This window comes from Sturnus vulgaris, chromosome 2 (assembly GCF_052056855.1).
Source record: "Sturnus vulgaris isolate bStuVul1 chromosome 2, bStuVul1.hap1, whole genome shotgun sequence".
In the NCBI taxonomy this organism is placed as follows: domain Eukaryota; kingdom Metazoa; phylum Chordata; class Aves; order Passeriformes; family Sturnidae; genus Sturnus; species Sturnus vulgaris.
Genome location: NC_142244.1, coordinates 3,276,539 through 3,348,627, shown reverse-complemented (window position 1 = coordinate 3,348,627; position 72,089 = coordinate 3,276,539). Strand labels below are relative to the sequence as shown.

Below are 72,089 nucleotides of genomic sequence, written 5' to 3'. Positions count from 1 at the left end.
TGGAAGAACTATCACCTGAGACTGGGAAGAAGAAGAGTTAAATTAATTGCTTAAGAGTCAGGACTTGGCTAATGTCACTTGAATGACAATAAAGTAATAGTGATAAAGTAATGCCCTTCACACAGGGTCACTGGCTATCTGAGGACAACATGCAGTGCCTGATTCATTCCCACCTATGCCTAAGATTTTTCCAATGCAGATTTCCATCTAAAAACATCATAAAATTATGTTTGGCATAAAATTTTCTCTAAATATCCCAGTGAAAATTTTCTATGCATTATTGTTCACTTTCTGTAAAAAGACTGTCCTAGTACAAAACCTTTCCCCCAAGCAAATTGGTTCTATTTTCCTTTCAAAGGACTAGAATCCAGTATGTGTGGCTTTTTCTTTTCCCTGGTTAGCTTGATGCACGTTTTTTAATGTATCCATTATTTGACTGATCTTGAAGTGGCTACAGAATGATTTGCTCATCACACAGATGTCCATGGAAGCTCAGTAGTCTGTGATTCCATACTGTAACGTGTTACCTCAGCCATAGGCTGGGCACCGTGGAGTTTCCCTTCACACTGAAAAATTAATTAAGCAAGAGGATGGAGGCAGCCTAATCTTTTAATAATAGTCCTCTTAGGCTCTGTTACAGACAAACTCTATCAAGTAAGAAATGCTTGTGATGAGCATGAGGCATAATCTGATCAGAGCCCCAAGCCTGTTCGCTGTGCTGAACCCTGGGTATCCCAAGGCAGAGCAAAACTTCAGCATGTGCCAGGGCCTCCTCCTGATGTTACTATGGCAAAATAGTGACTGCACTTCTGAATAGCATGTTTCCTTATGATTAAAGTCTGGCTAGTTCTCTCTCTTCTTTTTAAGTGTTTCTCTTGCTTATTTCTTACCTCTCAGATCAGCAACTGGACCAGGTATAACTTCACTTATCAGACTGAATGTGCTAATAGACATTTCATAAAGATAATGCCTAACATGCTATAGTCAAATACCAATATCGGAATAAAAAATAAATTAATAATCTCCTTTTCACTTGAATCATAGCTTGATTAGTGTTACTAGCAGTGCCAATATTTTACTCAGGTTTCTTTGAGCTTCTAAGGAGCAAAATGTGAGGCAGAAATAATTTTTTTTCAGAGTAACCAAGAAAGGATTTTAGAACTTACAAAACCCCCCTTTTTTCTTTTCATCCATGCTTTTAAAAATAATTTTAAGTTTTCTTGCCTTGAGTGTGGCACAGGAAAGTCATCTCCACAATTACTGTATGTTTATCAATGTTTGCACCTGCTCATGCTACCAGGCGCTGTTTAAAGCACATTTAAAGCATTCCTACCCACAAATGTCAGACTCCTACGTAGAGTTGATATCCTGCTGTAAACCCTGGCCCCCTTGTCCCTCTGAGGGGGACTTATGACTCCAAGAGCAGAGTCAGAGCAGAGGAAGTGTTCCAGCCTGTGCGCTGGCAAGGCGAGCGGGAGCAGCAGAGGACACGGCAGCGCAGAGCGAGGAGCAGCAGAACTGCCAGCAGCACACTCGGGAGCAGCATACAGATATGTTTGTACATGCCTTCCTGACTCCTGGCTCCTGCCCTTCCTTTCCCCACCCGCCCATGCTGGAATTACCATAACCCACTTTCAGGGCAGACACTTCCTCTCTCCAACTGGTTAGTCATTTCAGCAGAGCGTTGTTGTACAAATACAGAATTAGTAAAACTCTTCCTTATTTCCACTTCTCCCTCCTGTTGCCTCTCAGCTCCTGCTCTAAAACTTGGCAGCCCTAAAATTGTGGCACCTTTTCCCTGGCCGTGTTGTGCTCCCTTTCTTGCAGCTCTCATTTATTCTGTGGTGCTGCATTCAGCAAGTAAATAAGTTTTTCAAAGAGCTTTCTATTTTGAAACCTAAAATTGTCACCACTAGTTTAGCAGGTCATGCCTTCAATAGCCCTAGCCTTCATGATTCACAGAGGTTCAGTTCTAAGAAGGAAATATATTTGTAGTATAGAGCAATTACTATGTTTTTCAAGTATTTATTTATGGCAAGCATTTTAAGATCTTGTGTGCTCTGTGCCTCTGTCTATTTATGGATGCAAATCTCTTCTTTTCCCCAGTTATTTCTATTCCATTAGCATCTAGAAGCCTCAGCAATGGCCAGAGATCCTTCAGTTATACATACTGGGAAAAAAACCACCAAGGTTCCCTTTGAGGAAATCAACATGAGCATAGCAGAATTCTGACAAGATTTTGCTTGTTACCATCTGGTTTTCTGGATGTGTATTACAGGGTTCATGAATGTCAACTGGTGGAAGTACATTCAGGAATTTTTCATCTCATAAGACTTCCATTCTAATTTTTATTATTAACCTTAATTATGAGGGAATGTACATGTTTAGGTGATGCAGACTGGAGTCCCTTTTCCCCTTAGCTAGAAACATTACTGAGGTAGCAGCTGCTGTACAATTTTCTGCAGCAACATACATGCAGAAATGTATAACACATTAACTAGATTATTTCAGTGGAAGTACACAGGCCTTTTTCTGAAGACAAATTATTCTGAAAATAAAATTATACACACGTGTACTTATGTACAAATGCTCATATAAAAATAGTCTAAAAGCAAGAGCAGCCTTGGTGATTTCCATTTCCAAAGTAGAATTAGAGCCCATAAGTAAATCAGCTTGGCCTTATAGATACTACTCTTGAAGAAGCTCAGCAATTTAGTAAACAGGGGGAACGTGAGTGTAGAAAATGTAAGTAAATGAGACACAACTTCCCAGAATTTAAAAAACTAAAACACCTTTTCTTTGTGGGGTAAGCACTGACCCTAGGAGTAACATCAACAATTTTACATTATACTTAGAACCATCATCTCAGCAGCAGAGCATCACAAGTAACTGGGCATAATATGTTTGCCCTCCAGTAAATAAGCCAGTGAGAGAATAAATAGCATGGCAGGAAAAAGCAGAATGAGCACATTTCCTCCTGAGACGCAAGCTCATCCTTTTCATAAATTAAGAGGGGAGTAGGAGAAATAAGTGGAACATCCTACTGCCAAACAAATGCCTTAAATGTTTGTTACAAACAATGCTGAAGCAATCACAGGAAACATGGGGTTCAGATTGAAGTATTCATCTCTCCAGATGGAAACCTAAGAGGAATTTTTATGAATTATACTGTTTCGTTGGGTTTTTAAGTCTAATGTAAAGAACCTATATTGGCTTATCTAAAGCAGACTGAGGTTTACCCTTAAAGCAAACAACACAAGAAGTAAAATTAATCCTCTCATAAACTGCAGTTAACTTAAGAACATTATTTGCTATTTGCTGGATTATAAACTGAGGGAAACAGCAGTGCTTAATCAAACCTTAGGTATAGGCTATTAAGTTGGCACAGTTTGTGTCAACTAGCTGTTTTGAAATTCAAACTAGACAAATATTCATCTGTCTTTTTGTTTATCCTTTTTTGATTTCTAGATATATCTATCTGTATTTCTAATCAGACTCACTATGATGATAAATATATAAAAGTTGGTTGTTTTGTATCTGTGACAATGGCATGAAGATGCAACAGCATTCCAACAAAGAAACAGTAATATGTCTTATTTACACCATCTGAGAGGAAAAAAGCCCACACCAGTTTTTGGCCTCAACAGAAAAACTCTATAACTAAACCTTATAACAGGGGATGAGTGCCTTTGTTTAACCTGTGTTTTGCAGGAGATTTTTAATTGTCAGATCTGCTGGTGAGTAGACCTGCTCGAGTCTGAGAGAGTGCCTGTTTTTTCCAGCTGGACCCATCCATGCACACTATCTCTGGCTCACCAAGTTTGGTTCCTTAGATATAAATATTTGAAGTACAAAGATATTTTTCTCTGACACTTTATTAACAATCACATAGTACTTGTATATTGTCCTCAAGATACTAGAAAAACACGGATCCTCTCAGCTGTCAACAGGATCTGCATTTAAGGTCAGAAAATGCAAACAGAAGGGGAAAAGTGTGCTACCACAGGCTCAATGAATTTAATATAATCGATTCTTGGTTCCAGTCTGTCCTTAGTTTATTGCACACAGCCCAAGCCAGCAACAGTGAAGAACCAGTTTCCTAAAAATAATCACGCAGCCAAAAATACCAATGCACAAAATACAGTTGGACTACATACTTGAAGAGGGGAAAAGAGTCTGTATTGCATCTATAGAATGAGATCTTGATCATCTTCCAGAATACATATAGGAGATTTAGGTTCCTAATTAAGGCAGTTCTCCACAAGCTTCCTTTATATAGTAAGCATCCTTCAAATTAGTAATGGTAAACCTAAATAAGAAAAAGAAAAGCGAAAATCTAGTATCCATGTTCAGCTGCTAAAAGCTCTATTCTGCACACGTTATTTCAAATTATTTCACGTATTTCTTATTTTAATGAAATATAGGTTATAAATTGTGTTAGCATTTGTCTACTTTAATTTGTGTATTTACTACGTTCTGATTTCTATCACAAGGAATCCCTTAATCTCTCAGTTTAACATTAAATGCTTTTAAAAATGCTCAAATGACCTGGCTGGGAAGCTGTTCAAGATGTTCTCTTAAGGAAGCTCTCTAATCTTCCAGTTGAAAGTGGGGATAAGTCATCAAGACAAGCTAGATGTTGGGGGGGTTTCTGCCAGTTCCTTCTGTTTGACTGTCATCACAAGATGCTTAATATCTGTGTATTTGCTAGTTATTGTTTAAAAGTATTGTTTAACTGTAAATGTTACTGGGGTTGATGCAAAACTTTATACTTTGAGCCATGAGGATTCTGGTAACAGTGTTTTGAAATTGCCAGGCAGTTTCCAGTGAATGTGGTAAAGAAGTGATGAATCCAGGGAAGGGTTCTCATTTGAGAGACAAGTGTGGAGGGAGACATTTCTCTCTTCAGATATGGGGCTGCAAACAAGCACAGTTGAGTAGAATATTCCTGGCTAGCCCTGATCATCAGTCTGGTACCATATCTTTCCTTAGACATTCCAGTACCCTACTGCTTTGGTCAGATAGTACATTCCACACGAATATAGGAAAGGAAACATTCCTACAAGTCAGGAACTAGTCTTCTGATCTATTTCCATCATCAGAAACAAATGACAATAAAGAAGTGAACAATCTCAGTAACAGAGGAAGGCTTTTTCGACCCTCTAACCAGGTCACAACACAAATGTTAGCTGGGTATTCTCTAATTTGTAACTATGCACTCAGAAAAAATTTTCTAAACTTTGAGACAGCTATTTGTTAAGCTCAGCTTTGGACCATCTTCAAGTGAATTATACATATGTCTGGGGCTATTTGCTCTTTTTCACAAGGTGTGTGCTCTTCAGTCATGTGACCATTTTTCCATCCTTTCATCTTTAAAGAAATTATACTGGATAACAGAGAGCAAGTGGATAACAGCAGAGCAACAGTCTTTTCTCTCAACAAATTTGATAAACTAGGAAGGAATCCAGAATGGAAGTGAGGAAGACCATGCTTACCACTGTGAGTTTAACAAAAGGACGAAAACCCTCTTAAAAATGAAATAGTCAGTTCCTTAAGACATACTGTGTGTCTTTATTCATATAGAAACATTTACTTTACTTAGATATGTAAATAATTAATAAAACACTTCCTGCTTGCTACAAAAAAAAAAAAACAAACCAACAACAACAACAAAAAAAAAACAAAAAACAACAACAAAAAAAAAAAAACAAAAAACAAACAAACAAAAAAAAAAAAAAACAAAAAAAAAACACCCCACAAACACAACAACAACAAAAAACCCCCAAAACCTCATAAACCCATAAAGGGTAAGATCATGTGCCTCAAACAGCTGTCTTTATATTGGAATTGCCACGCCATGGAATAATTCTAACATTTTGGAGAGCAAAGTAGCTTTTTTTATGTCATGCTTCCGTTTATACATCAGATTTTCATCAAATTCTCTTTCTTCCTTAATTCCTCACATACAGTTTTCCATCACCACAAGAAAGCCTGATCATCTTCATTTGCTCAAGTCCTCTTCTTTCCCTTTATCCCTCAAAGAAAATCCCTCAAGGTCTATTCTTTTTGCTGGGAGCTTACTTGCCAAAAGAGAAAGTCAATTGTAAGAAATAGCATAAGTCATTTCTAAGAGTAAAAAAAAGTGGTTGCTGGTCCCTCTTAACTCTTTCAGAATATAATAAATTCCTTGCTGTGAAACAGGTTATAAAGGTCATGTGTGCATATTTAAATGTTTGAAGCCTTCTATTTTTACCACTTCTCTTTGCCTTGAATGAGTGTTTCTTTCTTAATTATCATTTTACACATTAGATAGCGCTGATGGTCCGTCAGCTCTAATATCTTGTCTCTCACAAACATCTGAGCCTAGTGCTTCAGAGAAAAGTGAAAAGTCTAGGTTGCCTTTGAGAGGCTGAGATGCACTCAGAGGGAACAGGCTCTGGTGTCTACAGTCCTCAGCCAGCTTCATGAAATATCAGTTGGGATTTCTCTTGCCTTAGTAAAACTAATATGCATTAAAGGTTTTGCAAGTAATCCGTCACCTCATAAATTCACAAAAAAGTTGGATGAAAGAAACAAAATATAAGCTGACTTTTAGGGGATGAAATTGTAAAATGCCTTCAATGAAGAAAATGAATTCAACAGAAGCTGGGATTTGAGGAGTTTATGAACTTATAGTTGATTTTTGTACTTTATATTATTTGTAAGTGCTCTCAAGTGCTGCAAATCTGTAATCTGTTTTCCTTAGTTTACAAAGAATTTGAAACGCAACCTTTGCTTTGTGAAGGATTTTCTAAGAACTACATTTAACCTGTATTTTATCCAGAAATTCACCACTGCAGATAAGGGAATTACTGCTTGCAGAGTTATGAGTATTAACTCTCTCTTTTGGAAAGCACAGATTCATAAATTCATATAGAGAGTTTTGTGGGTATTTGAATACCAGAGTTTGATGTAGCATGATGTTCAGAAACATAGCATTATTATCAGGATTTTTTTTCATAGTAGAATATTATAAATAACATTTATTCTGAAATTATTTGGTAAAGTGCAGCCTGGATACAACAAAGTCCATGGTTAGTACAAAAAATTGCTTATTTTAGCTCTTGTTGCCCAGCGAACTTTTCCATACATAAATGTCTAAATAAATTTCTTAAAAGCTTGATCTTGTGGGTTTCAGGTTACGAAAGAAATGCTACCGGCATTATTTTTGGGTGTGCTCAAAAATTACACAGATGGCTTCAACTCCAGTAGTGGTTACCCAGTATGCTGTACAAACAAAGTGAAAGTTATATGAATCTCTTTTTTTAGATGAACTCTCTTTCAGTATGACACTTCAGCTCAATGACAGGTCAGTGATAATGCTAAAACTCTGCACTGAAAACCAGCATCTGCTTTAGTATTGATTCTCATTGAAGGAGTAGCTGGGTGGTCAGCAGTGTGCTTTTGGAGAACCCTCTAGTGCTATAACCATATCAACCCCTACACAAACTCTGAGATATTTGACCTCAGATAAAACTTTACAGTGTATATTTATAGCTAGCACCAGAGTTAAATGGGTTTTAAAATGGATTTGTGTAGTCAAGCTAGGCTGCTTCTGAGGTTATCAGTTTAGCAGCTGAGCTTGTTTGCTTGTTATTATTGTGAGCAAGTGTTATGAGCTTGTCCTGGGGTACAATGCAAAAATGTGTATTCTATCACCATCTGTTAAAATGTGGGAGGGGTGGTGATCCTTATCTCTGTGGGAGATATCCTCTGCTGATGTGCCATCTGATAAGATGGGGGGATGATCATCGTTATCTATTCACAACCCATCCCTCCTCCAGAAGATATATTCTGTTAATGGGCCATTAAGTCCTATTGTGTGACTGATAAGATTACATCATCCCATTGGGAGATGCCCCAACCAGGGGCAGGAGCCAAGCCTTTCCTACCTAGATAAAAAAACTGGGGTTTGGGACCCGAGGGCAGACCTTTCTACTGGATCCCAGAGGAAAGTCGGACCTTTTTCCACATCATTGCTGGATCTTCGGAGGAAAACTGCACCTTCTACAGGAGCACTGCTTCAACAGAACCACATCTGTCATCCAGGAGGACTGCAGCCACCATTTATACGGACTGCTACCAACACCCTGACTGACAGGGTGTCAGGTTGTATTTCTGACTGTGTTGGTGGTTGTTTCTTTTATATTATTGCATGTATTTTATTTTTTTTTTTTTTTTTTTTTTTTTTTTTCTCTTTTCTCCTATTAAATTGTATTACTGACTTGGAGTCTCGCACTGGTTTTACTTTCAAACCAACACATTAATTGGCGCCCAACGTGGGGCACGAAGGGTACTGAGGAAAGTCAGTATTACAATTTTGTTTTCACCATGATTCTCAACATGCTTACATGGGTTTTATATCTTGCTCTCTATATTTTTCCACACATGGGGAACTATCTGCCAGCTGTAATGCTCCTGTGTAGACCAGGATATGGTATAAAAATTGCTTTACTGGCCTATTATGTCTACTGCATGATAACCTCTGAGGCAATGAACATAATCCGGAATATATACTCGACTTTGTTTGCTTGTCCTAGTCTAGGTTGCTACATCCGGGGTTTTAAAAATCACACCCAGCCCTTGGGGGGAGGGGTAAAGGATGATTTTTTCCAATCTTTCCGGCCTGATACAGTAGTTTTTGGAAATGTTGAGTTCCCACTGGATGCTAAGGACAGCATAATATTGTTGTTAGTTCTGCTTTGTCTCCTCTGCACAGCCTTTACAGCCTACAACATGCTTAGAAACAGAACACTACATGGCGTATTGATGCGTATTCTTGAGGAAGAGGAAAAAAGAAACAAATCAACTTCGTCCACGACTGCACAGAATGTCACAAAGAGGAGAAGAACCAAACAAAAAGCAACAGTGCCCGTGTCTATGCAGACTGCCACAAAGGAGGAAAAAGCCAAAAGCAAAGCAACAGTGTCCGTGTCTACGCAGACTGCCACAGAGGAGGAAAAAGCCAAAAGCAAAGCAACAGTGTCCGTGTCTATGCAGTCTGCCACAGAGGAGAAAAAAGACAGAAGCACCATCAGCATCTCCACACAAACCATCACCGAGCCAGAACAGCCTAGACCAGTAGCAGTTGCGCCCGTTCAGAAGAAGAAATCAAAGAGCAAATCAGTTCGCATAGTGACTGACGAGGACGTGGCAGGACCTTCGCACCCAGCAGAAGTGACAGAGCCAGAAATCATCACTCGCTCTCTATCCCTGGGTGAGCTGCGTGACCTGCGGAGGGAATTCACCCGCCAGACAAATGAGTCCATCTTGACCTGGCTGCTCCGCATCTGGGACGCTGCAGCCAATGACACCATTCTGGATGGATGTGAGGCCAGGCAACTGGGATCTCTGTCCCGGGATGTGGTCATTGACCAGGGGATTGGGAGAACCCAAGAAACTCTCAGCCTCTGGCGGCGACTGCTGACAAGTGTGAAGGACAGATACCTTTGTAAAGAAGATCTTCAGGTGCACCAAGGAAAATGGAGCACAATAGAACAAGGTATCCGATGCCTGAGGGAATTGGCCGTGCTGGAGATCATTTTCTCAGAAGATGAGAGATTTCCTAAGAGCCCAGACTGTGTCCGGTGCACGTCACAGATGTGGTTGAGATTTGCACGACTTGGACCAGAGATGTATTCCCGTTACCTGGCAACGCTGCAGTGGAGGGAAGGTGAGGACATGGTAGGCGTCTTGGCCAATAAACTAAGGATTTATGAGGACACTGTCACAGCCCCATTTCGTACCCATGTCTCATCCGTGGAAACAAGGCTGGTGGAGCAAGTCCGAAGCCTGATTGAAGAGGGCCATCAGAAACTAAAAAAAGAACTTAAGGAAAACAACTACCAGATCTCTCCTGAACCAACAAGAGTTTCTGCCATTAGGAGCCGGCGTTCCTCAGGCAGGGAGAGAGGACACACTCCACGAGGTAACCTCTGGTTTTTCCTTCAGGAGCATGGAGAAGACATGAGGAAGTGGGATGGAAAACCCACCTCCTCCTTAGCAGCCCGGGTACGGGAGCTGAAAAGAGGGACACCTACCCCAAGAAGTTCATCTAGAGTCAATGCTGCTCCAGTCTCTCGTGTACAGAACTCCAGACAGTATCAGAATGATGATATGACTGATCCTCTTGAAGGAACCTCAAGAACCTATTTACAGGGAGAGAGCAACGTGTACCAGGATCAGGAATAGAGGAGCCCTGCCTCTAGCCAGGTAGAGGAGAGGGATAATCGGATCTATTGGACTGTGTGGATCCGATGGCCTGGCACATCCGACCCACAAAAACATAAGGCTTTGGTTGACACCGGCGCCCAGTGTACTCTGATGCCATCAAAGTATGTAGGAGAAGAATCCATCTCTATTTCTGGGGTAACAGGAGGATCCCAGCAGCTGACTGTAGTGGAGGCCGAAGTGAGTTTAACTGGGAACAGGTGGCAGAAACACCCCATCGTGACTGGCCCAGAGGCCCCATGCATCCTTGGCATAGACTATCTTAGAAATGGATACTTCAAAGACCCAAAAGGATATCGCTGGGCTTTCGGGATAGCTGCTGTAGAGACAGACGGCATTAGAAAACTGAGCACCTTGCCTGGTCTTGCAGATGACCCCTCTGCTGTGGGACTACTGAGAGTTGAAGGGCAACAGGTACCAATCGCCAGAACAACAGTACACCGCCGGCAATACCGTACTGACAGAGACTCAGTGATTCCCATCCATGAAATGATCCGTAAACTGGAGAGCCAAGGGGTGGTCAGCAAAACCCACTCACCCTTCAACAGCCCCATCTGGCCTGTGCGTAAATCTGAAGGAGAATGGAGATTGACCGTAGACTATCGTGCATTGAATGAGGTGACTCCACCGCTGAGCGCTGCTGTGCCAGACATGCTGGAACTGCAGTACGAGCTGGAGTCCAAGGCAGCAAAGTGGTATGCCACTATCGATATCGCCAATGCATTTTTCTCCATTCCTCTGGCAGCAGAATGCAGGCCTCAGTTTGCTTTCACCTGGAGGGGCGTGCAGTACACCTGGAATCGTCTGCCCCAGGGGTGGAAGCACAGTCCCACCATCTGTCATGGACTGATCCAGGCTGCACTGGAGAAGGGTGAGGCCCCCGAACATCTACAGTATATCGATGACATCATTGTATGGGGCAGCACAGCAGGGGAAGTCTTCGAGAAAGGAGAGAAGATTATCCAGATTCTGCTGAAAGCTGGTTTTGCCATTAAGCGAAGTAAAGTTAAGGGACCAGCTCAGGAAATTCAGTTTCTAGGAGTCAAGTGGCAAGATGGACGTCGTCAGATCCCAACAGAGGTAATTAATAAGATCACTGCTATGTCTCCACCTACCAACAAGAAGGAAACACAAGCCTTCCTAGGTGCCATAGGCTTTTGGAGGATGCACATTCCTGAGTACAGTCAGATCGTGAGCCCTCTTTACCTGGTTACCCGCAAGAAGAACGATTTCCACTGGGGCCCTGAGCAGCAGCAAGCCTTCGCCCAGATCAAGCAGGAGATTGCTCATGCAGTAGCCCTTGGCCCAGTCAGGACGGGACCAGATGTGAAGAACGTGCTCTACTCTGCAGCAGGGAACCATGGTTTGTCTTGGAGCCTGTGGCAGAAGGTGCCTGGTGAGACTCGGGGTCGACCACTGGGATTCTGGAGCAGAAGCTACAAAGGATCTGAAGCCAACTACACTCCCACAGAGAAGGAGATCTTGGCCGCCTATGAAGGAGTTCAAGCTGCCTCAGAGGTGATTGGCACAGAAACACAACTCCTCCTGGCACCCCGACTACCAGTGCTGGGCTGGATGTTCAAGGGAAAGGTGCCTTCCACACATCACGCCACTGACACCACATGGAGCAAGTGGATTGCCCTCATCACTCAGCGCGCCCGTATTGGGAATCCAAATCGCCCTGGGATTCTGGAAATAATTACAAACTGGCCTGAAGGTGAGACTTTTGGATTGTCTTCTGAAGAAGAAGAGGAGCAAGTGGCACGTGCTGAGGAAGCCCCACCATATAATGAGCTACCAGAGACTGAAAGACGATATGCCCTCTTCACTGATGGTTCCTGCCGAATTGTAGGCACTAACCGGAAATGGAAAGCTGCAGTATGGAGCCCCACACGACAAGTTGCACAAGCTACCGAGGGACAAGGTGGATCGAGTCAGGTCGCAGAGCTAAAAGCCATCCAGTTGGCTTTGGATATTGCTGAACGAGAGAAGTGGCCAAGGCTCTATCTCTACACTGACTCATGGATGGTAGCTAATGCTCTGTGGGGTTGGCTGGATCGCTGGAAAAAGGCCAACTGGCAACGCAGAGGGAAACCCATATGGGCAGCTGAGATTTGGCAGGACATTGCTGCCCGAATAGAGAAACTGACCATAAAGGTTCGACACGTGGATGCACATGTACCCAAAAGCCGGGCTAATGAAGAACATCACAACAACGAGCAGGTGGACCGAGCTGCCAAAGTGAAAGTATCACAGGTGGATCTAGACTGGCAGCACAAGGGAGAATCATTCCTAGCTCGTTGGGCCCATGATGCCTCTGGTCATCAGGGGAGAGATGCGACGTACCGATGGGCCCGTGACCGAGGGGTGGACCTTACCATGGACAGTATCTCACAGGTCATCCACGACTGCGAGACCTGTGCCGCAATCAAACAGGCCAAGCGGGTGAAGCCTCTGTGGTATGGTGGACGATGGTCAAAGTACAGGTATGGGGAAGCCTGGCAAATTGACTACATCACCCTTCCCCAAACCCGCCAGGGCAAACGCTACGTACTGACCATGGTAGAAGCAACCACAGGATGGTTAGAGACCTACCCTGTGCCTCATGCCACTGCCCGGAACACCATCTTGGGCCTAGAAAAACAAGTCCTTTGGAGGCATGGTACCCCTGAGAGAATTGAATCAGACAACGGAACCCATTTCAAGAACGGCCTTATCAACACGTGGGCCAAAGAACATGGCATTGAATGGATATATCATATTCCTTACCATGCGCCAGCTGCCGGGAAAGTTGAACGGTGTAATGGACTCCTTAAGACTACTTTGAAAGCACTTGGTGGTGGAACCTTCAGAAATTGGGAAATGAACTTGGCCAAAGCCACCTGGATGGTTAACACCCGAGGGTCCATCAATCGAGCCGGTCCTGCCCACTCTGAACCCCTACACACAGTGGATGGGGACAAGGTCCCAGTGGTACACATGAAAGGTATTTTAGGAAAGACTGTTTGGATTAATCCCACCACAGGCAAAGGCAAACCAATCCGTGGGATTGTTTTTGCTCAAGGACCTGGTTGCACTTGGTGGGTAATGCAGAAAGATGGGGAAACCCGTTGTGTACCGCAAAGAGACCTAATTTTTAGTGAGAACTGTATGTAAGGTTTCATTTTGTATTATATATCTGTAAGAGGGTATTGGTTTGGGTGTGATGTAGATGGTAATAGAATAAGGGGTGGATTATGTCCTGGGGTACAATGCAAAAATGTGTATTCTATCACCATCTGTTAAAATGTGGGAGGGGTGGTGATCCTTATCTCTGTGGGAGATATCCTCTGCTGATGTGCCATCTGATAAGATGGGGGGATGATCATCGTTATCTATTCACAACCCATCCCTCCTCCAGAAGATATATTCTGTTAATGGGCCATTAAGTCCTATTGTGTGACTGATAAGATTACATCATCCCATTGGGAGATGCCCCAACCAGGGGCAGGAGCCAAGCCTCTCCTACCTAGATAAAAAAACTGGGGTTTGGGACCCGAGGGCAGACCTTTCTACTGGATCCCAGAGGAAAGTCGGACCTTTTTCCACATCATTGCTGGATCTTCGGAGGAAAACTGCACCTTCTACAGGAGCACTGCTTCAACAGAACCACATCTGTCATCCAGGAGGACTGCAGCCACCATTTATACGGACTGCTACCAACACCCTGACTGACAGGGTGTCAGGTTGTATTTCTGACTGTGTTGGTGGTTGTTTCTTTTATATTATTGCATGTATTTTATTTTTTTTTTTTTTTTTTTTTTTTTTTTTTTCTCTTTTCTCCTATTAAATTGTATTACTGACTTGGAGTCTCGCACTGGTTTTACTTTCAAACCAACACAGAGCTTTAGTTAAAGATAAAGCCAATCCACTGCTGGTCATAAACCAGAGTGGATAGGCTCAGGCTGCCAGCAGATCTCCTGCCCTCTTCCTCCATGCATTAATAATGGTTTCTTTTTGTCAAGCAGGCATGCTGTTTCTTAAGATGTGTATTGGAAAACAAGGATCAGAAAATCAGAGCTTCTCAAAGAAATTTTCTTCTTTTTAGTACAGACTGTCTTTTAAAAATACAGCAAAGTTGTTGCATGTGTGGTGTCACTTTTAAAGTACTATTATATGTTTTCTTATTTGAGATGGCATCTACCCTAAGAAAAAAACAATTTCATTCTGTAAATGAAATTGCCTTTTTCCAACCTTCAAATGTAGACAGAGAGCTAAAAGCTGTTTTATCTGAGTGGCAAAAGCAAAGGTGTGTTCTGCTTTCTAACATTTCTTGCTGGTTAGCCTTAGTCAGGTAACAGATGTGCTGATATCCTGGTGCCAAATTCTTCTACATCAATTTGTCTATATCATCTTCTACATCACCTAGACACTCAGTCACTCTTCTTTCATGGTTGCAGAGATCTCAGAAAGGTGCAGAGCACGTCCAGCATACAGACTGAATCTAAAACTATCATAAGGTCTCTATGGCATATGCAGGTATCTTGAAGCAACTGATCTTAATGCAAATGTGCTGCTAGTTAACTCCGGAGATTGGAGTTGGACTGTTTGGCTAAAGCAAAAAGGAGTGCCATGCCAGTGTGCTTGACCTGCATTTACCTCTAAGTCCTAGATTTCTTTCATGATCCTTCTATTTAATTTCTTGACTGGTATTTTTCCTCAACATTTCTTTGATCAAGAATCCATGATACCTGCATTATATCCTTTGAGTATGTATCACTGAAAACCTCCATTGTGGAGTCTGTGATGCAAGCACATGCACAAAGCCAAGAAAATTTGTGTTGAGAACATCCTGGGAAGAACAATGTTGCTGAGGGATGGCTGCAGTGAAATGCTGATGCATGAAACCCTAATATTACAAGCTCTGGCAAGTGCATTGTGCTTGGCAAACTGGGATGTGCTGACCCAAGTGTCATGCAGACAAAAAGTTAAACTGCTCGTTTCAATCCAAGTAATGGGAATAGGCATGTTACAAATAAAAGGATGCCATCAAGCTGCCTTTCTAGCACAATCTACATGCCAATAGAACAGGTTTGCATGAGAGTAGCCTGCAGAAGATGATTCCTTTCCGTTGGCATATATATCTTAGGAATAGTTCAACCATAGTATTAGGAATTACTTGAATGGGTCACAAGATAAATAAATTTATATATGTGGAGATTTCTTTACCTGGCTACTCTTTGTAATGGGATAGAGTAGTAAGCTCCTGATATTTATTTTCCTTCAAAAAAGTGTGAAGTATAGCCTAGAATCAGGAATTCCTGCATGGCTAAGACTTGCTCTTTGATGGTATGAGAGAAAGATTTATACTCTAGAATTACTCAAATACCTGGAGGTGGAAAAACTGGTTCAAATAACAACTCTAACCATTGGCTGCTTATTTGAGCCTCTCTCCTCTCTGCACCTCTGAATATACCTGTGGTCCCTGAAATCAAAATATCAGTTTTATTGGAGCTGATAGGTCACTACTAAAAGAGAAAAGGCTTATTTTTTCCACTTCTTGTATGAAAAAAGTTATTGGCGAATATGTGACATATACATATAAACCCGATCTTTAATGCAACACTGTGCTAATACTAAGATTGTGTTCATTTACCTTGTTAAAAAGAGACAGAACAACTTACATAAAAATATAATAAAATATGTTAAATCAACCACAGTACAAATTCATGGTCATCATATTACATGGTGACAGCCCAATATGTCTTGTTCTGTCTAGTAACTTTCAATACATGTGGGAAATGTTATAAATTAAAGCTGCAAAGTTCATTGGTTACAAAGCATCCTTGCTGCATGTTGATATGGAAATATTTTGTGCCATGGATATTCTAGTGGTCTTCAAAATGCTATAAGATATTCAATACAAATTGAGGTGTTTGTACAGAAGATGTTCAATATCTTTAAGGGAAAGTCTGAGGTCTTTTAGTCAGTAATTGCTGTTAAAATATGTTCTTTGCTAATGCCTGTGTGTAATGATATTAATTCATCCATTGAGAACCAGAAAAGTAAAGGTTTGATATATAGCTACTTATTTAACTTTGTGTAACTGTGCATAAGACAGGAAAAATGTTATGAAAGAGATTATATTTATCAAGTAACACCTTGAGTTATACATACCTTGGAGTGTGGCAGAAGTATTTGGTTGCTTATGCCAGTGAATTGAAATACAATTTAGCCATCACTCATCTAGAAATGGCACCTCCCCTTTAGCAGCCTCCTCTTCAAATCTTAGAATCATAGAATAATGGGGGTTGGAAGGGACATTTAAAAGCCATCTAGTCCAACCCCTGCAATGAGAAGGGACACCTTCCACTAGACCATTTTCCTCAGAGCCCCGTCCAAGCTGGCCTTGGATGTTTCAGAGCATCTACCACCTCTCTGGGCAATGCTCCATTTACACAGACTTTGGAAATGGAAAAATTCAATGCTAATGTACAGTGTTGCCTGTCATGGTTTGCCTTTGATATGTCCTTATTGCAGCTTCTATATATTAATTGTATGCATATCTAAGTGGAGGATAAAAAAATGCTTTGTTATCTGTACTGTGAAAGAAGGAATCTGTGCAGGGATCTGGTAGCGGGATTAATTTAAGAAATTAAATTGCTGCCAAACTTATCAAACTAGATATATGTATATATGATATATGTTCATTATAATATTGCTAGGGGAAGGGGTTTCTTTGATAGCCAATAGGAAATTCTGCATTAAGGTTGTCCTCTCACTACTTATTATAAACAAAAGAAAATTGCAAATAATTATGTATGCACGGAAACAATACTATGAAAGAGTACCTAATGATTGGTATCAGCTTCTTCCTCCTATTCAGTGTTTCTTCTCATCTCCCAGCACCCCCTAACTGACATTTCTAGTTTGGGAGTCACAGTTATTCAATGTCTTCCTGCTAAATTGTGTGAGACATTTCTATGCATAAAGACTTTTGGGGTGAAGTCTTTCCTAAATGGGTCTGATTGGGCTGATCAGCTACTTCTGATCCAGAATGAGTGGCATAAAAGACTTCCAGCTGTTATTAATTCCAACTCAGCAGCCCCCAGAATCAGTCACAATGTTTAATGTATGTTTTACAGAAGTACTTGTATAAAGCTATTAATTGAAACTATTTGTAGGATCTATTCAGAGTGAGACTTGGTACTGATGATGAATGGCTTCATTGTGCTAGGTCATTATGGTCCTAAGTGATTTTGTTGGTTAGTACTTTTCCTTTTATACCTAAAAATCAAATAATAATGATGAATTGCAGAGTAATGAAAAAGGTATAATTGGCAAAATAGGTTATTACACCCTGTGACTGGAGATAATGAATTGCAGCAGGAATTAAAGATAAAGCTTTACCAGTTAAACTGAATTTAATCTGTCTAAGTAGTGAAATAGATATTTCTGCAAAGCCATAATCTTCTTGGGTTATCTAAAGGTAATACAAAGTCCACAGCCTATGCATCTTTAAACTGGTAGTGTTCAAGGAGCTTAACCCTAGAGGTTTGGTTAATAACAAGTGATTAGGTCATAACCAGAGTGGTTAAGTGCAAAATCAAACCAGAACCAAAATCAGGCCCTGCCCAAACATGCTAAACAGGCTTTTGTCATTCCATGTTTGTGCACAGCCTACCTCCAAAGACTCATCTGGCAAAAAAAGAGTTCTGTTTAGCACAGAGAAGAGGCCTGATGATCAATGCTCAGCATCCCTCAGTGGTATGATCAGAGCTGCACAAATAAGAGTTAGTAAACTGGCAGATATTTGATGTGGCCATGGTTGAGACCAAACTGAAGATGCAAGGAATGTGTATCCTCTTCCTGCCCCTCATCATCCCCCACCTTTTTCAGCAAATGCATTGAGGTTTAAGCCTATAAAATCTTAATGCTCTGTAAAATCCTAATACATATAGCTGGAGAAAGACCCATTTGATATCTCATATCTTTGTGAATTGTTGAATCATTCAGCGATACAACAGTATCTGAAATGGTGGGTTTGCATCTTTTTAATGTTTTATCACATTCTTGTCAACATGTGCAAATCAGGAAGAGGGCTAAAGAATTATAGAAGTAGATAAGGCAATTAAAATATTTTTTAATAGTCATAAAAATAATTTATTTTTATTTGTTGTGAAGGGAGGTAAATTGTGCTTCCTTCATTAATAGTTGGGAGGACTTGCTACATAGGAGATTTCTTAGATATGGATGCTTTGTTCATTTTGACTTTCCCCTTACAAATATATTTATCTTCAGTCTAACAGAGATTTAAGAATGATCTTGTAGCTTGAAAATTTTAGCCTTTTAGCTCTCTAAACAGGCTTTAGAAATAATTCCATGCATTTCTTAGCAAGGAGCTTGTTAGCTAGCTTCCATTTAGATTGTGTGTCCTTTACTTTTCAATTTCTTTTATCCATTAAAAAAAATAAAAATACCCCAGCAATCGAGCTCTCTGAATAAAATCATTCTAGGAGGTGTAAAAGTTTGAATTCACAATACAAAGGGGAATGTTTTCCGTTCAGGGATTGTGGAATGCTAATAAGCCTGGCACATCAACTTGCTGCAGCTCCTTACAAGTCTTGTAATTCGAAAAGTTCACCTTGAAGTTTACATATAATTTTGCAATTCATTGTAGATGTAACTTTCATTGTTAACACTGGCATTCTTTTTCATACCTAGAATGAGACAATCAGGTTTCAGTAGCAGCCTTGTCAACACATTAATTTCTTTGGGTAATTTTTTTTTTGTCCCCATATCTCTTTCTCTTCTTCTAACCTCAGTTACTTTGATACAATCTTATTTTATTTTCTTTCTCCTATAACTCCTGATATTGTCAACACACATTGATTTTCCAGTTAAACACACTGCTTTCTGAGCCTTTTGTATTTCAGTCCAATTGAACCAATCTTCTTTCTTTTACAGCACTTAAAATACTATAAATGTAATGGTTTGGGGTTTGTTGTTTAGTTTTGGTTTTGATTTTTCTTTTGGGGGGGGTGGTTTATTTATTTGGTTTGGTTGGGTTTGTTTGTTGGTTGGCCTTTTTTATGGACAGCAGGTAAAGGCAGGGGATTCCAGCCCTCTACAGTGCTCTCATGAGACCCCAGCTGGAGAACCACATCCAGCTCTGGGGTGCCCAGCAGAGGAAGGACATCAGTCTGTTGGAGCAAGTCCAGAGGAGGGCCATGATAATGATTAGAGAGAACACTTCTCCTGTAAGAAGAGTTTGAGAGAGTTAGGGTTGGTCAGCCTGGAGAAGAGAAGGATCCAGGGACACCTAATAGCTACCTTCCAGTAGCTAAAGGGAGCCAACAAGATAGATGGAGACAGTTTCCACAAGGGCAGGTAGTGAAAGAAGAAGGGGGAATGGCTTCAAACTGAAAGAGGGCAGGTTTAGATTAGGTATATGGAAGAAATTCTTTCCTGTGAGAGGTGCAAGGCACTGGAATAAATTGCCCAGAGAAGTTGTGGTTGACCATTCCTGGAAATATTCAAGGCCAGGTTGGATGTGGCTTTGAGTAATCTGATCTCATGGAAGCTGTCCCTGGCCATGGTTAACTGCATGGTCTTTAGGTTCCCTTCCAACCCAAATCATTCTATGATTCCCTACTTCTATCTACCCACTGTCTCCTCATGTCCTGTGCTAGGATCCTGAATGTTTCAGATCAAATACTATGAAGCTGAAGGTTTATGACATGTTTGGGATACTATGTGCAAGCACTTGCCATTAAAAAGATCAATGGAAAGAAAATACACAGATAATTCAGAAAACTGTTATAATTAAGCATTAAAATATTTTTGTTCCTCTTTTATTTTATTGTTCTAATGTGTAAAGAATACATATATTATTTGAGAAAATAAGCCAGAAAATTTGGAAAAGGGTTTCCTTGTGAATTTAAATTGAATGTAATAATTCCAGGGATCCCCAAGGAATAACTTTTACATTTCTTTTGTCCCTTCTTGAGCATTTTAACTGTGTGTATGAGGAGGTATAGAATGCAAAATCATTAGATCATATAATATCCTGAGCTGGAGGGGACTCACCAGGATCACAGAGTTCAACTCCTGGCCTGCACAGGACGCCCTAAGAGTCACACCCTGTGCCTGAGATAATTGTCCAAACATTTCTTGAACTCTGTCAGGATTAGTGCTGTGACCACTTCCCTGGGGAATCTGTTTCAATGCTCAACCACCCTCTGGGTGAAAAACCTATTCCTGATATCCCATCTAAACCTTCCCTGGCTCAACTTCATGCCAACCCCTCAAGCCCTATCACTGGTCACAAGGCTGAAGAGATCAGTGTCTGCCCCTCCCCTTCCTCTTGTGAGAATGTTGAAGAACACAATTAGGGTTCCCCTCAGTCTCTACTTCTCTAGGCATGCTGAGCAGATGATGAGGAAAAAAAAATAAATCAAAGGTTTAGACAATGAAATATTTATTTAATTCGTATTTAAAGACACTTTGTGAGGGAAGCTAAGGTATCTTAGTCTGACTTGGAAATGAGTATGCATCCAAGTTAGGTGTAATGGCATGCACAAAATAATGCTTCACACATGCTAGAAGACTGGAAAGTAAATAATTGGGGTCTAGCTTCTGTGGAAAGGTAAATGAGATTTCTGCAATTTTAGTTTCGTTCCCTCTTCTCCCCCCTGCCTGTCTATTAGGCTGTCTTGCATGTAAATGGTAAAATTTTCACATGACACCTTCAATAACAGTCTTAAATTTTGAAAAATGTGTATATCTCCTGGTGAACACAGTGTGAGATATAAGCATAAAAGGAATTTGAAGCAAAATGAATTCACCTGACTAACTTCTGTCTGAAAAGCATTTAATCTCTATTTGCTCCTCCCCAGAAGACAGCTGGGTACAGGGAGGGAAGATAAACACCCCTGTCTCTACTTCTCTGCAAAATATCTCAACCATGACCAAGAGGGATTGCCTAGAGGCATGAAAGAAACGGCACAAAACATCTATTCAATCTCTGTCTCTTCTACTATCACCACTTAGTGCAAATTCATAGTATGAAGCATTTCATGAAGATGACTTTTTAGGTGAGGACTGGGCTGGGACTGATTTGCCTTTCTCAGTCCACTGGACAGACATCTGTCAGAAGGTAACCACATCTGGCAGTTGTTGTTGCAATGTTGAACTGCACAATCTAATGCTTTACCCATGCCATGAAATTTAACAACCTTAACATGTAAAAGCCATATTGTATTACAAAGTACTGTTATACTTCATCAATGTATTTTTCTCAACCAGCATCAACCTAGGTGCTAAGAAAAATTTCCTCAGCCACCAGTAGCTGCAGCAGTTCCTCAGCTTTGTATACTTTTGAGCACAGACCTCTTTCTCTCACCAGAGCTGGTCTTTATATTCTGGTTGCAGTTACAATTCACACAGGGGACAGTTACAGTCAAGCTGTGTCCACAGAAAGGTCTCACATTTCAGGCAAAACCCTTCCAAAAGACTGAGGGAGTCGTTAATTAATACCTTTCTGCCTGGCCATGGAGAACACTGTATTTGGGATACAGTCTGAAGATCTGATCCTTTGCAATCGTGGGAGGTGAACTGTAAAACAAAAGAGGTGCAGAGGTGATTTGGGAGGAGTGTCTCTTTTTAAAAGGATGTTGAAAGTCTTCTATTTATATCATTTTAAGAAAGTGAATGAAAGGAGTGAGAAGAATAAAACCAAAAGCCTAAGTGAAAGGACTGTGTACAAGAAACAGCAGATTTTTCAGTGGCTCTGAGTACAGTTGGGCTGGAGAGAAGAACATGATGAAAGCTTCAGGTATGCCTTTCCATGGTAATGGGGGATTTAGAAAAACAAAAACAAAATCTATGTAAAATGAAATAGAATATATTTATGAGCAAGATTGCACGTCAACCTTGTTTAGAATAGCAGGAGCAGATTTCGTATACCTGAAAATCTCATATTAGTCCTAAGCTTTTAAGCTACCATTAATATGGCTAGCAAAAGTAAAAATTATATAAGTAATATAATTATATTATATTTATAATATAATTATAAAAGTAAAAATTTAACAACTACTGTTGAAATCACTGGGAATGTAAAAATCTAGTTTGCTAGTCTGCCCAGAAATCTGTACAGTAGAAAAGTGTGTTTGATTGTAGTGTTACACCACTGAAGATGGAGAGCACTGAGCAGTTCACTTGTTAGGGTGCTGTATCTGACACAGTCCATGTATGAACACCTTGATTGCCACTGGAAAGAATGCTTGCAGGAATGCACATTTGTGTCCTTGTCTGCAAAAGATAAAGAAGAATAACATACATGTGTTTCATACAGTGGGAATGGGAAAACTATCTAAAATATTCTCAGCAAGGCTGCACTCCGGGAGCTTATTAAAAAGGAGGTAAAATAAACAAATCTATTTTTACAATAGCTGCACATTGATGGAGCTAGAGTTGTTGGAAACTAGTGGAAAAAAATGATAAAACATAAAAAAAGTGAGACAATTGTGTTGTGCTGATAGCATGAGTGTGTTAAGGGAATGATAAATAACCATGTTTAAGGTGGATGATCCAGTGAAGGATAGCAACATAGAAACTAAGAAAGGGAGAGAGGGACTTGTGCTTTAACTGAATCACAAATGCTGATTTTCTCTAATTAAATATACCTTCTTCTCATTTATTCTCTTTAAATAAGAAGAAGCAACTCAGTTGTCACATCAGATGATGAAATTAAGTTTTTTACTCCCCAACTAAATCTTCCATCTGGCAGCAGTGTAAGTACATCATGATAATAAATATATTCTTTCTAAAAGGTCTCTGACATCTCTCTACAGGAACTCTCTGTCAGATAAAGTTCAAATTTTGATAATTTAGCTAAGTAAATCTTTTGGATAGGATTAAAAATCACAAGTCGTCATTCTTTCTTGCATAAATACTACCTAACAATTTCTGAAATAATTTTTAGACTTTGAGCTGTTCAAAGTATGTGTTGGCAGGACCACCAAGTTGTAACCAGGACCACAAAGCCCAGCTGAATTCAGCTCACTACGGGAATAGTGTTGAGGGCAGCAATCCTTCCCCATTCTTTGGCACTGGAGAGGCTGCACCTGGAGCACTGATCCCAATTTGAAGCTCCTCAGTGGAAGAGAGAGAGAGGCTGAGGTACTGGATGGAGCCCAGCAGTGGGACACAGGCTGGGCAGAGCAGGAGCACAGAATGGACAAAGAAAGGCTGTGAAAGCTGGGATTGTTCAGCCTCGGGGAGGGGAGGCTGACAGGAAGGAGCCCTGATTGCTGCCTGAGGAGGGTGGGTAGGGGAGACAGAGGGTTTTCCACAGTGTCAGGATAAGACAATGGATGCAAGCTGCAATGCAAGAAATTCACATTTGTAATTGGAGAAAATAAATGTTCATAAAGAATTAGGGCAGGTTCAAGTATCACCACTGGAGATACTTGAAGCATGACTAGGTAAGGTCCAGAGCAAACTGATTTCATTTTGAAGTTGGATCTAAGATCTTCAAAGTAGGTCTTGCTCCGAGCAGAGAGAGTAGACTGAATAAAGTCCAAAAGTCCCTTCTGTCATAAGCTGTTTTACCTTCCCAGGAAAATTCAGTTATCATTCAGGTAAGGAAACATTTTCTCATACTTCAAATGGGTAAGCAGAGGCAGCAGTTAAATAGGCTGCCTAAGGTAACAAAGCTATTTAGTGGCATCAGATTTCAGTCAATGTTTGGTTTAAACATTTCTTATTTCTCATTTGAAATATGCCTTCATATTTTTTTAGAATCTGTGTTTATCCTAACTTACTGGGCCAACTCTTTTTCACAGACTACTGATCCATTCGGTATTAGCAATACTGACTATACAACTGCTCATGTACTCTTCCAGTTGTTTCTATAATTTATATGAATTATATAAATTATATAAATGCACATTTTCATTTGTTGCAATGTCAGGAAGGCATGAAAATTTCATTGTATGTATGTATGAATACACAAAGGTTAACCATTGCCTTTAAGCAGACAAAAGAAAGACATGAGTATGCATTCATTGATTCCGGATGACATCTAATTTTTAAAAATTATTATTGTTCAAATAACCGGCAGGAGAAAAGTAAGCCATCTTATACACATGCATACGTATGTCTGTATAGATACACATACTGGACTGATTTGTTAAAAAAAAACACCCACATATAGGAAATGGAAAATGTTGGCTTTAGGGAGCTCCTGAGGGAATTTGCATTCACTGCTCCTCAGCCAGGCTGCATGCTGACACTGAATTTCTGACATAGCTCCTGAATTTCTGACATAGCTCCTGAGAAACAGGTGCCACACACAGACTGCTTTGCAGGTGCTATTTAGTGCCTTCTACTGCCTTACAAGTCTGTTAAGATCACCTACACCAATTCAGCAAAACAGTAGGTTAGAACCTTCATGTTTATATTTAAAGGCTTTCTAAAGCCTCTAGTAAAGAGCAACAGCTTCTAGTAACATGATGGGCACGTTACCTGAATATAAACTAGTGATCATGTCCTTGAAAGCCCTGAAGATTTTGCTTTCCTTCATACCTCATGTAGCAGTGCTAAATATTTCCAAATTTAAAGATGCTGAAAGTGCATTTGCAAGTCCTACACTCCCTCACTCCCTCACTCCCTGTTAAACTGCAGGCCAGGGTCTCTCCATAAAAAGTCAATCAGGATTTGTCTCATCTCGCTTCTTTTTTAATTGAAAAACTGTGGCTCTGAGCAGAGATGAAAGAGTCAAATCGTAGTCCATTCTCTAGAAAGAAGCTCATGCTAGTTATGACAATAAATTTTTCTTTAAAACACAAGAAAAAGCTTCTGCTAAGTGCCTGCACATAGCACAGCTGTAATTCTTGTTTATCTGTCGTGCTGCAGTTTGTGTGTCTGTGTTTCTTGTCTTGTTGTGATTATTGAAGAATGTTTTTTCTTTATTTTTCGGAGCTCTACAGCACTGGCATTTATCAAGAGAAGACACATAGCACAGCCTTGCATAAATAATGGCACTGGGCCAAGTACAGCTGAGGTGGTTGCCAGCACAACTCCATTGAAGTCAAAGGAATCGCACCAGGGGTGAGTTTGGCCCCTGGCTCAGGTCGTGGAGGGCTTTAACAAGACAATTTTCAGTAATGCTTCAGCTGCTTGAGGTTGTTGAGTCTGGGTTTGCTTTTTGGTTGAGTACTGTATTTTGTTTCAAATAAAGGAGCTGAACTTCTGCTCAATGGGGTGAATGGGGCTTTTGTAAGTGGACTACTTCTGCAGTTTCTGTCCTCACTTAATCTGCTGTGAGTGCTAAATAACTCAGTTTCATAAGATGTCATGACAATAGTACTGGGGCCTAGTGAATTCCTGGGAAGATGCACCGTGCTGAATATTTTGTGGGGTTTGCTCTAATCTTGTGCTTAATATATTGCATTTTAAGTGACAAGATGCTGCCTGTTGCCTGAATGCCAGCACTCTTTTACACTGGTTAGAAACCTACAAACAGCACTGATTTTTAATGGTGCTGGGTTTGGTTTGTCTTGTTGGCTGTCGTAGGCATCCACTTGTAGCAATTAGCTTCACAAATAAAGAATGAATCAATAAATAACTTCTAGTGTGCAAGGATGGAATAAACTGTGCTAAGCATGTAGTAGTAGGGCAGGTCAGTGAGTTTATAATAGTATTATAAACACACTAAAAAGCCAGACACTTCTCAGAGGAAGCCAAAACAGATTTGGATGTTAAATTTGGGGGTGTATGAAAGAATGGCAAACCAATCCAGACGTCAGATTCATATTGCTAAGCACTGCTGAGTCAGTACCTCAGTACCTCAGCCTTAAACAGAGGCACCTGTCACTTGAAATTCATTAGAATTCAGGCCTGGGTTTAATCGATCATTGCTAGATCATGATAGCGTCACATCTTTTTTAATACTAGGTGTTTTTCTTGGAGTCAGATGTCAGGGTCATGTAGTGAAGTGAGAAATTGTGGCATATGTTTAAATCAAGTGGCCCCAGAGATATGTCTTTGGACTTGCAGAAGTTCAGTGCTCACAAAAAGAAACTAGTGAGGAAATGTGAAGGATCCCAATGACATTTCAGGGGTTTTTGATTTTATATATCAGATTTTATGCCAGTATTTTGTAGAGGAGTAGAGAGGACAGAACTAAGATCATGATAGTAAAAACAAATTGTAGAAAACATTGAGTGACAAGAAGTTTAAAATGCAATCAAATGAGCAGTTCAAGCTTGTACACATTTATGTCCTATTTTTCATTTAATAAAATAATTTTTCCTCCTCAATTGATGGGAAAAAACCAATTGATGGAAATAAAGTGTCATTTAAAATAATAAATCTGTCTACAAGTTTGTTACAGTACACCCAAAATTTGTATTTCAATTATTTTAAATTTTAAATATAAAATTCTTGCTTGTCAATAGACAAATGTTATATATCATCCTGAACAAGAATATCTGTCTCTAAAGTCCAGATGTAACCAGTTCTTGTCACCTAGTTAATAATTTGGAATCAATAGATAACTAGAAGAAATGCATCTAATCATGACATTGGAGAAAGTGAGGAAAATTTTGGAGAAAAATATTTACCTCTTTTACAGAAACAGCAAAAAAAAATCAAAACTATGCTAAAATTCAAAACTATGCTAAGTTCAAAACTGTTAGATAAGAAATACTTGTTTTATTTATTGTTTTATTAGTCTAATTTTCTCATACTTTTGCTATGAATATTCTCAATAGAGATTTTTTTGGGGGGAGGGAATGCAACAACAAAATACAAACCTGCATCTCCTTTTATGTAAGGAGGAGTAAAAACATTAATAAATCAACCGGCTATTCTATTAATGGATAAGAAAAACATTAAGGATTAGTCCTGGGGAAAACACATCCCTATACCTGTTCATACCTGGGGTTGTTTAGCCTGGAGAAAAGGAGACTCAGGGGTGACCTTATCACTCTCTACAACTCCCTGAAAGGTGTTTGTCGTCAGGTGGGTGTTGGTCTCCCTCCAGGCAGCAGCTGGCAGAACCAGAGGACACAGTCTTAAGTTGTGCCAGGAGAGATATAGGTTGGATATTAGGAAGAAGTTTTTTATGGAAAGAATAATAAAGTATTGGAATGCTTAGCCTGGGGAGGTGGTAGAGTCACCATCTTTGGATATGTTTAAAAAAAACCTGGATATGGCACTTGATGCCATGGTCTAGTTGAGGTGTTAGGGCATGGGTTGGACTCGATGATCTTGGAGGTCTCTTCGAACCTGGTGATTCTGTGATTTCCCTGAATCAAATTGCCTTCACGCTGTGAATTTCCACGCCAAGAGACAGCCCGAGCAGCAGCCCCAGTGCTGCTCTGCCATGCAGGCTGTGCACTGCACAGGCTCTGAGGGTCTCACAGGCACATCTGGCTTTATTCAGCTTTCCTGTCAGCCACAGTCTGAAACAGCTGTCTGCTCTCACCTGCGGTTTGTTCCATTAGCTGCTGGTAGCCAAACAAATCAGATGGTGAGATAAAAGCAAACAGGAGCTCTGACTGTCTCTTCCCTAGAGGCAAATTTCACTGCAAGCACTTGGGGTGTAAAGCCTTCCTTCTACTTGGCTCCCAGATCCTCCATAGCCATTGCTTTGACTCTGGCAGGGGTAAAAAACAATCCTAGACAGATGTCTAGGCAGAAATGCAGCATGTTCTGCAGTGACAATTTGTAATGAGGTTTACCAAGTTATTTAATTTCTGACTAATACAAATGTTCCACTGGAAAATCAACCCTGTCGATATTAATGGATAAATTGCAGGAAAAAAACCCAACCTATGTGAACAGTATATAATCTGTCTGTGATGAACTGTAGTAGGTAAGACCTCCAAACAGGAGAAACTAGGTGGTCCTTGCTTTGACTGAAGCCACTGTTGCCAATCTACTAAGCTAAACACACATTTCACAGCTTGTTACTTCTTGAATACATTCAATTGAGCTCACTTTGTGTGCCAAGTACTTGTTCAGAATACACTGAACATAACATCTAGTTTTTCTGCCAAAACGGCCTCTGTCAAGCTTCCCTCCTACATTTAGCCAGCTACAAAAGCTGTTCCTTGCTAGCGAATTCCAGTACCATCAGTGTTTTCCCTGAATAATTATAGTAAGTGTCCTTCTTTCATTGCTTTATAATGTGAATGTTCAGCTCCCCAGTTTTCCAGAGGACACAACAAGGCTATTCCTGCCTTGGCAAACAGAAGGCTTGGAAAGGATGCACAGGCTAATACTTTGCTTGCCTTCTGTTGCCTCTCTTCTTTAATATACTCAGGTTTGTGTCAAACAATTCATTAAATCATGTCCTTAAAATCTTTCCAGGGAAGTGGGGAGATTCCTTCTGTTTGTGTTACATGTGCAGCCTTAAAGCAGCTTCCTTTTCAGGCAAGTCTGCACCTGCTTGTCTGTCATCTCCCTGGACAGTCTGGAATTATACTTGCAAATAGAATTGTCAACTTTTGCAGGGATTTGAACGCAGTGACATGCATGCTAATTCTCCTGTTGCTTCTCAGCCTCAGGATAAATAATATTAATTTCCCTTGAATCGTTCAGAGGAACACTCAGTACAGGGCATAAAGCTGGGTTTGGTCACTCAGGGTTAAAACAATAAACACTTTTATTAATAACTTTCCAGAGTGTGGTTACAGTGTGCAACAGTAGACACTTTTGGGGCTTTTAGTATAAATGAGGAAGTGATGCAGCTTGGTTAAGCCCTGTGAAAAAAAGCCTCAGACTAGATCAGGACAACAATTATATTAACTCTTTCATTGCAAATGTGAGGCAAGTGTATATTTTGGCAGCAAGGAACAATCTGAAATCATGAGCTCATCCTTGCCAAAGCTGTATTTCTAAGGTCCCTTCATATTTAGGTGCCTAGCTGCAAAAGCATACCAGCAATGCATTAACCTTCAAGTCACAAGTAATTCCTATGAGTAATTGTTTTGGGTTTTTTTTAGATTTTGGTTTACATTCCGAATATATGCAGTTCCCTGACTTACAGAGAGGCAGCAGAGGTTTAGCTCCACGAAACAACATTGCCACCTTAAAGATGACCTCAGCTCCCCTGGATCCACAGCTATTGTGTGAGGGTGGGTGACACCTGTATTGGGTCTGGTGAGCCCAAAGGGGTGTGACTGTGCCCTTGCACAGGGCCACTGAGCTCCAGGGGCTCTTCTGAGGAAACAAACTCATTCCCAGCTCCACCAGACACTCACATTTCTTCCCTTGTGCTGGCACCAATGGTGGGCTGGCACTTGGGAAGATAATTCAAGGAGTTATAGCAGCAGAAAATTAACCCTACTAAAAAGAAATGAAATAGTCTTCTGTTTAATAAGTCTGCAAGGAGAATGCTGTCACATCTCAAGGACAGCTTTCAGTTAAATCTCCTCAAAAGCACTGTTAAGTAATTTGTGATGAAATTATGGGAGTTGTGGTTAGCAGGTTCAAATTTACTGGGTTCCAAGTCTATAATCATCATAAAGAAAACATTAAGAAACTCACAATGGGCTCTGCTTTGGCTGCTAGTATTTATCTCATCATTGGGTCTGGGTGAGGCAAACAAGACAGAATTTTTTTATCAGCAATGCATAGATGTCTGGCCGTGCTATTATTGGTTGCTGCTCTTCTGCCTCTTTCCTCTGCTTTCTGAGGATGTTTAATTTCTCCAATTATTTATCTTAACCTTTGCTCCCCTGCTGGGGAGGCACACTTGAGTAATGACTTTTAGAGCATCTTTTCAGTAATAAGCTTTGGTTATAACAGCTCTGAAAACTTTTGGATGCTTCTGAGCAAGATCACCACATCTTGAGACCTTTGTACTTCTGTTGTGGCTTAGGATGGTTTAATGGTGAAGACGTAATAAGCCAGATACAAATTGTGGAGGAATATGGAATGTGGTACATTCCTAATTAGTTTCTAATGTATGAAAGCATTGTTTTAGAAAAATATAAGGCTCTAAGTTTGCTGGTTTTCCCCAGCTGCATCATTGTATTAATAGGATTTTACTTACCAATGGGACTCCACAGGTTTTTCAAACAGTGGCTTCATAACCTAGCTGATGAACTAATAAACAGAGACCTTGCTTATGGTGAATTGGGCAAGTTTACTGATGGGCAGATTTAGAAAACAGCTGTGCTTCAAGTAACCTCTTTTATCTTCATGTTTCAAATCAAGAAAAACCTTATTACAAATAAAAAACGTCAACATCTCATTTCACTGTAACTAGTTTAGCCTATTCTGTGAAAATATTGTCAGAGGCATTAAATTAAATTAAGAAGGCGAGGATATTGCATGCTTAAGCATCCAGGTTTGCATATCCAGAAGGTGGGAGTCATCCTCTTGATGGGTGAACTGTCTTGAAGGTTGCAGCATCAGAGATATTTATGACTCTGAAATAGAAGAGGGCTTAATCAGATTTTTTAAAAAATGCATTTCAAAAGGAGTTTTTATCTATCTCAGAGGAAGTTCAATAAATTTATTGGAGAACACCAGGAACAAAAACAGTGCAAGAAATTCTGCTGTTCGCCTACCACAATGAATTCAGTGAAGCAATTATCAAAGAGTTACAAAGATTTGAGGGCTTTTGCCACTCTGGGAATTCTGGCTCAGCCTAGAACACGAGGCTGTTGCTGGCTCAGCTCCACTGTCTGCCCCAACCACCATGTACAGAGATTTTGTCTGAGCTGGTTTACACGTGCATTTTGAAACACTGATATGAGTCTCAGCCACAGACACGTAGGCCTGGTATCACACAAGTGGTATGCACATCATATTGGTTTCCTCATCTGTAGCTCCTTTTTTCCTCTCTGGATGTTACTCTGTGGGCTCCAAGAAGCTTGTGCTTTTGCTTTTAGAATAGAGCTGTTGTCGACCTCAATTTTATATTATTTGGGGTTTTCATATGTTAATGCATGCATTTAATGCTTACACTCATATTTGTATCCATAGACACGTACACAGAAGATACATGCAAAAGTTGCTAGCAGGTATAAAAGCTTAAACTCTTATTTTCTTTGTTTTCTTCCTTTCCTTTTTAATTTAAACAGTTATTTCTGTTGGAAATCATATCACAATACTGTGCATTGCCCGCACCTGACATGAGCTTTGGCCCCATATTATTTTCCTTTTTATATTGCATTTCCACCTCTCACATCACCTGTTCTAAGAGACTGTGATTGCCACCATCTTTCTGCAGTGCAGCTCTGTTTGACAGCAGGTGCTATGTGTGTGATCAAAAGCACTGCCAGCTCTGCCTTCAGGTTCAGGGCTCACCACTGGCTGTTTAGAATGCATGTACATTCACACCAGCCTGCTCACATTACCATGCCTTGTCTCTCTTATCTGGTTGGTTTCTCCAGGGGTTGCCTTCTGCCCCACGTTGCCCTTTCCCTTCCAGACTACAAAGGCGTGTGTGTTAAAGGGGAGGGAGCACATAATGATTCCTGCCCTGCCACGGAGAGGCAAAGAAGGCCACTGTTCTTGCATGTCTTGTGCTCTTCTTCTTTGACAAGCTATCAGATTTTCTTGATGTCATTACTTGTTCCTTGCAATGGAGATGTCTACTGGCTGCTTAATGAGGTTTTGAATGACAGTCCCTGCATCCTAAACAAAGGGTGTAAGTATTTACAGGATTTGAATAAATATGCAGCAGGTCAGGAAGTAACCAGGGGTGGAGAAAGGTGTTCTCTCTCTCACAAAAATATCTCATCTTGTCCAGGACCTAGAAATATGCTTATGCTTAAATCTTTATGTTTTTCACTCCAAAGCACTCATCTTACCAATCTTAAGAACAGAGTCTGCCTTGCTGTAACTTGCCTCTGTAACTCAGCCAGTGGTGACCTTTGAACACAGGAAATGTTATGGTGAATTCTGCTTTGAAAGGTAGCCACAGGTAACAGAAATACGGAGATTTTGTAGCAAACAGCAAGAATAAGCCTGAGATAGAATTAAGCTTTTTGTTTCTTCATCTTCTCTCCCTTTCTTTTGCTTCTTTCCCTTACCCCCCACCCCAGGGAATTCGTACATGACAAGAAACAGTAATCTGAACTGCAAATTTCACACCAGTTATTGAATATAGGCCAATATTGGTAGCATGATTTGTGTCTTGCTTGAGTCAAAGTTCTGCTGGCTGAAACAGCTTTCCCTTAACCACATTAGCTCTGTCATCTCCCAGCAGCAACAACAAATGGCAGCAAAAAAGAAACTTGAGTGCTTTTTCACCCACTGATTTCCATTTCACCCATGAATTCCCATAGTCAGGTATTGTGAATTTGACTGAAAGCAGATTTTTTCATGGTTTTTGGTCTTTCAACCCCTGACTAATAAGCCTTCTTCATTGTCAAAGGGGAGAGAACTGATAAGCTTGTTGTACATTGACCGATTATTGTATTTCTAGCCCAAGAAGGTGTTTTTTTCAGCATGGCTATACCAGTGCTTTAAGATGGAACAGAGAAGGGTCAACCAGGTCATTGTCATCTTGACCTAGGGGCAAACTAGTGTTTGGAGAAAGCTCAGATAATTTGATTGCTGTGGTGCTGAAAAGGCATTATTTCCCCAAGGCATACAGAAATCAGCTGCTATGTAGTCAGTCTAATAACTGATTATTAAGAACTAATAACTCTAATAACTAATAACTCTAATAACTAATAACTCTGCTGGGCTTTCAGAAAAATTTAAGAATTATGCTTATTCAGTACTTAAATTGAGGGATTTTTTGATATTGTATGGAGGAAAAAGATTTTAATTTCAAAAAAATTGAACCGGAGCTAAACTGAAACTACATTATTCAACTTTTTTTGAGCATGAGATTTTTAAAGAGTAAACAAGTAAATTTTAAATAGAAAAAGTTGTATTTACTGCATCCTGAAGCAATAGCAGCTGCCCTAGAAAACAGGTTCTAGAGCCAGAGGAGAGTGAAAACTCCCTTATGCTCACAAGGCATATTTTTACTGATTTACCAGTGGCATAGATTAATGATTTACCAGTGGCATGGGCAGGCTATCCTTCTAAGTAAAACCCTCTTTTATTTCTTCCAGGAAATGGGGGCAAATGTGGAAAAGAAGAAAATGAACCCATTGTGCCCGAGATAGCTTCCCAGGATCAAATGTCCCCCTGCATGAAACTTTGCATGTATTTATGAAATAGTATTTTTCTTTGAAAATGCACAAATGAGCTCAGCAGCTCAGTTATTGCTATGCCAAAGCTTTATAACATGCTTCTCTACATGACTGTATATTTCCTGTCTCTATACATACCTCTCTATGCATAAGTGTCAAAACGTTATTCTGCTGCTATTGTGGCCAATATCAGCTGGAATTTTGTCATTTACTTTGAGGAAGAGAGGCCAAATTCATATTGTTACTGAGAAATGCTTCCTCACATAATGTGAGACCCTGTGCATCACTCAGTGTTCCTGTGAAAGAAGCAGCATCCCCAAAATCACACATAGTCAAAGGCAATAGAAAGAAACTCACTTTGTGAGGTTATGATCTTTTCTACATCCCACAGTGGATCTTGATGTCTTTTCTGCTCTAAAATCATGTTGCTAAAGGACACATGTGAGACACCAGGTCAAATTGGAAGAAATGCACCGTTTAGATCTGAAACGAGCCTTCAGCTACAATGGGGTCAACACCGCAGAATACAAGAAGAAACATTTTTGTATCAACACTCAATAGGATTTATCATTTCTTTGTAATTCAAACCAGAACAAGCCCAAAAGTAAGGGGTGGAAAGGAAAGTAGAGTAATAAATGTGAGAGGAAAAGAAACAGCAGAAAAGCTACAAAGGACACAAGCTGAAATAGTGTTGCACAGAAAATAAAGTAAAATATATGCTTCTCTGCAATAAATACAGCGGGAAGCCTAACAAAAAAAAAAAAAAAAACAAACCAAACAACAACAACAACCAAAGAAACAAACAAACAAAACCTCAACAAACAAACAAAAAAAAGCCCACAAAAGCTTAGAAGAGCATAGCTGCAGTACAGGGACTGTCCATGATAAAGTGTGATGGGACAAACAGAGAAAATAGAAAGACTCAGAAGATTACTACATATTCTTAAACTCTCTCATATTTTTCTTGTTGACATGATGTTGTCAGAAATTTGATCTGTAAAAGCTTATTTTTCTCGTTATTTATCTGTTTCAGCTTGAGACAGTTTTGTTTCACCAAATGTAAGAGGTGTTTGTAGCGTTGATCTCTTAGCCCAATTTTGTTACAGTGGTAATGCCATTAAGAGCATCCCCAGCTTCTGGGGGCATCATGTGGCTCTTTCCAAGGAACAGAGCAGTGGAGGCTGAAGGAGGTTCTATACTGAATCATGGGTGTGGAGGAAATAGTCCCATGTCCTGTTCTCTTTCTAAAGAACTACCAGAGCCAGACAGGCCAGCTGGAGGGATTTTTTCACCTTTAGTATGCCTTATTTTATCCATCAGCTAAATACTTCCCTTAAAGCCACAATTATTTTAAAATCCTCAGGTAGTAAATGTAACATATTCACATGCTAAGCATAATTGAAGGCCATAGTTGGCACCATTGTAAAAGGCACACCACTTGATGACCCTTTTTTTCCAAATGCATTGCCATTCTTACTGGATTCACCCCAGCAAGGCACTCTTAGAGTGGTGTTTTCCAGAAATCTGTCCAATTGGTTGGTACCTGCCTGGGATGCTGAGTGCTCCCTGCAGCCACTTAATACTGATGTTAGGGCAAGATGCTTAAAAATGCAGGCAGATGGCTCACAGCAATGATGTGAGAGGATTTATCCTCCAGGAGACAACAGTTTATTCCTGTTCTTTTGCTGGTGACTTTTGTCATATTGAGCAAGACAGCAAAAGCTAGGGCAGAATGAAATAAGATGTCTTTTCCACGAACATTTCAAAACACACTTGAAAAGGTTTTTGTTTTGAAAATGAATTATTCAGTTTTGCAATGTAAGATGGAGGTATTTTATTCATTTGGATTGAAAATGGGAAGCATGAATTTTATTATTTTACCTTTCAGGACTGGTTATTGAGTTACTTGAAAAAATTAACTGGGGAGTAGCTGTGGTCTTCCTACAACAAACTGAATTGAAATGTGCATATATGTATATATAGTGTGTGTAAATATATACAAATGTGTATAAAATTGTGTGCATAAATTTATACAAATATGTACAGTGTATGCAAATATACATTTATAAAAATATGGGAGTATGAATGCATGTAGCTAGAATTTGCTTGAAAAAAAATGGGAATTACCCCAAATTCAGCTTCTCTCTTCTGAGAGATTCTGAAATGTTAGAGAGGGCCTGGATTTATCAGGTGTGATAACCTTGCCTTGCCATATATAAAGTTTGCCTGTGTATCAGTGTCTCCTGTGACCTTTGATTAAGAATGTTGCAAGATTTCAGACGGGAAGAAAAGATGTGAGAAGTCAAGTGGATAAATTGGAGAGGGCTCCTGTACACCATGTCATATTATTAGTCTCTCACCCAAGTATCAAGACAGAAACTATTAAAGCAGAACTGTGCAAACAGTTTTTCTGGTGGCATGATTCCAGTTCAGCTTAAATTTTTGGCCGAGAGTAATAAATTTTCCTTCTGAGCTCTCTGGTGACAAAGGACAATTGTCATCCGTGGAGGCTGAACTTTCCACCTCACCTTAAAAGCTCTCAGTGCTTTAATAGATCATACCTTAAAGTCCTTTCTGCAGACCTAGTGTAGAGATCCAGAGTGCAAGTAACTTCTCTGCTGTTTGCAGTTTGGTTGATTTTTATTAAGATTAAGAAAGCAGGTACTCTCTGCAGTATGGCTTTCCATGCAAATGCCTGAGTGGTCCCTTTGTGTCTTTTTCCTGAAGCAGCAGTCCCATGTCATGTGTGCAGCCACTCCTCTTTCACACAGGTGTAACTAAGGCACTCTGATAGAGGCACCAGATTCCATTTTTTCCAGACACCAAATCTGAACTGCTTAGAAAGTGAGTTCTCAGAGCTCCTTACTGTTGGTAAGGCTCGGAGACAATTCATGTCAGCATGACTCTGTCAGCTGGTCTTTGAAGTTCTCATCAGTTTTAAATATCAAACCTAAGGTATGCAGACAAGGGATTATTTGAAATTTAGTAAGTGTCAATGAGAAGTTGTGCTTTAGGCAAATAACTTGTCATTATTAAACTCATGTGAGCAGAGCCAGGGTGTTGCAATATGACAGGCTAAGCCACAATGCTGGTCCTTCTGTTGCTTTGGAGTGCACCAAAGCCAACATGTCATTCAGGGAAAACTCCTGCTCTTGTATGGAGCTGTATGGAGCCATCTCTGACTGAGTCACCCATTTGTTGACATCTGCATCTTCCTGTTTCAGTTACAGCCTGAACAAAGTTTAGGTATCTAGGCAATTCCACATAGGATTACAAAAAGCAAATGTCAGTTTAAAATTACTCCTTCAGCTGTGATATATGATCTCACAGTGAAATAGAAAGTCTGAGTGTGGCTGAGACAAGAAGATAAATCCACTGAGTTTAGAACTGAAGGGTGTAAAACAAGTAAATTCACCTGGAATTAACACATTTCTTTTATATTAAAATACAAATAATCAAACAAGTGGAAATTTTGCCACTAAAAAGAATTGGGAAACAGATCTCTTTGAGAAACAACAAAACCCCAACTGCCTAGTGGTTTAGCACAAATGGCATATGAATAAGAACATCAAAAAGAACTGTATCCTTTGCACTTCAACTACACAGTAAGCATTATAAAAGTAAATGTGTTAAGGGTTGCAACTGGATTAGGGAAATGTGGAAAAGGGCATGAATTTCTCTTTTTTTAAATTATTTTTTACTTGTGGTCTTAGGTTGCTTCACTTCCCTTTGATTTAGTCTCAGTGAAATTCAGTCATTCTTTGGTCAAGAACAGGACTCTCCAAATTGAAGGGAAGACCTTGTGTTTACTGGCATCTTTAGCATGAGTTCAGTAGGAAAGGAGCTCCCAAGGCAGGATATTTGGGCGATTAGACTGGGAATGGATTGCTCACTTATAGCAAACAACTAATTAAAACCCTGAAGATAATGTGCAGGGTCTCTGACAGCCAGCTGGCAAAAAAGGGCAGCGTTTGGATCTTTGCCTAGAGCCAAGGGGAGCTGTGTACAGCCAGAGCATCTGCAGTGGTGGGGAAGATGGGTGTCTGCAGGTGTGTGGCACCAGGCTGTGCCAGAGGCTGATGTCCCACCATCAGGGGTGTGAGCAGAGCTTGGCATGTCCGTGTCAAAGCCCTGGGGGCAGAGGAAGAGCAGGACCTGGCACCGGGGTGGCTGAGGAGTGCTCTGGGGTTTTCTTAGTCCAGTTTTGATGATGGAATGGTAAAAAGCAGCATGAGGTAGAACAGTAACACCATAAAACAGCAGAGCTCTTGTGGAGAGGAGCCAGTGAAGATCTCATGGTTTGCCCCTTCAGCATCAGGAGAGTGAAAAGAAGGAGTACAGGATAAAAGCTTTGGCCCAAGCCTTTAGTGTCTGACTATGTATAAATGTGGAAAAAGGTGCTTTTGAAAAAAAAATTGAAGGGTTACATTGTTAATGTTTAAACTTGTTTTCTACCTTGGGCTAGCCAGATTATTTAACTTCCATTTTCTAATTCTGAAATCAAAATTCCTGACTATGAAAATGTATCCCAGAAGCAGACTGCAAAGCTCAGTCTCCACCTATAAGACAATAATTTAAGATGCCAGATTTGCATTCCGTTAGAATTTGGGAGCATTAGAACTTGCAATAATATAAAGGGTTATCAATGGATAAAATTAGTCTGTACTCAGTTCTGATACTGCCCAAGTCTGGAAGCCTGTATATACAATGTGTGTGACGTCTCTCCATCAGAGCCTAGTGTGAAGAGTTTTGAATGCTGCACCTGAACACTCCCAAAGATTCAGAGGAAGCTGAAGTGTTTGTAGGTTCCTAATTTAGGAGAAACAGGAAAACACAGAAGAGGTTAGTTAGCCCACCAGAAAGTGTCTTATCACCTCTACATAAATTAGAAGTTAACAACTCCTAAAATTAAGTCTATTTTTATTTCTTTTTAATTTGCTTTTGATTTCTACTTTGCTAGTAAGGACAGCTACAAAACTTTCTTTGGCTACTTCTTCCCCAGCAAAGCAGGAACTGCTTTTAGGGATCTGAAGGAAAGCATTCTGGTTTTGGCTAGCAAAGCCTTTGTCTCTCTTCCCTGGCATGTTCCCCTGGGACACCAGTCTGTCTTAAGACTTTCAGGAAGTTAAGCAATTAAAGGACATTATAATAAAGAGGGGGAAAAAAGCAAAAACTGAACTGTCTTTTAACTCTATGCCCCATTAAACTTCTGGCAATTGCGTGTTCAAGGCCATTGTTCCCTTGATCCCGATTTTCTTCCATGGACAGCCACATGTGGCTGTAGGCAGTGAAGTGCTGTAGTCCACAGCCTGTATCATTTTCACACACTCTTATGGTCTGTGGTTATTCTGACTGCTTAGAGATGCTTTAGAAAGTGAAAAATACTCTGTTGCAGTGAAAAATAATGATATTCTAAAAAAGGAAGTCTGACCTATCTGAGTTGAAATTAAATATCAGGAAGGCCAGGATGAAAGCAGTGAAAAGATGGGATCTAAAGATTAAGCTATTACTGTGCCCAGGGGCCTATTGACCCACTGGAGTCGTAGGTCAAGGCAGGATGGCTCACTTTTGGCTAGCTAGAAATCATGTAAAAAAACTCATTTAAAAGCAACGTCTTCTGTAAACCTGGAGACTGTGGGTTATGCTGGGGACAGGGGAGTCCAAAGACTGAGAAGGGTTTTGGACATCTAGCTGAGAGCAAGAGAGAGGTATTTTAAATTAAGTATTGAGCAGACCTGAAATACAATAGTTAGTTTTAATGGATATTTCTGAAAGAAAAAAGCAAGAGGATAAGTGGATGAGAGAAACAACTGGCCAAATTGGCTAGCAGAGGAAGGAGGGCAGAGCATGAAGGGCAGCCAGTAGGGGGTAAAGGAGAGAGTGGAAGCAAGGGATAGGGAGTGAGTGGAAGGGGTGGGGAGCAGCTTACCTGCAGGGCTAGCAGCACCTGGACCTGCATTAGCAAATCCTGCCAGCTCTGTCAGAGAGCAGAGCATTTCTGTGCCGTTCAGTCACTGGGGGAGTACACAGGCAACTTCCTCCTGCCTCAGCACTTGCCTCACCAGGAAAACAAAAGTCTTGAAAATTTTGATTATTACATACTGCAACTTGATCATATGCCTTGCTTGAGTATTTCTACTCTTCATAAAATCCCAGTTCTTGATTGATACCTCCATGCAATAAAAATGAGCTGGTGAAGCAGCAGAAAGGTCAGTCTAATTTTCATCTCTTTCTGGGTGAGGCTGGGGCAGATGTTTTATAGGGAGCTCTTTCCTATCAAACCCAGTCCTTGAAACTGCAGTTAATTCTCGACAGATTATCTTCACTCATGTCTTAAAAATAGTTGGAAAGTTTAAGTTTATGTTGTAAGCTGACAAGAGTGCCGGACCCTGTGGCCTTACAGTATCACACTTAATTGCACTAAGGAATTTAACAGGTTACAGTTGAAATATCTCGTTGAGCCTTCACCAAAAAGTTTCTGTAGCCTTCCTGCTCTGACTCTTGCTGACTGAGAAAGGATCAAGCTAGAGTCCTTTCTTAGTTTGAACTGCTTTTACATTTCTTCTGAGTATCATATTTATCCTACTGGGTAAACTGAGGCATAATTCTGGGAAAGCCTTTTACACAAAAGGTCATTTTCTCCCTCTTAGAAAAGATTACTGGAGAGTATGTCATGTTCTCCCAGCAGGTACTGTCAAAGGCTGATGTCTGCCTCTTCACAGGAGGCACAAAACAGTGTTAGATCACAGCTGCCTGAAAGCTTAGGCTAAGGAAAGGGAAAATAATCACCAAGTACCTTTTTAAATGCTGCATCGACACTTGCTGGAAAGCAAAAACAGCCCTGTCCTGCAGAGCTGACATTTCAGGGGGATGTTTTTTTATTGGTTTTCAGTGGGTTTTATGGTAAGAAAATGTCTTCCTCTGCCCTGTGTTTTCTACCTACCTGTCAATTGCCAGGGTACCTACACCCTGCCTGCCTTTTTCTGAGCCTTCTTCTACTGAGACTTCACATTTTCAAAAACATGTGGGTGTCTGGCTTGAGGGATCTTTTAAAGTGGCCTACAATTTAAGATGCTCCTGGAAAGGCAGACCTTTTCAATTTGGCAAGACCCATTTGACTACAAGATGCCAGTACCACCTGGAATGAATTTTCTCCTCCCACCTCCACTACCTTGTTTTAAACTCTGCCAGACAAAGGTCTCTCACCCTTTTCTCTTGAGTCACCATATTTCAATATGCAGTAGTGCCATGTAAGCAGTGTATTGGCCTGGTAAAAATTTCATCCCTGCATTGACAGGTGTAACAGCTTTTCTTGGGAGAGCCCACTTGTTCACTTGTTGTCCAAAACAGAGTAATGAATCTGAAGCACTCTGCACCTCAAATGATGCTTCCCTTAGAGCAAGCTGAGAGCAAAAGTAACATTGGAAAGAAAGGAGCAGGGATGTAGCATTCCAAGTCAGCAGTCCATGCTGCTGTTGCCTCCACTTCCCTGGGGTATATTCTGCACATCATTAATGCAATACCTGCCTGCTCTGCAAATGCAACAACTGCATTTTTGTTAAACACAGAGAATGTTTGGGGCTAGGATCTTGTTTTCCTGTTGAAAACAAACACAACATGTGCAGGTACTGAGTCCATGTCCATTTGTTTCCTTGCACTGAGTGGGTTTAGACATGTGATCATATTCTGGCACACAACTCTGTGGTCCTTGAAATGCCAGGGAGAGGGGCTCCACAACAAACAGCAAGGTGAGTTTAATCAGCTGATGCATCCCTACTGCTATGCCTGTACATGTAAATTGGTATTCTGATTTCAGAAATTAAAAATATATTTTTTCTTTTTTTAATTTATTTTATGTTTTAATGTTTCATTTATGTTTGCATTCTTTATTTATTTTATTTTGCACTGGGAAATACTGCAACACTTACAGGATTGCATGGCTAATAAATATAAAAATTAGAGGGAAAATATTAGCTTCTTCTGTGGCTTTATTTTGTTTTTATTAGTAATGCTAGCTGAAGTGCAGTCATTGAGATACATATATACATCGACTGAGTATGAACCAGGTGTAGGAGAGAACTTTGGGAAGGACTTGGCATTTGCACCGTTTAATATCAGTTGTAAAGCTTTATATTTTTGGGGGGAGCAGAGTTTGGCTGCTGTTAGGTGCTTTTTTAAAAAATCCTTTAAAAGAGAATAGAACCAATTTCATGCTGACTGTTCTCAAATGCATCTAAATAGGTGCTATTTAAGGCTTTTCACTCCTTAACCTCCTTGCTGAGAGCACCAATGTCTGCCTGTCTATTTAGAACTACTTTGAATTCACCAACTATCAAGGGAGACTTGAGAAAAGTCTTCATTATTTTAGAGAACCTTACACTTAATAAGTGTCTGGCTGCACAGAAAAACAAGGCTCTTATTTCTGAAGGGCTCACAGCCTAAACAGACATGGCTGCAAGTGGAGCTGACAAAGTAAAATGCCAAAGCTAAGTGACAAAAGAGGGAAGTGGGTTGGCAATGATTTACTAAGACAATTGGTGAAAATGCATGCCTGTCAAATTAGTCTTAGGGCTTATGGAAATGCCCTATAGCTGCACACATGATTGATATCCTTCATGGACTGATTTTCTGGTGATTAATGGAGAAAAAGTCACAGCAGCAAGGAACAGCTGAGGAGAGAGGCATGAGGAAGGGTAAATGCACGAGTGTTTGCAGGACAGGTAAGTTAAGCACCATCAGCAGAGGTGAGGAAAACCAGAAGACAGTGCATGGAATTGACAAAAACATCAGTCATAGAGAACTCCAGGGTGAAGGGACTGGCACTGCAAAACCTGGCACACTGGAAATGGCCAGCCTCGTTGGGACCAAGTTATCTCCTTTATATAAACTTCACTGTAGATATTTCTACTAGGACAGTATTTGTCAACTGTTTTTATGATTCTCCAATGTGGCTGTTACTGTCACCAGACAAATAATAAAGGAAATGTTCCTGTGGAAGCTCTGCATGTGAGTAGGGTATCAGCTGCTGAAAAATATTCCAAAAATTCCTTTTCTGGTATCTGAGTATTGATGCGACCCGATGGTGTCTGACTGCCCTCACAATTGTCACCAAAATCACTTTTTCTAAGGATCACAAGGGACCATGGCTGAGGAGCCTATGCTGTCTGGGTAAGCTCCTGTCAACTATGAAATTCATTTCCCTAGTCTCAGAAAAGCACAAATTGGAAAATGTGGTGCATGGCTCATGGCTTCCAGCCCTTGCCTGAATATTAAGAGTTAGTAATTTATAGATCTGTGATTAATTTCACATTTGCTTTTTCTTTGTTTTGCAGGCAAAATGTTTTCTTCTGGAGTTACATGCACACTTCATCCTTTACCTTGTATGGTCCCAGGACATATGTGCTAAGCAAAAAAATTCTTGTTACCATTACACAAATGGGAAATGAACATACAGAAAACCCTCAGCAGTTTGCCCAGATTCACAGAGGACGTCTATGACCAAATATTGCATTGACAGCACATCAGTATGAGTGCAGTGACCAGATGTGGAAGGCTGTTAATTGTGAGGAGCTCTATGTCCAATGTGCTCTTGCAAGCTGCTCTGATAATTGCTACTGGACTCAGCACAGGAGTTTGTAAAGAAGAATTGTTGGAATTGGGTAGGCCAGAAAAGATTTATTTTGCACATTCAGATTATCTTAGGAATGGATTAGTTTAGGTTGTTCTTGGGTTTTCGGTACATAACACTATACTGATAGATATGAGAAAAGAGGATTTTTTTGTACTTTTATGCATTACACAGAAGAGTCATTTATACACTTATTTGCCTAAAAATGTTGAGTTTGCATCACAATTTGTCATAAAAGTCTCCAGTGTCCTATTAAAATCTGAGAGAGAAATGAAAAATTATTTAGATGTCTTATATTTTCTGGTCTAGCATATAGAAATTTTTAATTTGAACAAAAGTACATGAAACTGAATTTTCAAGGAGGTAAAAATTCACAGTTTTTGGCTAACATTGTTTCAACTATTTTTTTGCCTTTTTCTCAGTTATTCTTTAAGTATTTTTGTCTTTTTTTAGATTCCTGTTTGCCATAAAAGTCTCTCGAGAGCTTAGTTTTGTGAACAGGCTTTCTATTAAAGGTGTAATTGGATTCGATGAGATATACTTGCACTTTGAGAAGAGTTTTTCTGTCTTCCCTGTCGTTCTAAACTGTCTCAGTTGCAGTGATCAATACTGATTATGGCTGGTGGGGTAGTTCAGGTCAATGTGTAACCAGGAGTTATCCCTTGCCCGTGGCTGAGGCAGGTGGAATGTCTCCAGGTGGATCACTGAAGCTCAGTGATCTTTAGCCTTATGGTGCTTTACTTCACAACCAGGGCTAATCTCTTTTGCTAAAGAAACAGGTGGATATAGAGGCTCTGAGTGGCTATCTGACCAGAGAGAAAGGCAGACTTCAGATCTTTGACATTATTCCTAAACAGACTGTGTGATTGAAGAGAGAAAAGGATGTGGCTGCATCAACAAAAAGTTATATTACAATAATCTTTAATACTTTCAGTTATTTTTCCACAACTTACAGTTCCTTTTCACTTTTACATTGTAACTGTCTTAATCAATTTTTACTTTAGGACTGGAAAATCTGGCATATATACTTTCAGTAAAAAAATATGCACGGGCATATGGTCCCTTGGCTATGAAAGCTTTTTTTGAAGAAGCCTATTTATGACAAACTTCTTGACCAGCTCTATATCCTCCTCCTTCTTATATGCATTTAGCTAGCCCAGAATGCTTATCTGAGACAAGGTATTTTTCTTGCTGCCTCTTTTAATATAGTGTTGATGTCTTTGGCAAAAGAAATTCCAGCAGAGAGACAGACACTGTAGAATGAGATTGGAAATTTCTTGAGTTGGTTGGATGTGAAAGCAGCATCTCTCTGACTCAGGAGATTTTGTGGAAGTGACTTGAATGTGCTAGTTTGTTATGAATTTAACAAAGCCCCATCCAAGCAATGTACACTGTGCAAAAGCAGTCCAAACACTACCAGAATAACCATCTTGAATGCAAAATAGGCTGAGCCAGACTGCAATGTACAGCTGCCATGTACAATCTGCAATGTACAGATTTAGAAGGTACCAGAAGTGATACCTTTTCTATACCCATCACATCTACATTTACCATGGGAAGAGCCATTCCCTTACTAAAAATGTATCAGCTCTGCATAAAATCAGTCTGAATAAAAAGTACCCTTATCAAAACAAAGCCTGCCATTAGAGATTAAATTTTAATGGGACTCTCATTTTTTCAAGCAAGCCAGATCAAGCATTTGCCCTTTTATAAAAGCAGTAACTTCAATTATGAGAGCTGTAATTAAAGGCTTGTCAGTGGCCCAAAGAATGCTCATTTGGTAGCTTATCTAGACCTTTTACTAATGGACTGAGAGAAAAATAACTTCCTAAGGTGTTTCTCCTCTCCCTCCCAACACGAGCCAACTTTCCTCTCAACAGAGGTGGTGCTTGTGGTATTTATCAAAGGTTTATTATCATGCTGGAATGGGAAGGTCAATATCCATCTTCAGGTGAGGAGAAGGGTCAACACAAGAGTTGTGACTGTGTGGGTCTTGCCTTTCAAATGCCTTGTGCATTTTCACTTTGACTGAACGGGAGCTGCTGCAAAGGTTTGATGCAGTGAAAGTCGCTTGCTAAGGTGCCTCTTCTTGAAGAAAGGGAGAACCCTGGAACAACATGCAGAGATGAGGCTGGATAGTCCTGGTGTGCCTCAAACTACTTGCAGAGGGTAGGAGTATTAAATTATTCCATTGCTGAGGGAGGAATTCTGCATGATGAAGGAAAATCTTCCATCTTTGGGATGTGGCAGCCTAATTGTGGCTGATTATTGGTTATTTTTTTCTTAATAAAAACCTTCAGTTATTCTTTTGGCTTCTCCCATTCAATTACTGTTAGCTTTGATTCAAAATTTGGTTCTAACAGACAAACTAGTTTCCTACTCTATTCTCTTTCATCAAATGCAGTCTTAAATACTACTGTATTGCTATTTAGACCATCTTTTCATGAAAACTGAATTGTGATGTCATCTTAGGGTTTCTTATCCAATTTTCTCCCAAAATCATGCTGATTTCTCATGTTCTCTTCTTGGCTTGTAACACACTGTCATATTTTGAAGGGGAATCACCAGGAAAGTGTCTCAGCAAACAACATAGCCAACTCAGTAGCTGATGTGCTTGAAACAAATATTTCTGGCATTACCAAAACTGACAGGAATTGTATGAATGCTAAAGCATCAGACAAAAAATTCAGGGAAATTTGAGGAATTCTGTTTCGCTCTATAAGGATTTGCTTCTGTCATTATTTACGATGTCTTTTTTTTTTCACATGCAATAATGGGTAAAGGAAGATCTTTGCCACAAAAAGGTCTCTCATCTGTCAGGTCTCGGAGTGTGCAACACTAGAAGTGGAAGAAAGAAAATTCCTTGAACAAAGATGTCTCCCATTACTCCCAAATACTTGTGTCATATCTGTGTGGGTAGCTTGTCAGGCTCCCTTAGCAGCCAATGCTGCTTGAAGATTAATCTTTCCCTAATTCAGAGCAATGCATAAAAATTTTAAGAAGCATCTTCCAGCTACTTAGAAGGTTGACTATGGTACAGTTAATGGAAAAAAGATTTGGCATTTCAAGAGCCTTCAAAGACTCAAGTGAGACATGAGTTTAATTCTTCCCAAGCCATATTGATTCTTACCTCACGCTCAGTTTGGATTGATCTGTTTAGAATGAAAGACAATTTTAAAATGTCAAAGAGCCAGTGTAAAAAAAGAGGGAGAAAATGCATGTAGAGAAAACTGTCATCAGTATTGAAAAGCATTGCCTTTCTTTTTTGTACTGACTAGGCTTTATTTGGTATTTTTAAAAATCGGTTATGTGCATTTGTTTGGAAAAACATCTCATGAGCAGCAGAGGGGAAAGATTCCCAGTTACCACCACTGAGTGAGGATTTCCTGGCAGCTGCTGAAAGATCGCGTTAATCCAGATGCAGGAAAAGGGACTAACTCCCTTTATTAGAGAAATAAACCCTCAATATGTTCAGCTCATGACCCACAGCAATCTGAAAGGGCTGGAATGGTGCACTGCACTAGAGAGGGCTACAGTAGTTTCTTTTTAAAGGTTGTCTCTTTGGAAACATTGGTTTTACACTGCCAAGTTACTGGGATGAGCAGGCTGCAGCGGCTGCCTTGGTATTTCTCTGTGGCCCTTTAGGACAAAGGGATAAGTTTTAGTCCTTTGCAAAGTCCTTTCTTCTTCTCGCCCTTCTTTCCCAACAACACACACACACACTCAAAATATGTGTGTTTTTCTTACATACCTCCATAACTAGAGGTGATTGCTATTAACATCCTGACATTTCTGCAATGGTCAGTAATTCTTTCTGTGCATCTACTTGCAAGATTGACTAAGTGTGATTTTGGCCTTTCTCCTGGGGAGACCTCTCTTCAGAGTGCTTTGATTTAAAAGTAGGATACACAGCACATAAGGGTTAGGAGAGAAGTTCCTTCATGCAGGAGTGCCTGAAGACCTGTGCCAGTGAAACCAGTGGCAAAAGCAAACAGTCTGTGTAGAATTTGGAGCAAGGGGAGAATCAAGAGTAATTTCACATGGGGGGATTGCAGTTGAGCCTAGAAGGATATTTGCAGCTTTCTTGCAAAACTATTTATAAAGGAAAAGCAAAGAGAGGGAGAGTGTGAAGAGAAGAGGGTGGGAGAGGAAGCAGAAGTAGAGACTGGAAGATGCAATTGTTGTTTCAGGTGCAGACACCAGCAGGGAAAGCAGAGGTTCTATCCAGAGCACCTGGAGCCTGATGCAGGAAATGGAGGGAGTGGATGTGCAAATATGCAGTCTGAAGGAATCGACAGCATCACACCCTTCAAAGGGCTGTTTTAGATCACAGAGAATGGCCATCACCATCAGGCTGAGCTGACTTGGGTGGTAAAGATGCTAAGTTCCTAGCTGAAAAGATCCTGAGTTGAATGCACTAGCTCTTTGGGTTTTAAACAAATCAACAACATATTAGCACACATCTCTGAAAAAAAACCACCTGAAAACCCGTCACTGGTCTGTTTTGGAAAGGTGGGTACAAGGAACAGCAGAGAATGTCTGTTCCATAGCACAATCTCCTCTTTTCATGACTTCAGCCTGAACTTGCAGCAGTTGTTTCCAGAAGAGCTGCTGCTGCTCAACAGAAACTGGCAATGGTATTGAATCATTTGGCTGTGCAAGTGTTTACACCAGAAACTCTGAGCAATATAGGATTAGGAAAATACATTCATGAAAGACAGGGGAGAATCAAGTCTTCATTTTACAGTCTGTCAAGATTCCCTTGTTTCTCTTTTTTTCCTCAGACCATATGGTAATGAGATTATTTTATTATCCCAGTGCAAATGTTGAAAATGGAAAGAGTTGGAAAAACTACCTTTGTGTTTCTGGGAAGCAAGATGGGATTTATTCATTAACAAGTTCATCTTTTTATTAGTATTGTATTTTTCCCATCAGAACAATCAGGCTTGGTTCTAAAACCAAATTTCTTTGAAGGAAAACCCTCCTCAAGGAAATTGAAACGGTGATTTTTAGGTCTATTCATTAGGATTATTTATTATTTTCATTTTGCTTTCAGCAGTTGAGGACACTTGAAAATCCGAGGCGGGCTCCTTGCGCAGGTGGCGGTGCTGGTGCCGGGAGGCAGCGGTGTGTGTGCTCCCTCTAGTGAGCTCTGATCCAGCATCCGGGATCAGCCTGCCCGGGGCCCCTGGGCAGCTCCCAGGGCTTCAGCCACAAAGCGTTTTCCTCCTCAGGTAACACTCATACCATAATTCTGCTCTTCTGTCTGTGGAGCCTGCTGATACAGGCTGAGTCACTGCCGGAGCAGGGGATGCAGGGGAGTCTAGGTCTGCCACGGGTTTGCTGAGCAGGTCATTGTGCTCTGACTCTTCTACACCTCTGCACAGTGTTTCTGACAATCCTTTTCATCTTACTTAGACAGCTCTTTAAACTTTCTTTCAATGAACAGCAAGTTTAAAATAACGGGGAAGAGAGCACTGACGGACTTCATCCCTGTGTAACACTTTGAGATGCTCAGGTTGAAGGAAATCTCAGTGGAAGACAGAGCCTGAAAGAATAGTCAGTGTTGGAGCACGCTTCCAGTGCAGTGCAACTCCAATCTGATGGTAAACTGCTCACATGTAACCTGCAGCTCTACTGTTTGTTCATACTGACTCTATAGTAACACTTGCTTAATATATTAATATTGAAGGGGGCAGGAAAAGTGTGCAAAATCTAGTTTTTACTGGGTATTTCTGTATTTGAGTGGTGTAGAGATAAGCATTTTCTCTTAAGGAGAGCCTGGGATATAAATATCACGTATCAAGTAAGAATTTAAATGAGAAGTAATAAAACCTGCATGTTATATTTCAGACATGGCTCTCTCATTTCCTGGTTAGCAGGAAGGATATAAATGAGAAGGAAGGGAAATGCATATTGGTTTTGTCCTAGTTTATACTCCAGCCTTTAAAACATGAAGCATAAAAACAGAAGACTAAATTATTTAATAGCTGTGTGTGATTATTCACAAGGTTAGAGAGATCAGGGTCTGGGTTTGCAAGGAAGAATAAGGATTCTACTGAAGTGGTTAATTTCTCTTCTTGGACAGAAAGGTACCTTCTGATTGTTCTCAGAGCAAACATCAGTCCTGAATAAGATAGCATGAGAAATACATGCCTAAGAGGAAAAGGAGGGAAATATTTGTTTAGAATGTCATATGAAAGCCCCTGCAAAATCTGGATTTGGAGAATCAAGTTGTGAGTTACATCAGGGAAGTAGAACATGACTTTTATTTAAAACATATCAGTGACAAAGCTGTTCCATAATGCACACAAATCATTAAACTCACAATATATCTTGAGCTCTGAGCTGGAGGGAAACCAATAGATTTCACTGCCTTCCCTTTTGGCTTCTGAAAAGAGCAAAAATTCTGTATCCTGCAGAGGAAACATCAGTCTTGGCAGCTCTGCATCACCTATTTCTCTTCAAACTGTAGTGAATGGAAAAGTTGACCTCTAAGCACAAATTGTCCATTCATCATGACGCAATAGAAATAGGTGAAGTTAGATTAACAGTCACCAGAGTGTGATTTGTCTAAATATGTATATATGTTTATATCCGTATTTAAAGTCTATAAAACACTTTGGTTATGGGCATATTTTCAAATACTTATACTGGAGACTAGGCATAACCCTTAATTGTTTATGGATATTGGAGATTATGAAACTGTTGTGGCCACTGGAGATTTTTTTAAGAGTAAAATACATGTCAAGCTCTTTTAGCTTTCTTACACCTGTTTATTTACAGAAATTCTGCTGCCATGTACTGCTTTGTACAAAAACCAAGCATTTAATAAACTCTCAAGTCTTCTGCACTATCCTTAGCCAGAATTAATTTACAGAGAAGAAAAGTGTAAAAAGAAAGCCAAAAATCTTACTAGGCAAAACTTCCCCAAATTTCAGTAGGTATTTCATTCATGTATGAGATAGCTTGACTGAGCAAACTTGCGCCCACCTCTGCCTCCCCCCATTTTTACTGGCAGGAAGTCTTGCAAAATAAGATTGAAGCTCATTAAGATTTCCCCTCTCAGAAATCTTTACTGAAAGGCACAAGATATGTATGAATGGCATTAGAGTATAAAGGCTTCATGATTCTGACAGTACTTCCATAGAAGAAACTAGGCTTATCCATGGAAACCAAGTATTCTCCAGAAGAACTCCCTCCTTCCCCACCCCCTTTTAGCCATACAAGGACTAATTGTGGTGTCAGCTGCCACAGGAATGCAAGGCATGTATCTGGTGAATCAAAAGAATAGCAACTGCTGTCAGCAGCATTCCTGTTCCTCATTCAGGACTGATGGCACAGAGAGCAGTTTACACAATCTTTGTCCTGGTTACAAGGAGGGGAGGGGTGCATCTTTGGATGTGGTTTAAAAAGCTTTCTTTCAAATACATATATGCACACATACCTGTATGGCAACTACACTTATTTTTTGGAAGAAATATAGTATTCGTGTTTGCCTACTGCTGACTACATTCTCTAAGCATGTTAGGAACTTAAGATATTTGGGGTTACAATGGTGCTATTTCCTTTTTACTAACAGTAGCTCAAATTTTCTTGTAATGATGTGAAAGTTCTGGTCCACTAAACAGAAGATGACTACTGTGTTTGAAGTAGGAATATTTTCTCTGCTCCCTTAGCTGAAGTGCCACTCTTTGAAGTGTAATAACTAGGCATAAGTCCAGCATTTTATCTCAATTCTAATATCAAACTTTGCATTAACTTGCGAGAGAGTTGCATGTCTGGAAGGCCACCAAAATTGGGCCCTAAAGCTGCAAGCCAGCTGCAAACTAAGACAGTGGTATAAATTGACTTTTGTAGCCATCTAATACATAGAAAAGAAACCCTGTGACTATAGAGCTCCTGTAGTCTGTACCTCCATTTCATAAAAATTATGTACATATTGAAATGAGACAAAGTTAGTAAATAACATTAGGCATGAAGAAACAAGTCCCTGCTATTCTACATGGTTCATTTTGATGCTGTGGTTAAAAAAACCCAACCAAACAAAAAAAAACAAACAAAAACAAAGAAAACCCCAAACAAACAAAACCTGTAGTTTTTTCTTATCCAGAATGCTCACAGAATTTTAGTGCCTTGTTTAGGTGGATCACCATGAAAGAGCATCCTTATTGCTTTTCCCGTAAGCCAGAACTGGTTCAAGAAGATGAGAGAAACAATAACAATTTTTTTTAAGTTGTTATATTAATTTTTATGAGGATTTTTTTTTAACTGCCAAGTCGTACTCAACTATATGGTATAAGTGAATGCACTCAGAGCTGTAGGTAAGACAACTGAATGCAAATATATCCTCACAGAACAGCTTGTAAGAACACATCTTTTTATTTATCTTTCTCTGATTTATGTGACTGAAGATACCTGTTCCTCCAAGCAATTCAAGAGGCCCAACTGTCCTTCAGACAAGTGCTGAGAATTTGAGTAAAGAAAGTAGCTTATGCTATAACTTTGTTTACATATATGCAACATGATGGATTTCATTCTCAGGAGTAATTCTATGGTAGACAAGACTCCAAGACTCTTGTCCTACCTTACTTGTGTATAGGCTGCCTCCATTTCCTCAGTTTGAGGGAGAAAAACTTGTACGTGTTGATGGGGTAGTAATTTATACACACATGCATTTTGACAACTAATATTTGCAAAATATCGAGGTTGTAGGCAAAAGTTGCTCTGAAAATTTTGAAATGGCAGCCCTGGGATTCAGCATATTAATATTCAAAAGGTGACCATTCAGTCACACAGGAATGGAACTAATTTTCCTCTAAAACCATAGGTGTTTTTTTATTTCTATGTACTTCTGCAGTAGTCGTTCTATGTTCAAAGTGATATAAATCAGAATAGCACTTTCCTTCTTTCTTCAGCTGGGACCTGCTTTTTCACAACTTACTACCTGAGCTGAAGATACATCCATGTGCCATATAGTCTTACTATGCCATATGAGGTCTTACTGTAAACCACCACCCCCCCAACAAAATGTAAGAAAAATCAACAAACACACACCACCACTATCACTCCTCATAGCAAAGCCCTGTTCCATTGCAAACAGCCTATAAGATTTTTGCTTAGATGACAGGTGCAGGTTACATCCATAACATCAAGAAACAAAACAAATCAATAAATACACTCTGGCCACTAAGCTTTGAATAACAGTTGGTACCATGCTGGGGCTACTTAACAAAACTAGATATAGAAACAATTGACTCATTTTATTATTTTAATGAAAAAAAATGTATTAGAAATTGGAGAGCCTAGAAAAAATTTTGAAAAGTAGCAATTAAGTTTAGAGATAAAATTAAGTACACTTTAAGGAATGCTAAAGTGTCCATCCACAACGTCTATGTTTTTTAGAATAGATTTCAGTTTCTGGAAAACAGATACAATCATTATAACCTACACATAACATTGAATAGGATGTTTAGAAAATATTATTGAGACTAAAAATCCTACTATTTCTTTGTTGATTATATTATTTAAGGTATGTTGTATGAATTTTTTAATCCTGACATAACAATATATAGAGAGAAATGTTTTCACTTGTCTTCAATTCAGATCATGTTGCCCCAGAACATAGCATGAGGGAAAACATTATCAAGTCATTATTTTACCAGATTTGTGCCAAAATACTGAGGTATGAGTTATAAGAATGATCTTGATATGTTTTAAGTTTCTTGTTGTACATAATAAAAGTGATAATTAAATGAATAAATCTAAATTAATATTTAAAATTTATTTCTCCTCTAGGGCAACAGTGAAATAATGTCTGAAACACTGTATGCAGTGCCAGTCATCCACACCCAAGGAAGCTGAACTCTAATTATAGCTGGAGAGAAGAGGCTATTGGAAAAGTTATGTGGAAAGGCATTTTCTTTTCACATGAAAAATTAAAAATGTTGACTTGTTTATCTAGCAAAATCATGACTGCAAGAAGATATTTTCTAGAATATATAGAGCAATATGGGAAAAGAGACCTTTTTTTAAAGGGCAGTGTTATGAGGATAAATCAGCTATGAATTAATTTGGGCTGAATATTACACAAATTTCCAGCAAGTTGCAGAGCAGTGGGGTCAGAAATCTTTGACCCTACTTGATGAATGAAGCAAGGAATTTTAATGAGACTGCATGAAATGAAAAGAACCAGCAATAACTTTACCCTTGTCTTCCTGTAAACAGAATGAAAACTACCTGAGGATGTATTCTGAATTCAAGCCTTCTTAATTCAGTTCACTTTCCCTACTTTCTCTTGGGTTAAGGGTGTTTGGCTTCTGAAAGAGACTTTTCGAGTGGGAGTTGTAGTGTGGTGAAGCCAAGCCACACCACACTCAGTGGTTCCAGTGTCTGTTCCTGTTGCTTTTTGTCAGCAGAGCCAGTGGTGTCTGCAAGAACAGCTTGGGAGCTCTTCTCTCATCCAGGCTAATAATCCCTAATAATTCAGTTTTGATACCATCCTGTAACTATAATTGTTTCCCTTTTTGCTGAGAGAACCTTAAGCTAAATCTCAGACTGAATTGCCTTGAATTTTAAGTTGCAGCTTTGTTACAGTTGGAATGTGTGGTGTCTTCTAGGCTATTTCTGGCAGGGTTTCTGCATGCTTTAACACAGGTGGGTGAAGGGTTTCTTCTGCTGAGACACGTTTATGAGCAGTCACAAGTGAGCTCTTGGTAAGGATGGCAAAGTCAGTTCAATTACTTTCTGCCCTCTTCTATTTTAATACCTGGAAAAGCTTTTACAAATTTATAGTTCTATTCTGTCTGACCTCCACACATGTTTTTCTTTCCTGCAGAGGAAGAGACTGCAATGTTGAAAGTTTTTCTGGTTTGTTTTTCACTCTGGTAACTTCAGCAATCTCACCAAGACCACAGCATCTCAGAGAGTCACACTGGTACAGTGAAGAAATGCTGAAGCAAAAGCTAAACCAAGCAGCAGAAAAACTTCTTAATCCACCTTTGCTGCCAGAAAAATGTTTGTGTAATTATACCATTAACATGGTGTTTAACCCCATGTTGTACAAGACTAATTGGATAACTGACAGGTAAGCAAGTGAGTGCTTAAAAGATTGGAGATGGGGCATGTTTCCCAAAGAGACAGGGCTATGCTGAGAACTTGCTAGAATCTCCCTCTGATGGGTACATCCTTCTATTAAAAAGCAGCTGTGTACATTTACATGGTTTTGGTTGGTTCTTGTAGCTCAGGTGGAGGATTCCTAGGTACAGCTTATGATATCCAAGATTGATGGATTGGGTGTGACTGTAACTCCATTAATTTTCACTGGCACTAACAGCCCTCTGAGCTGGGAGCAGGAGACTGGTGACTGGAAAAGTGTCTATCCCATTCCTGGTGTTTGTCATATGCTGGTGACAGACTGGATGGGATCACTCAGATTTGGCTCTGAGAATTAGGGAGAGCCTTTCAACATCTTTGCACTTGATGTTATTGGAAGATCCCAGTGTAAGACAGACCTGAGTCTGGTTTAAGATTACTTTCTCCACAGATGAAGTTGCAACTGATCAGGTTTATTTTCACTGTGATTAGGCAGCACTTTTTGGCTGTTGGATACAGCAGGCCTTGGGCACAGTGTGTGCAGGTGTTTTCTTTGGTAGTAGAGCTCCCTGGGTGGTAGTTTCATGGCAGTTCACAATGACCCACATTAGTGCTGTGTGGCTCTGCCCTGGGAGGGTGTACACACTCCTTGAAAGGCAGAGCATGACTCTGCCTTTGGTGGCCAGGATGGCCATATGGCCTTCTCATACATCTCCAGTTCTTTCCTCTTCAGCTACACAAACAAGTTAAAGAAGTAAGGACAGTTTCTAGGAATCTGGCTTAGACCATAAGGAAAGGACTGAGTAGGACTGTGAAGCCCTGTTGTTATACTTGGAGGCAGGGGGACCTTGGACACCCAATGAGATGTCACAAGCCCATGCTGCTGTGTGGGAGAACAGAAGGATTTACACTGAGCTTCACCCACGTACCACTTTGGCACAAGAGGAGATATTTTCTTAGATGAAAATGTCTGGACAGTCCCCAGTAAGAACAGTGTACAAAACACCATAAAGGGAGGTAAAGACAGCTAAAACTATCTCTTCCAGTCTTGCCATGGGAGCAGAAAATGTCCTTTGTATTTCCAATGAACAAAATATTACATAGAAAATTGGAAGGTTTTGAAAAAGACAAATTTGTGAGAAGTTATTAGTGAAGGAAGATACTCTTAGAAGCTATGCATAGGTCAGCAGTGAATTCATCATTTAACATATTCAGCAGTCAATGCTAAATTTCTGCTCCTAACATTTGCAAGTGTATTGGAGATGTGCTCTGCCAGACTGTAGAAGCAGTTCTTCAGAGAGATCAGGAATACTAAACAAGAGCTCATTTAAATGAAATGCATTTTAATATGAGATGAAATCAAATAATATCTCTAGAAACCTAGGCCAACATTAAAAAAATAGGAAGAAAGAAAAAGTAGTGACTGGAAAACATATTAGAGGAGGCATTGGATCAGTGTGACAGTCCCTACAATGACAGAAAAGGTGGCATGTGCTTTGGAGAAGGGAGAGAAGAATGCATGGAAGCAGTAACATAATGTTATGTGTAAGTATAAGTTAGAACCTGGAAATGGTTTCCATTTCATACATTTTAAAAGGATATTAAAAATTGCAGAGTCTGAAGAAAGCAATAATATTTACTAAAGAGGAAGAGAAAAAGCTGTATAATGAGATACTTGCAGATCAAGTCGTTCTTTATACTAGAACAGATGGAGAAATTACTTGATTTGTATATAAATGTTCCATGGGAAGAACAAATGGATACAAAAGTGCTCCTAATTTAGCAGAGAAATACACAACAAGAGCTAATAGCTGGAAACTCAGTGAGACAAGCTCAAAATTAAGTATTAGGCAGGGAGTTTTTATTGTTATATTTATTTAGTTAGTTAGTTGTTATTAACCACTGGCAAAATGAACACAAATCAACAAAAGCAAGGGTAGGATATCTTCAAATTAAGAGCCAACTTTGAACTAGTCTGCTTAATACAGCTTAAAGACAAATACAGGCTACAGACAGAGATTCTTTCTGTCCAAAACTTTAAGAATTGTATTGTATTTAAAATAATGTAAGCAGTGAGGAAATATTCTTTCACTTCTTTGGTAATATCCTGGAACACATTACCTGTACCATTTTTCAATTGTTTTCCATGTGTTTAGCATGGGTACATCTAGTTACAATTTATTTTCATCAGTGTGGGGTTTTTTTATTATAATTGATGTTAATTGAACTGATATCAGGCTTTCTTATTATCTCATGTAGTACACTGAGCCTTCCTCTGAGCCAGAATCTTCCTAATTCAGTTGTGTATTAAATCACAGTCTACCTGGTTTTGTGGCTGCTTTTTTACAAGGTAATAGAGGCAAATGTGAAAGACACCAGAAAAAAAAGAAAGGTGTTAGGGTTTTTGTAAGAAATGAGAAAAGAAATCCAGAGATACTTGTTCCTCAGGATCTGAGAGAGCTGCAGAATTGCTAAGGACTCCAGAGCCCAGCTTTCCTGGAGATGGCTGAACAGGTGCCTGCCCATCCAAAGTGGTGAGCAAATTCCTTGGCTGGCTTTCTTTGCCTGTAGGGCTTTTGCCTTACCTACTAAACTGTCTTTATCTGAATCGTTTACTTTTTTAACTTTTATTCTTCCCGTTTTCTCCTCTTATCCCACTGAGGGGAGTGAGCAAGCAGCTGTGTGAGGACTAGTTGTTGGCTGGGGTTAAACCAAAATACAGACGTAGTTATTGAAATGAAACTGTCCAATATTTGTAGCCATAGGCAAAATTATGTGGTAGTGGATAAGGAGAGTTCCATCTGGTCTTAGAGATGGGCAAGATTTAAAGCACAGGCATAATATAATGACATAAAGCTCAGCTATTTAGCCTTCTTTAAGTGCTGTAGTCTGCAAAGCATTAATTATTTTTCTATCTTCACATTAACAGGCCGAGTTCTCCATCATACCCATAATTTTGATTTGAACAGGCTCTATGCTTGAGGTTTGTCTGTTTTCCTCTGGTTCTAGCTACAATTTGAACATCTGTCTGGACAGCTTTGGTTCTGCAGTAGTTAAACATCCTGTGACTTGTCTTCAGTTGTCACATTCCAGGTCCTTCCAAAAGGCCCATATGTGCTACTTAAAACTTTCGTTTATCTCATTACCAATTTAAGTGTAGCTTGATGGTATGCCAGATGCTCTCCAGCTCAGAGAAATATGCCCATCTGAGTGTGACTCCCTCCTGTGAAATCTGCTTTCTGCAGCAGATTTCCTCAGACAAACAAAATTCCTTCACGTCCCTGAAGAACTGATTCAACACCCCCTTTTGTCCAGTTTACAGGGATTCATTGCTGCTCTGTGCTCTGCTCCCAGCCTCAGCCCAGGACATGCTGGAGGGTGAGCGCTGGGGCACGTTGGTGTGGCCACTGAGAACAGGTCACTGCAGAGATCCCAGCAGGGTCTCAGGGAAGATGGATGAAATACAGCTGCAAAGCACCCTCTTGCAAGGGAGAGCCTTTTTAGCTTAAAGTGTATGGACAGTATCAGCTGTCTTAGATACTGATTTCACTGAACATTCCTTGTGCTTAGCAACATCACCATTGTGATACACCAAGTACGCTATTGGTGAATGGCATATTCCGTGCTATTTTTCCTTCAGCCCTTAACCAATAAAGTGGCTTTCTCCATATGCTTTCTCCACCAGAAAGGAAAATCTTCTATTTGTAGATTGATCTACTTGAGGAAATGTGGTGCTGCTTCTTGTTTCTTAAGATTCAGAGCTCTTCTAGACTGTTTCGTCTCTATAAATTTCTAGGGGAATGAGCGAGAAAAAGAAATGGAGGACAGAAAGGAAATATCCTTAGGCAGCTGTTTGGCAATCTGTGAAATAATCTGAGCTCTTAACCCCACAGGTGTCCGTGTGACACTCCCCATCATTATTTATAACCTTTTTGCTTTTACAAGCAAAGAGAGCAGGAATGTGCAGGGAGATTAAGCCAGATACTTTCCCATGCCTAGGTGTGGTACCCCAGTTCATGGGCAAAGATACTGGGAAAGAATATTGTGAAGGCTGCACATGAGGAGCTAGTGCTCTCATGTCCCTACACTGCTCCTCATTTTTGGAAGAATAGTAGGAAAAAGACTTTCAGCTTACGAATTGTTTGCAGCAGAGCCTTTCATGAGAACTGTAATCAGTCCTGAAAATTCTTCTTTCCAAAAGCCTTCAGATATATTTTTTTCATCATATACAGAAAATAAAATGAATGTATAAAGAGTTCATACATGGGGTTTCACATTGGATTTTAAAGCTAAAGCAGTGTCAGGCTTAGTATGAAAGTAATTTCATTAGTTTTATTAAGTAGATGATCAGTTACAGATTTTATATCTGCATCAAGATTGGCGAACTGTAAACTTATGTGGTAAATTGGTGAGGTAGTACCTTTTAAGGTATGAAAAAACAACATTAGCTGAAGTGTCCAGTATGTCTGCTTATTGTAGGCAACTGAATAAAACTGCTACTTTCAAACATAGCTGCCACTTTCAACCAGGTGGCTGCACTGAACAAATGATTGCATTTTGTTCACATGGAAATTTGCCATTAGCTATTTAGGTTTAGCGATTTACAGGAGGTATTGCTGATGGAAACCATCATAACCTGGGTGACCGAAATTGGGAAGGATAACAGTGGTACTTGGGATACATATATTTTTGATAGCTATTTTCTGTTTACTGTACCTTTATTTTTTTCTCTACATTTTTCTCTACATGGGTTGTCATTCAAAAACCCAGAGTTCGCTGCCCACCCTGAAAGTTTGCTGTTCCTTGATTTCTTTGGCCTCTATCTCAAAAGAAGGATGTTATAACTAAAAACAGGGTAGACACCTCAGTTACCCCAGACTCACAGTCTTTAAAAGGAGGAGAAAGCAGGTTCATCAGAGTGCAAATTCAGGGAATGCTATTCCAGGGAGATATGTATGTGCTATTCCAGGATGAACTCTGTAAAAAGTCTGGGTAAGGTTTGTGTGACTGTGGTGTCATGAGCAAGAAGAAAGCTCAGAGAGAAAAGTGTGCATAAAAAGGCACTCATCATTAATAAAATGGCTTTTAAGACCTCCTCTCACCCCCTCCTCAGGAGAAGGTATGCACAGCAAGGAAAACTAGTGATGGATTTTGAATTATTCTGCATTAAATTTTACTTCCCTGTGATTTGTGGTTACCTCCTAGTTACTTAAATGCTTTGGGGAAAAGTGCTCTGCAGACACCATCTGTACTGACTGGCTCAGGTGGTTTTTAATTTAGCTTAGATAAATATGGTACTTGCTTCAGATTAGCCCAGGTGAAAAAAACGTTCCTCTTCTAGGTAAGAAAGTCACTTTGCTCAATAGAAGCCAAATAGTTTTGGGGTTTTTTTGTCAGGAGTTGTCTAAGTCTTGCTTGGAGAAGACTGAGTGTCCCTAGTGATGGAGAGTGCCACTGCAATCTGCTGTGACAGTGACACTCCTGCCTCTCTCCCAGGCTACAGCACTACAGAGCATCATGATGCTGTTCTGGTGGGTGTTTTTGCTGCGCTCGCTGAGGTCTGTGAAGCCCAGGAAGAGAAAGATTCTTAGTGAGAGGAAAAATCTCTGCTCACTTCTGCAGAAAGTAGAAGCTGGTTACGTTTTTTCTTGTGGCCTTCAATTACAGGACTTCCTTGCAGATGGCAGCTCCCTTCAAGAGCTCGGCTGGCTCTCCCAGCCAGCAGCTGTGCTGTGCCGACACAAATCCAGCCTGGGCATTTGATAGAAAGGCAGAAAGAAAAAGCAAGGATTTGGTGCACCTCCAGCACCCCCTGTTCTGCTTTCCTGGAAGAGAAAGGCTGTGCAGTACCAATGCCCATGTGCCAGCAGACTGGGAGCAAAGATAAAGCATTCAGGACAGACACTACTGTCACCATCATTGCAGGAATCACGGCCAGGAAGCACAGGGATGACTGAGTGCACCACTATCCTTGTTCTGCCACACTGTACATTGTGTCCCTGTATAGCAACACACTGAACATCCACATTTGGTTTGGATCAGGTCTTCCTAATCACCTCTTCGAGGTGAATGATTTTATCATCCCTCCCTACCAGGCTTTGCTTCCCTTTGCCAAGTGGTGTGACAGCACATGAACTGAACTCCTGTCAGCTGAAACCTAGCTAGAAGATGCTCTCCAGCAGTTAGTGTGTGCTTTGTCCACAGAAGCAAACTAGAGCAAACAAAAATATCACAAGATATGCACTATCTGAATTTTGAGTCCTTAACAGCAGATATTTTCCCTTTTGTTCTCTCCTATTAGGATGATTTACGTGCAGGTGTCAGGAACATTTACAAGAAATTAACTGTGTTTACCCAGTTTTCCTCGGAGGACTGATTTATGATTTACTCACCAGCTTTCTGTTGTTTCCAACTTGCCTTTTCCTTTCTCATTGTCTTTCACTTACTACTTCGACTGACAGAGTCCAGTCAGGATAGGAGTTAAAAAATTTCGGGTCATTGTGTGACTATATGCAAGTGAAAGTTGAATCTTCTTAGAAGGTCAGTCAGTAAAAATAGTCAATTGCTTCTCCAAAGATAATGTGATTTTCTCTGGCCTTGCAAAATGTGAGCATACTACTTGACTTCATACACCTTGTATTTTATGCTTCAGTGTGCAATGATCATTTGCTTCTAACAATTAAGCTGGGGATAATCTCTATCAATCTTCTTAATAATCTTCTATATATATTAATAAATGAGATGAGAAATCATATACCCTTACTCTTGTATTAGTTCTGTGCAGATTGTATTTTTAAAGCTCTAAATTGTACAGTGCAGCCTAATAACTATTAACTGCCTACAAGTGCATGCTAAGGGATAAGTATGTAAAAGCAGAAGCACTTGTTTCAGTTCACAAGCTTTTTGAAACAGGAGGAAAAAAAGCCCTTCTGTTAAAGTGTGGAAAACCAGCTTGTTGAAGTGTTATAATCCATCCGTGGAAGGATTGGGAAGGATGATTTACTTGAATCCTCTGTAGAGGCATATTGTAATCCTTACCAACTGTTATCAAATTAACCATAGCAGTGAGAAATGGTTACAGCCCAGGCACCACAGATAAGGCATGAACACAGAGAGATAAGGCTTCCTCTGAAGAGATGATAATGCTGTAGCCACAATTACATTGTTCTCTAACTCCTGTCAAGCTGCCTCGAGAGTGGGGGAGTCAATAAAACATTCCTATCATAGACTAGAGGCTCACTTGTATTACCCAACAAAATCAATCAAAACAAAAATTTCATTTTCTAGTGGCCTTGATGTAGATTCCTCAATCATTTTCTAATTAGGTATTTCTTGGATAACTTGTGATGTTCACTGGGGAACGACTAAGACATTTTACACGTGATGTTAAAAGATTTTCTCCTGGTACTATCAGGGAACATTAGGATTTTGTAGCTCTGAAGCATGGAAGCTATTAAAGCGTCAGGAATCTGGAGATCCTATCTTTGGCAGTGTAGTAAATATACTGATATCAAAATGCTAAGTGCCTAATGCTGAAGTCATTAAAAAGAAAAAATGATTTCTTCAGTGAAAGCACACATTCTTAGGTAATAAATTGCCTTTTGAAAAGCAATGCCTGTCAAACTCATGAAAGTTTTCCATTAATCTGTGATCTTCCAGAAAGTGATTGATAAATATTTTTAACTTCATTTCCCATTGCACCATTTAATGAACTCACTTGTGCTTGGTTGCTCCCCATTAAGTTTTGTACGAGTGTGTCACCTGATTAGGTTCTTATTTTACTTAGATGGTTTCAAAGCTGTAGCCAAATTACAAGTTTATGGACGGCTAAATTTAGCCCCTTGCCAGTTTTTTATTTTCTCACTCATATGTCATTTAAAGAAGCCAGTGTATTTTTCCCACATCATGCAATAGTATCTACAACAAGTAGATAAAATTGCTTCTTCTTCACACTGCACAAGAGACTTGGTTCTAATAGGACCTGTAAAATTGACTCAGAAAACCTTAGGGAGACTTGAGAATCTGGGGATTATACTTAGGTCAAAGTTGAAGCAGAAAATTTGTTCTTTCTAACCCGTTATGTCTCTGAAGGAAGCTCCATGGAGATGATCCTCAGGATGATTACTTTATAAGTGGGAAAAAGAACATACCAGGAAAGACTGGGTTTAAGAGCTGTCAGGAGGACCTTTGGTGTCAAACCTGGATTTTTGGGCTTACGGTGGTGTCAGCCCTTAGCTGTTCCATGGGCTTCCAGAGCAATGTGTGACTGAGGGTGATGCCTCTGTTTTTGGTAGTGGCAGATGATGGGAAATTATAGCAAAGGGAGATAATCTAGATTGAGGGTCTCTGGGAAACTGATCTTCACTGAGTGCCTTAGTGAGAACTGAGACAGTTTCTTGAGGCTGCCTCAGCTCTGGACCAAGAGCAGTGTAAGGGAAGACCTAAGATCCCAGATGGACTAGCTCCAGGCTACATGTAGTACTGCCCCCATCTCTGTGCCCCAAGCTTCAAAAAGCAGCAACAGGGAAATGCTGCAGCTCACGACCTGCTGGTACAAATGCCAGAGGATAGAGCTTGAGTTGCTGATGGGGACAATTGGTGACAGTGAGTTCTGATCTGATATAACTGAAAAGCAGGCATGGCTTCAAAGGATGGGGTCAGGAACAGTCTTGGCTATGCTGCAGCTGACTCAGAGAGACTTTTGGGGGAGACTCAAGTGTTTATTTGTGACCAGAATAGGATCATTTTAGTAGCAAGCCTTTTAAAACATTTCTTGCCAATTTCGCCCTTTCATCCACTGAAGGGATTCTGTACTCATCTGCATCCATCTCCTTGTAAAAGACTGTCTCTGTTTAATGACTTTGTTCCACTTCATCCAAAGATTAATAGCAGCACAATTATTAATTGTGAATCTATAGCTTTTTTGCCAAGGTAGGGAGAGTGTAACTGCTCATAAACATTAGCTCCAGATGAAATGCCACGTTCAAGGTCTCAGCTGTGAAGCTGTGCTTTTAATTAATTTTCAGATTTTTCATTCGTTCTCAGAGATATCACAAGAATCTGCAAACACTCATTTAATCTCCATGGGCTGAACCCTGCTTTCATCCTCCTGGTGATGGTTTGTTTGCATAGATGACTGCATTCTTGAGCCCACTGGCACGACAACGTCAAAGGCCTTTGAAAACTCCAGGAGCCTTTTCCACAAAATCAGAGGTCAGAGGGACCTGCCACCTAGCAGCAGGATTTGACTGCAAAGACTCCCAGCCTAAGGAGATGCAGCAAGGAAAATGGCTCAGAAAAAAACCAAACCAACATCAAGACACATTCATGCTGAGAGCATCCTTTAGCCCATGTTGTTAGCTATTCCATTGTTTTCCTATTCCTGCTAGAAATGGTTACAGAATACAAATCTGCAGACTGTCAGATAATTTTTGCACAGTGATCAAATTTTTGAGTTAATCTTCAACAAATTGAGATGAGTTTTTGACACTGAATGCTGCAGGGTTTTCCAGTCCCAGAATTTTATTTTTCTTGGCAGTACTCCCATCTATTGGAATTGTTCCATTTTTCCATGATTGATTATAATATAAATAATTTATAAATTTTAATGAATTAGAGAACCCTTCAGCTAAGCAATTTTAGTCATTGTGAGGTGCAAGTAAGTTTCCCAGACTTGTTGATTACTTATGCCCATGTTAAATCTTGGCAGATGTAGCCTTTTTAAACTATTTTACAATGTTTTGTATGATATAAAAGAGATGAATTCTCATTTTATAATTCTCTTCATAGAATGTAAATATCTAATGAACATTTTAGATTTTCTCTGGTGTAATTCATCATATCTCTCTACCTTGAAATGTATTAAATCATTGGTCAGGCGCTTCTTATTAAAAATTCCATCTTATTGTTCTTAATTATTTTGCCTGTTGAGATTTCACTGAGCTTTTAAATTACCGTACATTGCTCACGACTTAGCTGCTTCTTCAATTTTTCCTTTCTTTAAATATTCATTTCCTCTATATTCTTGCAACTAGGTCTCCTTATCAGTAGGATTATTTTTTTTTTTACTGGTAATAGTTTTGGATATTTTTTCTTTTTTCTTTATATATAAAGTGGTGGGGCTTGGAGGTTTCTACTAGAGTATCAGTAATTCCAAGTTTATACCTTGAAGTTTTTAAATGGTTCTGGTAACAACTATTCTAAGTGAGGAAGAAATGGCTTTCTAAGTTTTCCCCAGGGTGGATACTATGATTGACTGTATATTCTGGATACACAGTGTAGATATATGTTGACTATGATTTTCTTTCATGCATGAAGACCAATTTCGGTTAATGCTTTTTTCCTCTTTTGCTCCTTAAGGAGAAATTCAGATGTGAGTCAATTTACATTAAACAAAACAGGCCCCGTTAGTATGAAATGTGTCTGTTCCTTTCTTCTTTTCTTTTATTTCAAACTCAAATATTGAATTCCAGCTTTTTGAGATGTGCAGTACAGCCTTTCACCTTAAAATCAGCTATGACTTGTTCATTCTGCACATTGTAATTGGAAGTTTAAGGAATAGTTTGTTTGGTTTTCCAGTGGGATTTTTCTCATCTGGGATAAAGCTCATCCATCTGTTAATTTTACTTTAATCAGTTGCAACTTTAAACCTCAAATGTTTTAAATTTATTAATCTGATTCAAATTAAACAGATAAGTGCTAAGTATGGTGGGCCCCAGCTTGTAATGTTGCATTGGAAAATGGAGATACCATGTGCCAACTTAGTAATATGTATTGTTGGTTTATTTTAAAGTGTGTGGTCTTTGTGGAAACACAGGATCTTAATAATAGTGGTTTCCTTGACATATTTATAAATTGTAATCAGACTATGAAAAATGCAACACACTAAGTCATGGTGCCAGGACAAGGAAAAACAGGCAAATTCCAGCTCAGTTCTCTCTCCATCGTAGCGTGAGAAATCAGTATGTCAAGTTTTTGTGTAACCCTCAGACAGGCCTGAAAAACATTTCTGCTTACATGTTCACAGGGTCAACACAATTGATATTACATTCCCTTAAAATTAAATAGTAAAATGAATGTGCTTGAAATTTATTTTGTATGTGTTGGTATTCTGGTCATACTCGTATGATGCTGGAGAAAAGGTCCCTTTAGCCTGACCCCAGTCTGATATGGAGGTCTGTATCCCACAGCTGCCTCTGTGGCGCCAGTCTCAGCTGCCTTCAGCATACCACAGCTCTCTAAGCCTTGGTAGCAGACAGGAGTTAAGGACAGCCTAGTAATTTGTGCTTCTCTGCCAGTTTTTTTAGTTTGTGTGTAGCTGTTTCAGCATAACCCCTTTGCTTCGCTGAGATTAACTTGTTTTGCATTTTTAAGCGTCTCAAAATGAAGCCTAATAGGCACTAGGGCCCCCTATTTTCTTGAAAACAATAGATTTAAATAAATTAGAGTTCCAAACAAACCCATCAGGGTGTCAGCAGATGAATCTGAGCATCCCAGAAGCTGGAATGTGTCTCCTTGACATATTCCAAGAGCCAGGGGAAGGCTCGTAGCATGTTAAGCCAAAGGTCTGCGGGAGTGAGGTTGCAGAGTTCATTCTCTGTCACACAACAGAGCATGGCAACTGCAAAAATAACCTCTTCATTGTGGCAAGCAGTTAGAAGTAGTCAGGGTGCTGTAACAGGTAAAACACCAAGACTCTTCCTTCTCATCAGGTAGTATGGGTGAGCCATACATGTTAATCTTCCCATCATTCCAGCAAATTTTTCTTCAATCTGGTCTGTTTTTTTCCCCTCATAGATGAACACTGCTAGCCCCTTTTGTTTACTGTCTGGCCTCAAGCCTATGTATACATTTGTGTGTGTATATTGGGGTGTGTGTGTATACATACACACAGGCAAGCATATATATGTGTATGCACACACATATCAGAAAAACATGTTCCTTGGTGCTTAAAGTTACTGCATTCATAATGTTGTGAGTCTGACACATTTTGTGTGGCTGGACCAGTGCTGCTACAACTACATCTTTCCTTTTATTTCAATGAAGTTAAACAGTTGCTTCTGGGTCTAGGCAGCCATAGGGGTCCCCCTAAAAGCTGTGCCACCTTACCTCCCTAGATTTGTGTCAATTGTTCTCATATATTAGATGAATACTTATAAACTATGACAAAAGTTGGCCCAAATAATGCTTCTCTTCTCATTGCAATCAGATCCCAACAGCCTTCTGAGGTGATGTGAGGTCAATTTTTCCTGCATAATGCCAAGGAAGTGAAGCAATTTTCATTTATGCTTTTAGAGAGGGGTGGCAGTGTCTATCCAAGATTTTTCCATGGTTTGCAGGGTCAGAGACAAGGTTGAAATAAAAGCACAGTGTGGATGTTCCTTTGTTGCTCTCCCAGTCCTAGTAAAGCTCTTGGGGAGGTAAAATAGGTTTAAAAGAGTGCTAAGATGTCTATTTCTGAGACCAGGTAATGATCTATGTGTTTAAGCTTCTGCTTCTGGAAAAAAGAAGCAAACTTTGAGGGTTTAGTGGTTTTACAGGTGGTAGCCAAGATCCCGTCCTTGCACCCTCAGTAGCAGACAAGGCCTTGATGTTTGTTTTAGTGTACATATTGCACCCTGCTCTGGAAGCACAGGGTTCTTTTATTGAAGATGAGTGGTAGTAACAAAGGGTTTTCTGAAAAGGCTGAGGGCACCTGCTGATGTTGAACCAAATCTCTTCCCTTTTGGACAGTCAGCTTAGGGGTGTGTTAGTGGTGGCAGCTTGATGTTAAAACGCAGTTGTATGCCTGTGCAATCACTTTAGTATCCAAGCATGGCTTGGCACAGGCTCCTGCTCTCTCTCTGTGCTAGGAAGGCAGTGAATAGCAGCAAAGCAGAAAGCAGAGCTCTGGAAATTTAAATCTGCTCAGCCAGCATATTTGCCTGGCCCTGCATAGTGGAGCTGCTGGTGTACAGATGGTGTACCACTTTCCAGAGCTGCTCCTCTTCTCTCCTCTACACATGCCCTACGTGGGCACCCACTAAGCCAGGAGATGAAGGAGGTGTTTGATTTCCTTGTGAGAAATTTAGTAATACATTCAGCTGAATCTGATCACTCCCCACTGAGGAAGTATTTTTTTCACAGAGCTGTCAGCAGAAAGCAAGAGTGTTAAATTCAGTTCATGAGCAGTGAGCCTGTTGTATCAATTATCCAATGTTTTTGGTGGTGGTGTGCCAAGATTATGCATCTTGGTTTGCATGGGCGTGACCAACCTTCCTGTCTGTGCCACCCTGAGCTTTGGACTCATTTTGCTTTAAAATTCAACCTTGCTTTAAGCCACCATGAGCAAGAAAGATGACAGCTGCATCAGTGTCTGTTATTAAAATCTGAGAAGTTGAGTAGTGTGTTGATGGCAGCAGGGTTATTTTCTATTTTTCAACAATGTGAAAGAAAAGTCAGATCAATTATGCATCTCACTCCTACACTACTAATGGATGGACAGACAAGGTTTTTTTTCAGCTGACACCTAGCGTGCTAAGTAAAGAGAAAATCAGTTTGATTCCTTCATGTAATGAATGATAAGTAGATGAATCAGTGGGGTAAAATGTGTGACAGATAACAAATAAGTTACACACTGTAATTTTGCGTGGATGCCCTGACACATGGAAATAGGCACGTGCTGGTGTGCAGACTTGCAGTCACTTCTGATTATGCCTTGATGTTTAAATGAGTTCTGCTTCCAACTGATTGCCCAGATGCTCTTAAAATTTTAGGATCTTTTCAGGGCACAGAAACTTGATAAATCTTCGTCATGAGCATTAGAACTGAATTTAGCAGGTTGTTGTTTTGGTTTTTTTCCCAAGGAATAACAACACTCTATTACAAATTGCGATATTTGTAGTTATCTCCTAAACTCCCAAGCACTGCTTTGGCTTGTGGGAAAGTGCTCTCAGGTGACAGAGAGGACAGGCAGGTGTCATGCAAACCATTCTCTTGATCACTGGCTGTAACAGCAAGGCAACAGCAGAGGCAAGGCTTTGCTCCACTGCAAATCAATATTGCACTCATATTAATAAATCACCTGGCTTTTTATTTACACAATGAGTGGTGAGGAGGAAAGGTAATAATTTTATTTTTATTCTCTCATGGAGTCCATGAGCCAATGATGTTCTGTGATATGGATCCATAGTCCTGGATTATCAAAGCTCTATTTAGTTCTTTGTTTGTAAACTCTTCTCAAAGCATTGGTAGATTGATTCTGACCAGTTCCATTTTCTTATTCTCTTAAATTGTTCTGTGATACGATGGTCAACAACTCTGCTAATTAGTCGCTCCACTGTCTCTTTTTAGGGATACAAAAGCAATATAATTTTTTAAAATTACTTTATGTGCAGTATCTATTTATTCTTTTTTATTAATCCAAAAAAGAATAGCTAATAGTCATGAGATGTAATTTTTCTTAAGTCTATGGATTTTAAAGAATTCTTTAAAAATGGAAATAATGTTTACAAGTAACTGCTGTCTTTAAAAATAAATACTTGTCTCATATCAAAACATAGTGCTAAACACTTTCACGTTTCTCATTTGACTGTGCTGGCCAGGTAATTGAAAATCTGGCTTCCTGCATTCATAAATTGTAATTTATCACATACATAGTTTCTGGTGTTCACTTTTTGTGAATAACTCTTGAAGAATACAAAAAAAATTGCACAGCAAAAATAATACTTGAAGCAAAAGATGGACTTAAAACATCTAACAAATTTAAAATAGGAAGTGTCTTTCACTGGTAACTCTAATGTTTTGAATTCTGGAAATATTATCAAGGTTGACTCAAAGATTTACTCTATCATAACCATGTCATAATATACTATGAAATATGCATCATTTTTCATGTAGTAAATTGTAGCATGTCTATGTATGGAAGGATACTGTCCATCAAAACAAAGTTTATGGGATTATTATATAATTATTCTTTTATTTTCCATTTGTGTTATTTTTGCAAATGTTCCCTTGTTTTGAAAGATCAAAAGTATAGCAGAAATTCCTCATGATTTTAGTGAAAGCTTTAAGTCCTGTTAATGAACTTATAAGGAATTAATTTTTTTCCTGATTGATTGAAACAATTAGTAAGAGGAAAATATAAGTATCAACGTTCTTAAAAAATAAATGCAAAGCTCTCACAAGCTCTGAGTCCCACGGAGCCTTCTGATATTGGAAAGGATTTTTAGGTCAGATGAATGTTTGCTTTTGTCTACATTCTAGCAGATAAGGTAATTTTCTGAATTTATTTTTATTGCCTCACTTGTTTTCATCATTTTTTGATCCAATTAGGTCGGCAAAGAGGGGAATGTATAGCCTAACATCCAGGTCCTACTGGAAACACCAAGCCTTTACATCGTGGCTGTTTTTGGAATTGAGAAGTGGGGTGGTACTCTCAGCTCTCAGTTTGAGAGTAAACACTCCTGTCTTGGGCACTTTGTCCTCGGGTAGCATTTGTTTAGAGTATTTTAGAGATACTTTGGCTTTTTTCTGCACCCAAGCAAGGAGGAGCCTGACAGAGCCCTTCCCTACATACAGCTTTCCCAGGTTAGACCGAATTTTCTTAATTTTCAAGGCAACCACAAAATGTTGTGTGATGTGACACCGAGCCTAGAGAAGACCCTTGCTTTCCTGAATCAGCAGGTGGAACAGACCCAGGGTTTAAACATAGGCCATTAGTACCTTCCTTATTGATTATGTATGATTCCACCACCAGACATTGATCCACTTTGCTGTTTAGCTGAATAGGGTCTCATCATGTCTCATATTTTACTTAACTTGGTGTGCCTTATTTACTCTATTCTCTTAACCTGACAGCTTCAGAAATATTTATAAAGGAGATGCAGCTGTGGTTTTATTAGCAACATCTGGTTTTTCAGAACCAGATGTGAGCATGTGCACATGCATCTCCTATTTAAAGATTTCAGGCTCAAAGTCTTCTTCAGGTATGAAACAAAGTTAGCAGACTTCAAAGCTAAGCACGAAATTAAAGCAATTGCTCAGGTACTTACCAAGGGAACCACCTCTGGAAGAAGTAGTATGTGCAGAGTAGAGACAGTTGATAAGGCATTTACCTTGCTAAGGGAAAGGAAGGAAAAATAATTTATAGTCTGTGGAACATGGAAAGGTTAGTGGAAGGAAAAGGAAATTATACTATACCATGAAATCAATCTCTGTTGAATTTGTTTTCTCATGACCAGTAGTTCAAACTGTTAGTTCTAGGCTCACCTTTGGAATGCATTTTGGAGATCTTTAAAGATCAGGATTGTGAGATCAAAGGTGGCATGGTTGTGAAAAGTGCTCTTTATATAAAATGGGGATATTAAATCTGTGTCAAGAGTCTTCACACAGCTGAATCTCAGAAATATTTAATTCAGCACTTCTAGTCCTTTGAGTGTGTCATGCTGAGTCCCAGAGGATGAACTTTTGAGATTGGAAAGGATCTTTTAGGTCAGATGTATGTTTGCTTTTGTCTGCACTCTAGCACATAGTGTAATGTATCTTGTTAAATGGGATTTACTCTGTCTAAGTCTATTGACACCTCCCTTTCATCTGCAAGACCTAAGTGCTGCTGCTGCTGTACTCAAATCCTCAAGTCTATACTAAGTTTTTATTGACTCAATTCTGAAATTCCATGTTGTTCTTAAAACCAAAGTCAATCTCCTTCACTGTGACAATGCATCACAAGTGGGCAGGGGAGCTCCAGAGCACACATTGCTGCCCCAGACACAAGATCTGCCCCTGGCGTGCTGTCCCCACTCTGGAAATAATATTTTGATTAGAATAAGGACTTCTTGACCCCCTGGACTGATCTTGCAGTTGCAGCCACACAACCTGGCATTTTCTCATTCTGTGAGGTTCCCTGCTCAACCTGCATCTCTTTCACTAATCTTGATTTCTTAGGCCTGGAGAAATGCCATGGTCAGGAAGATGCTCAGATTGCCCAGAATTGCTCAGGCTGATCACCAGTTCAAGTTGCTCAGAGCCCCATCCAACCTGACCTTGAACACTTCTAGGGATGGGGCCTCCACATCTTCTAGGGTCAAAGAGCCTCACTACCTGTTCCAGAGCCTCGCTCATCCTGTGCCAGAGCCTCACCACCTTCACAGTAAAGAATCTCTTCCCCACTTGTCCTATCACTACCTGTCTTGGCAAAAAGTCCCCCTCCTGCTCTCTTGCAAGCCCCTTTAGGTACTGGAGGATGCTATTAGGTTTCTCTGGATCCTTCTCTTCTCCAGGCTGAAAAACCCTGTCTCTCTGTGTCAGTCCTGGTAAGAGACGTGTTGCACCCTCTGATCATCTTCATGGCTGTCCTCTGAAGTCACTCCAACAGGTATACTTCTTTCTTATGCTGGGGATCCTGGACCTGGATGCAGCAGTCCAGATGGGTTCTCACAACAGTAGAAGGGAAGAATCACTTCCCTTGCCCTGCTGGCCACACTGCTTTGGATGCACCCCAGGATGAATTGGCTTTGCTGGGTCATGTTCAGCTTCTTATCAACCAGCACCCCCAGATTCTTCTCAGCAGAGTTGCTCTCAACCCATTCTCCCCCCAGTCTGTATCAGAGCTTGATGGGACCTTCTTGCTGCTCAGCTGTGTCCTGGGCTCTTCTCCCTTCCAGAAGCCCCATTGCTCCAGTGGCAGGTCAGCTGTCACCACACCTTTCCTGGCTCCACAGATGCAATGAATACTGAGGGAAACAGCCATAGTACCTGTGGCACCAGATAAATGATTTTAGGTATGTCATTACTATCGGGTGCCAGTTAGTGGAAGATCTGGATATCTTTTCTCCACCAACACTCATTCAGGAGTTGGCTGTCAGGGAGGTAGGATGGCAATTCCTTTATTTCTTATTTCCTTCTCCTTAAGAATCTTTCTGGTCTGTGCGATTATTCAAGAAGGTGTGCTCACCTTATACTAACAC

General features: G+C 39.9%; 1 long non-coding RNA gene across 3 annotated transcripts; it reads left to right on the top strand.

Annotated features, from left to right (window-relative positions):
• Window positions 1-20,998: 20,998 nt before the first annotated feature.
• Window positions 20,999-48,238, top strand: LOC148224602 (uncharacterized). Of its 3 annotated transcripts, none has more exons than XR_015801918.1 (4): window positions 20,999-22,084; window positions 22,964-25,362; window positions 42,755-43,081; window positions 48,107-48,238. It is a non-coding gene; the product is annotated as an uncharacterized LOC148224602 (long non-coding RNA). The 3 variants fall into 3 exon arrangements; XR_015801919.1 differs by lacking the exon at window positions 48,107-48,238 and having other exon boundaries at window positions 22,964-23,042; window positions 25,234-25,362; window positions 42,755-43,579; XR_015801917.1 differs by lacking the exon at window positions 48,107-48,238 and having other exon boundaries at window positions 42,755-43,579.
• The last annotated feature ends 23,851 nt before the right edge of the window (window positions 48,239-72,089 follow it).